Genomic DNA, 72,089 nt, shown 5'->3' with positions numbered 1-72,089 from the left:
GAATGAGAAAGAAAGGAAACAATGGTGGACAAAAGAAAAGTTGCCTCTTCCTATGCTTCTTCTATTTGAAGCTCAATCATGTGTACTTTCTTGGCTGGTGTGTGTCCCTTTAGGGTCACAGCACGTATCTGTTCACACCCAGTTGCATATGGCAGCTGCTGGCTAGTTAACAAGAAGCTCTGGATTCTGCTGTGACACTGCTTCCAGGGGATACAAGAGCAAGGAGATATTTGTGGTAGGGAAATCTATCATTCCTAGATGGCTTCAAGGCAATTTGGCAGGAAACCAGAAAACCCTAAGATCTTTCCATATCCCTCTGAATCCTATGATTCCACAAGCAAACTCAATAACTAAAGTGTTAGCAAGTAGATTATAATCTATGTATCTGTTCTGACTCTGAGTCATTGCTTCCAGTCCCTGCCACAGAGCAACTGCCCCCAATTTGTAACACATCCATTTTTAGAGCAAACTTTTTAAGCTTTAGCCAAGTCCAAAAAGGAGAATCTTTATTTTGCTTGTCCTATGATACTCCTGGGTGATGCCATAACTGCTATTCCAGAAATACGCCAGAGTCTAAAGATTCCTCAGGCTTGAGCTGGACAGAAGCTGGAGATTCATTGCTAATGTGCCTTGACTTTTGGGGAAGCCCCTGGAGCATGCACAGCCTAGCTCCTGACTACCCATCATGCTCCTAGAAGGAAAGCCATCAATTTCTCATTTCCCTCAGGATTCAAGAGTGCCTGCTTTGCATCAAATTAATAGAGGCTTTCCACATAGAAATAAAATGTAATCTCTGATCATTTAACCATGTGAACATGAGGAAAAGAAGAATTCTCAAAATGCATTTCAAAATCCTCTCATCACATCAAAGTCTGAAGTACAATATAAAAAGAAGCCTAAATTACCCCTTGAGAGCAGCTGTTGTGTTAATTCAGTAACAAATTGCTCTATTCATATCTATTTTACTTAATGTTTTAAACATAGAAGTAACATATTTCACATTTTGCACTTCACATAAATACAAGGCACTTCATTCTGATTTTCATTTTGCTATGTTCTTCGCCAAACCTATCAAAACAAAAACAAAAACAACATTCTAAGAGATTGTAAAATTTCGTAATTTTTATTATATATGCCCTGAATATTATGAACATCATTGGTCCCTGTGCTTTAATGGCTTCCCTGTAAATGTGGAATAAGAAAGATATGCTTTGAATCCCTTATTTCATCACATTTTTTTTTAAGGGTATCAGTTTGCCTAGGTCATCTTTTATTCCTAGCTCCTAACCAAGTGCCTTGCACAGTGGATTCCTAATTTGGTTACACATTAGAATTACCTGGGAAGTTTTTAACAATCCTGATGCCCAGGTTACAGCCCATCAATTAAATCAGAATGTCTAGGTTGGCAGCCAGGTAGAAATCAGTATTTTTGAAAGATCCCAAGATGTTAAGTAGGCATCAGAATTTAGAACCACTAGCCTAGCACAAGCTTAGCACAAGCTTAGCACAAAGTTGATATTCAGTAAGTGTTTGATAATAACTGATGATATAAACAAATTGATGAGTGGGAAGGTGGATTGATGAGGGAAGAGAGAATGAATGGGAGAATGACTTAGAGTCCTGACTTCTAGATATAGCTTATTTATTTTTGTGTGACATTGGGCAAGTAAGTCATAAATTCACACAACTTATTTCCTTTCTCATAAAATCAAAATAATAACACATCCTAACAAGTAATATCATCATCATCATCTTAACCACCATTAACTAATTTACTTCTTAACTACCTTATGAAGGTCCTGCTTTGGTTCAAATCTGCATGACTTAAGGGCAATGACCATGCTTCTACAGGCCATGTGTCCAAGGTCTTCAGAATCCCTATTCTCTAGAAAAGATTATTCTTTTCTTCTCAGGACAATGACTGCTCAAGGAATGGTTTCCTCTATCATTTGCCTTCAGAATATCACCTTAGCCTAACACTACAAGCCTCAACATTGCCCAAGATCCCATATGGTCCTACAGTAGATATGAGACCCAAAGAGGCATATCATTCTGTGTGACCTCTATCCTTTATTCTTTGCAGCCAAAATTTTCCATTTATTGAGGCTTAAGGGATAAATACACCTTGAACAAAGACAAAATCCTCATGTCCAGCTGGTTTACAGCTCTCTGGGACAGAGCCGAAGGAATCACTTGAACTTGCAACAAGATGGATTTAACATAAGGACAAATGTCCCAGGAGTGAAGGTTATTTACACTTAAAGAAATAAAAATAAGGGATGTAATACCCCTTTCTGCATTATGCTTTAAGTAATTTGCCCTAGAATTTGGTAGGAAAAGTAATCCTTGAAGGACAGTGGTTAAGAACACTGGTTTTGGCATCAGAAAACTGAATTTTCATCCTGACTCTACTACTTGCTAGTTTAAGCAAATTGCTTAATCTCTCAAAGCCAGCTACAAATTCCTGATCTGTGGGATTAGGAGACCAATACAGACTTTAGAAAGACATTGTGAGGAAAAGGGTGACCACATAATTTATCACTCAAACCAGGATAATTTGGAAGTGGGAAGGGGTCACTACAATAATTAATGGGTTTTAATGAATCTGTAATAGAGTTAATAAGGTCTGTCCCTGTCAAACCTGGATATATGGTCAACCCAATTAGTGGGCATCACAAAAATGGCTTGATTATTCACATTACTGTGTTAAATACAATAGGAAGCTGCTATAGATAAGACAGATGTGAAATTAGGGTAAAACCTTGACTTGAGTCAAGTTGGAATACAGTCCTCCCAATTCAGCTTGTATGTTGACTCCTTGACAGGACATTTCTTATGCCAAGTCATCCATTAATGTCAGTTTACTGAGTTACATTGAGTTGAACTGGCATTAAGAGAAAAGTAATAAATTTTCACATTGTTACAGACATATACAAACCATCATTATATAGAGCTTCACGAAAGAGACTTTAGAAATTATCCAATCCACTGCCCATATTTTACAGTTTAGGAAAGAGATTCAGAGAAAACTCTTCCCATATTCCTCTCACAATGCGTATTAGAGAATGGAGTAAATCCCAGGGGTCTTTCCATCAGATTATTATACTTCTTTTTGCAATATATTAAAAATGTTGTTACATAAAGATCTAAAACTTTTGGGAATATGTTTATGAAGGGAATATTCTTGCCTTTGCTGTCTTCCTAAAAGCCCCTTTGAACACAAACATGCCTCACCAAGCATAACAAAGTGTTATAGTCTAATGCTAACTCTGACCTTGCTCTCTCAGCTAAGAGAAAAGTACATAATCACTGGCTGCTATTCAGTTGCTGTGCTAGATCCCAAGTATAGAATGATTGTGACCTTCTCCAATCAGTTTCCTATCTTACAGAACCATTAGGACCAATATGGACAGATGCTAGAAGTAAATCTACTGACTATAATCCAGATTTAAACATAAAAACTGAGAGTGTCAGCTGAAACCTTTTATTTCCCAACTATTGTCTTCTATTGTCAAAGATGAGAAAGTACTACAAAATTAGGATACTGAAGATTTATATCAGAAAAGGCTAGCATAAAATTAACTCTTTAATATCAAATCCTACAGAGGCAAAAATGTTTAGCTTCTATTTTTGTATTGGTGATACTTTTTAAACAGGCAAAGGAAAAAAAAGCAAAATGGAAAAATTACCGCTTATTTAATACAATGAAGTAAAAACAACAACAACAAAGATATTCTCTGGGAAATTACTTGACCTCTCAATGTGTCAATTTCTTGTCTATAAGACGGAAATAAAATTGTCTACTTTACATGGCTGATGTGAAAAATTCATAAATATAAGGTATGTGCCACATGGTGGTCTCTCAATACCTGATCATCAGCCCTTTCTTTATATTTTAAGTTTAGAAGCTGCCATAGAGATGATTTTCAATTACCTAACTGGGGTTAATGTGATTTTTCCCCCAATATGTACTGATAAGAGTGGTAAGAATGTCACAGATATTTTTTTTTAGAAAAATTTCTGTATATTAACATTTATCTTCTTCCTGCATGTGTTTATGACATTGAGGATACCAGTTCCAAAAATATGAAAAAGAACAAAAATAGATAGTGGAGATTTTTAAGGTGAAACATAATTTTAGTTAAACCCAAATTTATTATAAGATAACTTCTTCCCTCGAGAGTAAGTGTTTGAATATCAGCTCAACAATCAACATTTTATTATCTTTATTAAATGATTCTCAGACTTCAGTATGCCTAAGAATCTTCTGAGAATTATATTTAAAATGCAAATTCCCAAACCCTCCTAATAAAAATCTGATTAGGTAAGTCTGCAGCAGAGCTCCAAGAATCTGCATCTTTTCATGCCCCTCAAATGATCCTGGGATGATGCTTTGAGGAAAGTATCTCTTTGATATTCCAAGTGATCTGCTTAGGACTCAGTTTAGAGTCCTGGAGTGCTCACAAACTTCCAATCCTGGGATACGTAATCAGAAGATGTATTACAATACTGTACAGTACAGTAAATATAGTACTGTACATAGCAAATACTAATGAAGGGCTATACAGAGTGCTATGGGGAAAGAGAAATAAAAATGACTATGTACTCCAGATCATAATTAGACACATCTTTGAGAAACTATTCTCCATAAATTACTTTAAATGACCTGCAGCTTTCTTTCTTATTTCTCTCTTAAAACAACAGACAAACAAACACAACATAAAACGAAAAAAGGTTGCATGGATTTTCTGGTACCTCAATGAATAATTCCTATCAAGTGCATTTTTTTAAAAAACATAAGCCAATCTCCCTTCCAGTAAGTAAGAAGAGGCCTAGGATTTAGGGCATTAACTAAGTATTTGCTAATAGCAGTGGGTACTTTACCTAAATAAGGTAAGAATCTCACATTTTGTCAGCCTAAAGCCATCTCCAAACAGCACCAAGAGTAAGCAATCTAAAATATTATTAACTCCTTAAAAGGTGCCAAGCCTCCCTACTGCAGACAAAGATAAAGCATTTATTATATTTCAATTGCCTATCCATTTCTCTGTACCCCTCAACTATAAATCCCTTGAGGAAAGGCACTGTGTCTTGCCCAATGCCATCACCCCAATGCTTAAAATAGTGCCTAGTATGACAAACAGCTGTGAATGGATTAATGGGAAATAACTTTAGCAGTTTATCCCATATAAAAAATAAATTCCAGGCTCTTTAAGCATAATATCTAAGGCTCTGATTATGTCTAGTCTTCTTACTATTTCCTTGCCTTTTACTTCATCCTAAGCTCCCTCTATACATCATACTCTGAATCCACTATGTGGCTTCACTCCCCCAATTTCTTCTACTTGAAAGTCTATTTTTTCACCTGGCTAATTTCTACACATTCTTCTAGAGTCATTTCCAGTTTCCCTCCTTTATTTCTAATTTAAGAGCTCAAAAAATATAAGGACCCTGGTCCTAGGCTGCTAGAATGTAATAAGTAAATTTCTGTTGGTCTTTGGCCCTTATAAAAGCTCTTTCCTATGGTAAAGCTTTCTCAATAGAGTATTTTCTTCTGAAAGCAGTATCTTTTTTTTCTTCTGTCTTTAAAGTCTCCATGAGAACCACCTTCAAAAAATAATATTCAGGGCACCTGGGTGGCTCAGTTGGTTAAGCGACTGCCTTCGGCTCAGGTCATGATCCTGGAGTCCCTGGATCGAGTCCCGCATCGGGCTCCCTGCTCGGCAGGGAGCCTGCTTCTCCCTCTGACCCTCCTCCCTCTCATGTGCTCTCTGTCTCTCTCATTCTCTCTGTCTCAGATAAATAAATAAAATCTTTAAAAATAATAATAATAATATTCAGTAAACTGGTACTTCAAAAAATTAAAAATAAAAAGATTAAACAAACAAAAATTACTGTTAGAAAGTCTAAGTAGTTCTTTTATCTGGATAGTTTTTGAGATGGGGAATGTTTTAAATCAGCATCTTGGTTTTGAGCTATATCCTTATCCTACTCTTTTTATTAATTTCAATTCTTACTCATTTACCTTTAGAATATATTTACCTAGGTTCACTACTGAATTACATAGCAAATCAATACTGCTGACAAAGTTACACTTTTTATTCAGAAAATACGGTCACTTTCCAAAATTTATGTCATAATATAGTTCTAAAAACAAAGTCATTTTGACACCACGCATGAGTTTTGGTTCTAGATATTTTTTCTGCCCATCTGTTTCTCTGCAGTGAAACCTGAAGGGTCATCTTCCAACCTTGCCAATCCTTCACCATCATCATGGAAGGACTCCCAGACAATAGCAACAACTACCTCATGTACTCAGTCTTCTGCAGTAGACATTCAACAAGGGCCTCTGGTGAGTACAAAACACTGTATTAAGGGCTGTGGTGACAAGATTGAGAAGATATAGAGGCCCCTTTCAGGAAACAAAGAGAACTGTAGAGATATTAAGACATGTAAGTGAATATCTCTAAAAAGAGGCAGAACATGATCAGTGTCATTATAAAGGACTACAGAATTTAAAGAAAGGGACAGACTGCTTCTGTTGGAAAGAGGATTCAGGAAATGTGAAGGACTTAGACTTTATGTCTTGGAGGACAGGGATTTGGTGTGGACAGGAGAAGATGAAAGAAGGGGTATTCTAGACTTCCTGGGAAGATGGCAGAATTGGAGGATCCTAAACTCACTTTGTCCTTTGGATACAACTAGATAACACCCCATATCAGTGTAAATAACCCAGAAAATGACCTGAACACTGGGAGAGGAGACTCTCCACAGCTAAATGTAGAGAAGAGGCCACATCAAAGAGGGTAGAAAGGACAAAGATGCAGTCTAGAGCCAAAGAGACCCAAGAGACTGTCCATGAGAGGAAAGGACCCAGGAGTGAAGAGAGAGGAGAGCAGCAAATCCCACCAGCCACCTCAGGCACAGGGAACCCACATGGGGAAGACAAATACACATATCATTTGGCTTTGAAAACCAAAGAGGCCTAAAAGTCAGTGAGGCTTAACACATGGAACTTTAAAAATCAGTGGGCTCAGCTCTGGGAGAACTGGGAGAGTGGAGTCCCATCCCTTAAAGAGGACAGCACAATAAATAGCCCTACTGAGATACAACATAGAAGCATCAGTTTGAAAAATGCCTGGGGTATATGGGAAGGAGATTTATTTACTAATCTCGGAGTACATGCTGGAGGGGCAAGATTCTTCAGGAGACTCCTCCAAGAACAAAAGAGCTGGCTGGCACCATTTCCCTCCCACACTCCCCAGCATAGAAACACAGAGAGTGGGAACCAGCTCAACATCAACACTCTCCACCAGCTTGTTAACAGTGCACCCCACCCCCATATAGTACTACAGATGTAACCCCTCTAACCCTGCCAGTACTCTACAGGAGTTTTCTCAGATGGCTACAGGTCCCCCTCTCAAAGCAGACCAGCAGGGACTCTGTTGGCACTGTGCATCCATTCCTGGGATCTCCTACAGACAAACTCTCTAATATGCCTTTGGCCAGAGCCCATCCAAAGCAGTGCTACAAGCCAGTCAGAGTCCAAGCAGCCCCTACAGGAGCTAGCACCACTCCAAAGTGACTCCTGCCCTGGGGAGAGGGGAAGATAACCATACATACCAACACAACTGCAGCTCTATCAGTGAGCTAGGGGCCTGACATCTGATCTGACTGCAGGCCCCATCCCACCAATGAAAGCTTCTCAGGGGACAACTCAGGGAAAGCACCCTGTAATTCAGAACTACTGCATCTCTGGCAAATGCCTGGTATGACTTAATTCAAGCCCAAGGAGGCCCCATACTGGCCCACTGGCAACACAAGGACCAAATCCTGCCCACAACTGGCAAAGAGAGCCACTGCATATGACTGAAGGCAAAAATGGCTCAGCCACAACAGCAGGGTACACACAAAACACAGAGAAGACACCTCTGAAGCACCAGGGTCTGGTAAAATGGGACATTACACTGCAAAGCCCTACAGAACCTTTTCTTCATAAGGCCACTACTTTCAACAACAGGGGACATAGCTGAGTTTCCTAACACATAGAAACATAGAATTAGATAAAACGAGGAGACAGAAGAATATGTCCCAAATGAAAGAACAGGAAAATCAGAGGAGAGCTAAACAAAATGTAGATAAATAATATGTCTGATAGAGATCTTAAAGTAATGGTCATAAAGATACTCACTGGATATGAGAAGAGAGTGGAAGAACTCAGTGAGATTCTCAAAAAGAAAAGAAAAGAAAAGAAAAAGAACCAGAGATTAAAAACAACAACAACAATAACTCAGTAACTGAAATTAAAAATTTACTAAGTGAAATAAATAGTAAGCTAGAGGAAAAAAAAAGAACAGATCACTGACCTGGAAGACAGAGTAGTGGAAAGCAAACAACCTGAAAAGGAGAGAGAAAAAAATAGTAATAAAGATGAAAATAAAGGCACCTGGGTGGCTCAGTCTGTTAAGCGTCTGCCTTCGGCTCAGGTCATGATCCCAGGGTCCTGGGATCGACCCCTACATTGGGCTCCTTGCTCAGCAAGGGAGCCTGCTTCTCCCTCTGCCCCTGCTTGTGTGCTCTTTTTCTCACTCACTCTATCTCTCAAATAAATAAATAAAATCTTAAAAAAAAAAAAGGAAATAATAGCTGAAAAATATTCAAATCTGGAGAAGGAAACAGAAATCCAGATCCAGGAGGCACAGACAGCCCCAACAGAATCAACACAAGGAACTCCACACAAAGACATATAGTAATTAAAATGGCAAAAAGTAGTGATAAAGACAGTTTAAAAGCAGTAAAAGAAAAGAAAACTGTTACATATGAGGGAAACCTCATAAGGCTATAAGCTGACTTTTTAGAAGAAATTTTACATGCCAGAAGAGAGTGGCATGACATATTTAAAGTGCTAAAATTAAACAAACAAACAATTACCCTGCAACCAGTAATACTCTATCCAGGAGGGATATTATTTAGAATAAAAGGATACATAGAGTTTCCCAGACAAACATAAGTTAAATGAATTCATGACTGCTAAACCAGCCCTATAAGAAATGTTAAAGGGGATTCTTTGAGTGGAAAGGAAGGACCATAAACAGGAGTAAGGCAAGTAGGAAGCACAAAAGCAATAAAATTAAGTAGTATCTATAAAAATCGGTCAAGGGATTCACAAAATAAAGGAATGTAAAGTATGACTCCATACACCTAAAATGTAGATATTTACTCACATGTCTTAATATCTCTACAGGGAGAGGAGTAAGCATGTGTTCAAACTTAAGTGACCATCAAATTAATATAGACTGCTATATGCATAAGATGTTATATATAAAGTGAATGGTAACAACAAATCAAAAACCAGTAATAGATATGCAAAAAAATAAAGAAAAAAGGAATCCAAGTATATCACCAAAGAAAGCCACCAAACGTTGAGAGAAGGAGGGAACTACAAAAACAATCATAAACAAGTAACAAAATGGCAATAAGCACATACCTATCAATAATTACTTTGAATATAAATGAACTAAATCCTCTACTCAAAAGACAGAGGGTGACAGAATGGCTAAAAGGCAAGACCCACCTATATGCTGGCTCCAAGAGACGCATTTCAGACCTAAACACACAACCAGATTGAAAGTGAAGAGATGAAAAAACATCTATCATGCAAATGGAAGTGAAAAGAAAGCTGGGGTAGCAATACTTATAGTGGACAAAATAGACTTTAAAACAAAGATTGTAGGGGTGCCTGGGTAGTTTGGTTAGTTAAGCATCTGACACATGATTTTAGCCCAGGTCATGATCTCATGTGGGATTAAGCCCCGCGTCAGGCCCCAAACTCAGTGGGGAGTCTGCTTGAGATTCTCTCCCTCTGCCCCTCTCCCCACTCGCACACACTGTCTCTTGTGCTCTCTCTCTCTCCAAAATAAATAATTAAATCTTTAAAAAAATAAAACAAAGACTGTAACAAGAGACAAAGAAGGACACTCTAAAATCATAAGGGATAATCCAAAAAGAAGATATAACAATTGTAAATATGTATGCACCCAATAAGTGAGCATCCAAATACATAAAGCAGTTATTAGCAAACATAAAGGAAGTAATTGATAGTAATACAGTAATAGTAGGGGACTTTAATACTCCAATTATATCAATGGATAGATCACTCAGATAGGAAATCAACAAGGAAACAATGGCTTTGAATGACATACTGGACCAGATGGATATAACAGATATATTCAGAACATTCCATCATAAAACAGCAGAATACACATTCTTTTCAAGTGCACATGGAACATTCTCCAGAATAGATCATATGTTAAGCTGCAAAATAAATCTCAACAAATTAAAAAAAATCAAAGTCATAGCATGCATCTTTTCTGACCACAACACTATGAAACTAGAAATCAACCACAAGAAAAAATCTGGAAAAAACACAAATACATGGAAGTTAATAACATGCTACTAAAGAATGAATGGGTCAACCAAGAAATGAAAGAGGAAATCAAAAAATACATGGAGACAAATGAAAATGAAAACACAACAGTCCAAAATCTTTGGGATGCAACAAAAACTGTCTTAAGAGGAAAATTTATAGCAATAAAGGCCTACCTGAAGAAGCAAGAAAAATCTCAAATAAACAACCTACCCTATATCTAAAGGAGCTAGAAAAAGAACAAACAAAACTCAAAACCATTAGAAGGAAAGAAATAATAAAGATTAGAGCAGAAATAAATGAAATGGAAACTAAATAATATTAATAAAATAAAATAGAACAGATCAATGAAACTGGGAACTAGGTCTTTGACAATTTCAACAAAATTGATAAACCTTTAGCCAGACTCATCATAAAAAGAGAGAGAGAGAACTCAAACACAATCAGAAATGAAAGAAGAGAAATTAACAACCAACATCACAAAAATACAAAGAATTATATGAGAATATTATGAAAAGATACATGCCAACAAACTAGACAACCTAGAAGAAATGGCTAAATTTCTAGAAACATACAACCTTCCAAAACTGAATCAGGAAGAAATAGAAAATTTGAACACACTGATTACCAGCAACAAAATTGAATCAGTCATCAAAAACTCCCAACAAATAAAAGTCCAGGACCAGACAGCTTTGCAGGGGAATTCTACCCAACAGTTAGAAAAGAGTATATACCTAATGTTCCCAAAGTATACCAAAAATAGAAGAGGAAGAAAAGCTCCCAAATTAATTGTATGAGGCCAGCATTATCTTAATACAAATACCAGATAAAGGACTCTACAAACAAGAGAACTATAGGCCAATAACTCTGATGAACATAGATGCAAAAATCCTCAACAAAATATTAGCAAACTGAATCCAACAATACATTAAAAAAAAAAATCACCACAATCAAGTGGGATTTATTTCTGGGATGCAATGTGGTTCAAAATTTGCAATTCAATCAGTGTGATACATCACATCAATAAGGATAAAAACCATACAATCATTTCAACAGACACAGAAAAAGCAGTTGATAAAGTAAAACATCTTTCACAATAAAAACCATTAACAAAGTAGGTTTAAAGGGAACATAACTCAACATAATAAAGCCCATATATCATACTCAATGGTGAAAAATTGAGAGCTTTTCTCCTAAGATTAGGGAGAAGACAAGGATGTCCACCCTCACCACTTTTATTCAACACAGTTTTGAAAGTCGTAGCCATTACAATACAGATAAGAAAAAGAAATAAAAGGCATCCAAATTGGTAAGGAATAAATAAAACTTTCACTATTTGTAGATGACAGTATACTAAGACTCCACCAAAAAACTACTAGAACAGGGCACCTGGGTGGCTCAATCAGTTAAGCATCTGCCTTTAGCTCAGGTCATGATCCCAGGGTCCTAGGATCAAGTCCCATGTAGGGCTCCCTGCTCAGTGGGGAGCTGCTTCTCCCTCTCCCTCTGTCCCTCCCCCCTGCTTATGCTCTCTCTCGCATGCATGCTCTCTCTCTCTCTCTCAAATAAATAAATAAAATCTTTTTAAAAATAAAATAAAATAAAATTTTAAAATAATTAAAAAAATCTAGAACAGATCAATGAATTCAGTAAGGTTGGAGGATACAAAATCAATATACAGAAATCTGTTCTATTTCTATATACTAATAATGAAGTAGCAGAAATAAAAATAAGAAAACAGTCCCATTTACAATTGCACCAAAAATAATACAATACCTAGGAATAAACTTAACCAAGGAGGTGAAAGACCTATGCTCTGAAAACAATAAAACACTGACGAAAGAAATTGAAGACAACACAAACAAATGGAAAGATAGTCCATGCTCAAGGAATGAAAGAACAAATACTTTTACAATGCCCATACTGGGGAGCCTGGGTGGCTCAGTTGTTGGGCGTCTGCCTTAGCTCAGGTCGTGATCCCAGGGTTCTGGGATCAAGCTCTGCATCGGGCTCCCTGCTTAGTGGGAAGCCTGCTGCTCCCTCTTCTGCTCCCCCTACTTGTGTTCCCTCTCTTGCTGTGTCTCTCTCTGTCAAATAAATAAATAAAATCTTTAAAAAATAAAAAATGAAAAATAAAATGCCCATACTACCCAAAGCAATATACAGATTTTAATGCAATCCCTATCAAAAACAGTGCTTTTCACAGAACTAGAACAAATAATCCTAAAATTTGTATGGAACCACTAGACTCCAAATAGCCAAAGCAATCTTGAAAAAGAAGAACAAAACTGGAGGCATCCCACTCACTCATATGTAGAATTTAAGAAACAAAACAAAGGAACATTGGGGAAGAGAGGAAAAAAATAAAACAAGATGAAATCAGAGAGGGAGAAAAACCATAAGAGACTCTTAATCATAGGAAACAAACTGAGGGTTGCTGGAGGGGAGGTGGGGTGGGGAATGGGGTAACTGGGTGATGGACATTAAGGAAGGCACATGATGAAATGAGCACTGGGTATTATATAAGACTAATGAATCACTGACCTCTACCTCTGAAACCAATAATACATTATATGTTAATTAATTGAATTTAAATAAAAATAAATTAAAAAAAAACTGGAGGTATCACAATCCCTGATATCAAGATATCCTATAGAAGCACACTAATCAAAACAGTATGGTCTGACATAAAAATAGACACACAGATCAATAGAACAGAATAGAAAGCCTAGAAATAAACCCATAATTATATGCTCAATGAATCTTCAATAAAGGAGGCAAGAATATGCAATGGGAAAAAAAACATCTCTTTAACAAATGGTGTTAGGAAAGCTGGACAGCTACATGCAAAAGAATGAAATTATACCACTTTCTTATATCATTCACAAAAATAAACTCAAAATGGGTTAAAGACCTAAATGTGAGACCTGAAACCATAAACATCCCATAAGAAAGCATAGGCAGTAATTTCTCTGATATCGGCTATAGCAACATTTTTCTAGATATGTCTCCTGAGGCAATGGAAATAAAGGCAAATAATTTATTGGGACAAATAATTTATTGGAACTACATCAGAATAAAAAGCATCTGCACAGTTAGGGAAACAATCAACAAAACTAAAAGACAATCTACTGAACGGAAAAAGATATTTGCAAATGATATACCCAATAAAAGGTATATCACACCTGTCAGAATGGCTAAAATAAAAAAATACAAGAACAAGTGTTGGTGAGGATATGGAGAAAAAGGAATCCCCATGCACTGTTGGTAGGAATGCAAGCTGGTGCAGCCATTGTAGAAAACAGTATGGAGGTTCCTCAAAATATCAAAAATAGTATTACCATATGATCCAGTAATTCCACTACTGGATATTTACCTAAAGAATAGGAAAACACTAGTTTGAAAAGATAGATGCACCCTTATGTTCACTGCAGCATTGTATACAACAGTCAGATTATGGGAGCAACCCAAATGTCATCAACAGATGAATGGATAAAGAAGGCATAGTGTGTATATATATAATGGAATATTACTCAGTCATAAAAAAGAATGAAATCTTATTATTTGCAACAACATGGATGGATCTAGAGGGTATAATGCGAACTGAAATAAGCCAGTCAGAGAAAGACTATACCTTATGATTTCATTTAAATGTGAAATTAAGAAACAAAACAAATGAACAAAGAAAATATGAGACAAACCAAAAAACACTCAACTATAGAGAACAAACTGATGGTTACCAGAGGGGAGATGGGTGAAGACATGGTGAAGTAGGTGAAGGGTACTAAAAGTACACTTATTGGGGTGCCTGGGTGGCTCAGTTGTTAAGTGTCTGCCTTTGGCTCAGGTCATGATCCCAGGGTCCTGGGATCAAGCCCCACATCAGGCTCCCTATTCCATGGGAAGCCTGCTTCTCCCTCTTCCAGTCCCCCTGCTTGTGTCCCTGCGCTCGCTATCCCTCTCTCTCTCTGTCAAATAAATTTTAAAAATCTTTAAAATAAAAATAAAAAATAAAATAAAAATTCACTTATCATGATAATCACTGAATAATGTATAAAATTGTTGATCACTAGATTGTATACCTAAAACTAATATAACATGTATGTTAATTATACTGGAATTAAAATAAAATTTAAAAAATAAAATAAAACTCAAGAAAGGATATTCTAACAACTGAGGACTGTTCTTGAGCTGAGGATTAATAAATCAGTTCTCTATTTCATTTGTCAATTCATTCATTTGACAAATATTAACCAAATGTTTTCTATGGCACATACTATACTCTGCTTTAAGTATAAAGTGGTGAACAAAAAAGATACAACTCTACCTTAATGGAGCTTAGAGTTTAAAATCCTCTATCTACCTCATTACTGCATTTTGGGTTTTTTTTGCAAGTCTAAGGCAATGTACAATCCCGGAACTCATCAGAGAATAAATTAAAGTTTCCACAGCAGGGCATATAGATTGTTGTTGACTGACTGCACATAAATCATCACTGGAGGGTTGGGGCCAACTTTTCTATTTACATTTGCAAATATAGGGAACAAGAGAAAAGATTGCTATTCCATTTACTTGCCCACAATCCAAATACACTAAGTTAGAACTTTTATTACAACCTGCTAAGCTCTGTGCTAAAGACTTTTTAAAAACTGAGCCAAATAAATTAAATTATTAAAATAATAAAATAATTCTTTTTCTTTTTTGAACTATAAGAAACAACAACAACAACAATTAGGAAGCCTGGAGCCATCTTAGGATAAGCCATTTCATATTTATTATATTTAAATACAAATAATTATATTAAATGTGAATCATCTAAATATGTCAACTAGAAGACAGATATTGACAGACTATGTAAAACATGATCCTATTATATGGTGTCTATAAGAAATGCACTTCAAATATAACAATATAGGCACGTTGAAAGTAAAAGGATAAACAAAGATAATGCATAGACATTAATTAAAAGAAAGCAGGTGTGACTATATTAATATCAGATAAGACTATGGACTTTAGAGCAATGAAAATTATCAGACACTAAAAGGGACATTACAGGTCACCTGGGTGGCTCAGATGGTTAAGCATCTGCCTTCGGCTCAGGTCATGATCCCAGGGTCCTGGGATTGAGCCCCACATCGGGCTCCTGGCTCAGTGGGGAGCCTGCTTCTCCCTCTCCCCCTGCCTCTCCCCCTGCTCATGCTCTCTCTCTCTCTCTGTATCTCTGTGTCTCAAATGAATAAATAAAATCTTTAAAAAATAATAAAAATAAAAAATAAAAAAAATAAAAGGGACATTACATAAACGTAAAAAGGGTCAATCCACCAGGAAGATATACCAATACTAAATGTACTTACACCAAATACAGATCTGTATAATATGTCACACAACTGATAAAATTGAAAGCAGAAGTAGACAAATTTGCATTTATAGTTGAAAACTTTCATCAACCCTCTATCAAAAATGGATAGAGCAACTAGGTAAAATATTAGCAAAGATACAGAAGAATTCAATAGTAGTACCAACCAACAGAACTTAGTTGACATTTGTAGAACAACCTCCAATAACAGTAGAAAACACATTTTCTTTCAAGCATCCACAAAACATATACCCAAACTGGCCATATTATGGGCAGTAGAGTAAGCCTCAACAAATTTAAAAGAATTGAAATCATTTCTGTGTATTTTCTATCCACAATGAATCAAAGCTAGAAATCAATAACAGAAAGATAACAGGAAAATTTCCAAACACTTGGATACTAAACCACATGCTTCTAAATAGTTAGTGGGTCAAAGAAGAAATCTCAAAGGAAATTTAAAAAGTACATTGAGCTGAGTAAAAACACTATAGTAGTGTTGAGAAAGGAATTTAAAGCACTAAACACATATAATCAAAAAGAAGGCTCAAATCAATAATTTAAGCTCTCACTTCATGAACCTAGAATATGAAGAGCAAAATAAACCCAAAGCCAGCAAAAAGATGGAAATAGAAGAGTAGAATAAAAAAAAAATTGAAAACAGGAAAACAACAGAGAGAAAAATCAATGAAATGAAGTGTCTGTTCTTTAAAAATATCAGTAAAATTGACAAACTTCAAGCAAGACTGACAAACTAAGAGAGAAGACACAAATTACCAACATTAGGAACAAAACGGGATATCATCATAGACTCTACAGACAAAAAAGTAATTAGAGTATACTATGAACAACTTTTCATCATAAATTTGACAACTCTTTTAAAGATTTTCTTTTAATTTTATTTTGATTTATTTGAGAGAGAGACAGAGATAGTGAGAGAGAGCACAAGTAGGGAGGAGAGGGAGGAGCAGGCTCCCGCACTGAGCAGGGAGCCCAAAGTGAGGCTCCATGCAGGGCTCTATCCCAGGACCCAGATATCATGACCCGAGCCGAAGGCATGGTTAGAGGCTTAACCCTAAATTTGACGACTTTAATGAAATATACCAATTCCTGGAAAAATACTCCAGGCCCACCCAAATGGTTTCCCTGGAGAATTTTACCAAACCTTGGGACACCTGGGTGGCTCAGTGGGTTAAGTGTCTGCCTTCAGTTCAGGTCATGATTCCAGGCTCCTGGGATCAAGTCCTGCATCAGGCAGACTTGCTCAGAAGCAGTCCTGCTTCTCCCTCTGCCGCTCCCCCTGCTTGTGCGTGCTCTTGCTCTCTCTCTCCAACAAATAAAAAAATAAAATCTTAAAAAAAAAAAAAAGAATTTTACCATATCTTAAAGAAACCATTGTTTTAATTTCCTGTTTTGGGTGGCTTGTTCCATAGTATTCGATAACTAAAACCAATGACATCACAGTCCTCCTCTTTTGTCACTATTAGCATCTCTCTTTTTTTTTTCTTTTTGATACTGTTCTCATAGAAATTCTACTCTGCTTCCTTTAACTGTACCTTTGAAGCCATTTTTAAGAATAAAGAGCTATACTTGGAAAATGCTGGTTTCTATAACTTTCCAGTGGGTACAGTGCCAGCTAACATGACTTTTATTATAATGGAGACAGTCTGTCCCTAAAGTGTTTATAATCAAATTCACCAAACTTGAAATATTCAAATGCTCAGAAGTTTTACTCTTAAGTAGTCACCACAGGAGCAAAGTCCAAATTTAATGTAACCGGTCCCCAATACATGCACCTAAAAAAATCCTTTAGGTCTAAGCTGATCCTTTATACAGTTAACTACATATCTAAATATCACATTTTTTCTAATCACTCTTAATTTCAGTATTAAGTGCTTTAAAACTATTTAGGGTAGATACATTCATTAAGTCTCTGGCAGCATCATTTTTACTAAATGGCATTTCAAAATAATGTGGCACAAGGAGGTAAATTCTCTATAAGACATCTTAGTGAACACTAAGTATGATCCTTTTCTTCAATGACTCCTGCCATGTTGTAATCTTCATCCCTTTCTTTTGGCTGAAAGTCAATATAAAATCTTCCCAAAGAGAAAATAAAAGGCATGGCCCTTTCCTGAAATTGGTTCTTCCACTGCCATAAATTATCTCTTGTACATCTAGATTACTTATACAATGAGTAAAATAGTAAATGAAACCTCCCAGTACTCTGTGGAAGCAGCAGTGCCTCTGAGAATGTTTCCTAGCCAGCCTCTGGAAAACTCTTTACCATAAATCCCAACTGCAAGAGCCTACAGTGACACTTTCTCCCAACAAAGTAAAAGCACTTATAATCAAGTGTCTTCCCAAGGGAATCTAAACAGATTTTGAATAGTTTTTGAATATTTTGAATATCTCTGTGCTGAAATGCTCAACATGTAGACATGTTTTATCCCTTCTCTCTCTTTTTTTTTTTTTATAAATTATTATTTCTGTAGTTGTCAAACTCTACTTGAGCGGTTACAAATGTCTATGTCAACTAATAGCTGGCAGAATACACTAATATGATTTGGCTTATTCAATCATTCTTGAAGAGATCATGATGGCTGGCTCTCCCTAGAGTTCTATTCCAACCCTTTTTGCTCTTCTCACTTCATGCCAAAAGGGCAAACTTAAATATCTGCATCTCCAAACCAGATCAAATCAGGAAGGATCTGTTTATAATTTCCCTGGGCAATCATGTATATACCTACAGTTTCCAATGATGACTTCTAAATCGCAATTTCAGACCTAGAACTTTCGTTTGAATTCTAGCTCTATATAACCATCTGCCTTCTGTACATGATCACCTGCATATTCCAGCTGTTTCAAAATGCATATGAACAATTACCCTTTTTCTCCCATTCTTAATCCAGTACTTCCTGTCTTGTTAACTTAATTACCACCTACCCCAAAAGTGGAGATCCTTAACTTGTTTATACTCCACAGTCAGCACAGATTAATTACTATCAAGTCTACTTTCAAACACACCCTTTGAACCCATCTATTTCCTCCCTCTTACCTCACTAATACACCATTTCTTGCCTGGACTTTGCACCTATACCCAACTGGTCTCCCTACTTATAGCCCCGCCTCCTCCCCAATCCATTCCCTACCCAGTAGCCAGGGTGATCTTTCTAAAACATGTAACTAATCCTGAGTAGTAGCACAGTGGAGTGGTCAGGAATATGGACTCCAGAGGCTGGGTGGGATCTTTGTTCCATCACGTACTAGCTGTCTCATCTTGGGAATGTTACTTAACCTGTTCATGCCTCACATTCCCCAGAAGTTAAATGGAAGTAAAAACATCTATTTCACCTGACTGTTATGAAGATGAAATGAATGAACATTTATAAAGCTTTTAGAACAGTGCAATATAAGTATTTGTTATATAAATGGATGCCACTTACCTGCTTAAAACCTTTTCCCAAAGGAAAGTCTTATTCTGGGAAAGTGACCTTTTCCATATGTGCCACCTGCTTACCTGTCTAGACTCAGCTCACTCAATTTATCCCACATTAAGAGCAGAATGCCAGGCATAGCAAGTTACTGGCAGGTCCCTGAACTTGCCCTCCTCTGTCATTCCTCCATGCCCTTCTTTCTCGAGTGTCATCTTTTCCACGGCAGAAGAGTAAACTCCTACCAATCCTTGAAGCATCAAAGGATTGAAGGTCTTTTTCCTTTGGAAGATCTTCCAAACTCAGTCAAGCCAAACTACTCACTTCCTTTCATTCTATCCTGGGATCTATTCTATTCTGTCTCTACTATTTCTCCACTATTTCCCTATCTGTAATGAATAACACAATATCTATTATAGAACATAGGATAAAACAAATGTTTATATTTTTTTTCTTAGGCTGTCCCCCTCCTCTTCCAATAGTATTGTTAAAAAGAAAACCATAGGAGTGCCTGGGTGGCTCAGTTGGTTAAGTGACTGCCTTCAGCTCAGGTCATGATCCTGGAGTCCCAGGATCGAGTCCCGCATTGGGGTCCCTGCTCAGCAGGGAGTCTGCTTCTCCCTCTGACCCTCCCCCCTCTCATGCTCTCTCTCTTCCATTCTCTCTCTCTCAAATAAATAAACAAAATCTTAAAAAAAAAAAGAAAACCATAGTACTGGGAAAACTGGAGGCAAAAAAATGAAACTGGACCACTTTCCTACACCACACACAAAAATAAACTCAAAATGGATTAAAGACCTAAATATGAGACCTGAAACCATAAAATTCCTCAAAGAAAACAAACGCAGTAATATCTTAGACATTGCCCTTAGCAATGTTTTAGGTATGTCTCTTCAAGTAAGGGAAACAAAGGCAAAAATAAACTATTGGGACTACATCAAAAAGAAAATCTTTTGCACAGTAAAGGAAACCATCATCAAAACAAAAAGACAACCTACTAAACAGTAGAAGATATTTGCAAATGATTTATCTGGTAGGGGATCCTATCTAAAATATATAGAGAACCTACACAACTCAACACCAAACAAAACAAAACAAAATAAAATAAAAACAATCTGATTAAAAATAGGGAAGGACTGGAATAGACATTTTTCCAAAGACGACACACAGATGGTCAACAGATGCATGAAAAGAAGCTCAACATTACTAATCATCAGGAAAACGCAAATCAAAACCACAATGAGATATTACCTTACACCTGTCACAATGACTAAAATCAAACATAACATAATAAAGTAAAATTTAAAGAAAAAAGACAAGAAATAGCAAGTGTGGGAGAGGATGTGGAGAAAAGGGAACTCTGGTGCATTGTTGGTGGGAATGGAAATTGGTGCAACCACTATGGAAAACCTGTATGGAAGTTACTAAAAAAGTTAAAAATAGAAACACCATGCAATCCGGGGTTAGAGCAAGATGGCGGAGGAGTAGGAGACCTGGATTTTGTCTGGTCCCAGGAATTCAGCTGGATAGGGATCAAACCATTCTGAACACCTATGAACTCAACAGGAGATCGAAGAAAAGAATAGCAGCAACTCTCTGAACAGAAAAGCGACCACTTTCTGGAAGGTAGGACATGCAGAGAAGTGAATCCAAGGTGATATTCGGGAAGATAGACGGCGGGGGAGGGGGTCTCCGTCAGCCGCTACTGGCAAGTGATAGAGCCCTGGAGCACAAAATCGGAACTTTTAGAAGTCAGCTCCGCTGAGGGACGTCACTCCAGTGGCTAAGTGGGGGGTGGAACCCTCGTGGGGCAGTGTGGTCTCAGGACCTTCGGGGTCACAGAAAGACCTGGGGTGCCTGAGTGCGGCAGAGCTCCCAGGTATCAGAGCGGGGAAGCTGGTTGCAGAGACGGAGCCAAGGTGCAGGCTCTCAGCTTGGGGTTGTCATAAACCATGATCCGCAGCCCAGTCAGGCCACTGCTCTTCCAGCAGGGACCCAATAAGCAGCAGATCTGGGGAGACTCCCCTTCCTCCCCTGGGAGGAGTGGCACAGTAGCTCACCACAGGGATCTGCTGGGTTTGGAGACTACACACCCAGTCAGGTGCCAGAGATAGAAACGCTTGGTCACAGGCTGGGTGAGCACGGAGTGCGGCCGGAGACTGGGGAGACAGGAGTGATTGACTGCTTTTCTCTAGGGCTCACTGAGGAACAGAGCCCTGAGTTCTCGGCTCCTCCGGTGCAGAGATTGGGAGGCCACCATTTTCACTCTCGTCCTCCAAAGCTGTACAGAAAGCTTGCAGGGAACAAAAGCTCCTGAGAGCAAACCCGAGCAGATTACTTAACCCAGACCTGGCAAAGGTGGGGCAATTCCGCCTCTGGCAAAGACATTTGGGAACAACAGCAACAGGCCCCTCCCCCAGAAGTTCAGCAAGAACAGCCAGCCAAGGGTGCCTGGGTGGCTCAGTTGGTTAAGCGACTGCCTTCGGCTCAGGTCATGATCCTGGAGTCCCGGGATCGAGTCCCGCATCGGGCTCCCTGCTCAGCAGGGAGTCTGCTTCTCCCTCTGATCCTCCCCCTCTCATGCTCTCTCTCTCATTCTCTCTCTCAAATAAATAAATAAAATCTTTAAAAAAAAAAAAAGAACAGCCAGCCAAGACCAAGTTTACCAATCAATAAGAATGGCAGAACTCCAGTTCTAGGGGACTACTGCACATAGAATTCATGGCTTTTTTACCATGATTCTTTAGTCTTTCAAAGTTAATTTTTTTTAACTGTCTTTTTTTTTTTGAATTTTTCTTTTTCCCTTTTTCAACCAACATCTTATCAATCCCTTTTTTAAAAAACATTTTTATTTTTCATTTTTAGAGTCATATTCTATCCCTTCATAGTAGTTACCCTTATTTTTGACATATATATATAAGTTGTTCTCTCTTTAAAATTTTGAGATAGTTTCTTCTAACAGATCAAAATATACCCTAAATCTCTAGTGTATGGCTTTGTTCTAGTCTCCTGCCTGCTCACATTCTCTCCCTTTTTTTCTCTTTCTTTTTAAAATCCTCTTCTTTCTTTTGTCAAACAACTTCTTATCTTATCAATTCCTTTTATAAAATTTTTTATAATTTTCATCTTTACAGTCACATTCCATTCCTTCTTCATATTAACCCTTATTTTTGTACATATTGAAGTTTTTCTTTCTTTAACATTTTGGGAGGCACTTTCTTCTAACAAACCAAAAGACACCCAAAATCTAGTGTGTGGCACTGATCTATGCATCAGCCTGATCATATTTGATCATATTCTGGGTTTTTTTGTTTTGTTTTGTTCTGTTTTTGTTTGTTTTTATCTTTTTCTTTTTTCTTTCTTTCCCTTTCTTTTCCCCTGGTTTCAGGTCTTTTCTGATTTGTTTAGAGTGTATTTTCTGGGGAGGTTGTTACCCTGTTGGCATTTTGTTCTCTCATTCATCTATTCTCCTCTGGACAAAATGACAAGACGGAAAAAAAATCACCTCAACAAAAAGAACAAGAGGCAGTACCCACTGCCAGGGACTTACTCAATACAGACATTAGTACGATGTCGGAACTAGAGTTCAGAATGATGATTTTAAAAATACTAGCTGGGCTTGAAAAAAGCATGGAAGTTATTAGAGACACCCTTTCTGGAGAAATAAAAAAACTAAAATCTAACCAAGTCGAAATCAAAAAGGCTATTAATAAGGTGCAATCAAAAATGGGGGCTCTAAATGTTGGGTAAATGAGGCAGAAGAGAGAATTAGTGATATAGAAGACCAAATGATGGAAAATAAAGAAGCTGAGAAAAAGAGAGATAAACAACTACTGGATCACGAGGGCAGAAATCGAGAGATAAGCGATACCATAAGACGAAACAACATTAGAATAATTGGGATCCCAGAAGAAGAAGAAAGAGAGAGAGGGGCAGAAGGTATAATGGAGCAAATTATAGCAGAGAACTTCCCTAATTTGGGGAAGGAAACAGGCATCAAAATCCAGGAGGCACAGAGAAACCCTCTCAAAATCAATAAAAATAGGTCAAACCCCAAAAACTAATAGTAAAACTTATGAGTCTCAGAGACAAAGAGAAAATCCTGAAAGCAGCTCAGGAGAAGAGATATGTAACCTACAATGGTAGAAACATTAGATTGGCAACAGACCTATCCACAGAGACCTGGCAGGCCAGAAAGGACTGGCATGATATCTTCAGAGCACTAAATGAGAACAATATGCAGCCAAGAATACTATATCCAGCTAGGCTGTCATTGAAAATAGAAGGAGAGATAAAAAGCTTCCAGGACAAACAAAAACTAAAGGAATTTGCAAACACGAAACCAGCCCTACAAGAAATATTGAAAGGGGTCCTCTGAGCAAAGAGAGAGCGTAAAAGCAACATAGACCAGAAAGGAACACAGACAATATACAGTAACAGTCACCTTACAGGCAATACAATGGCACTAAATTCATATCTTTCAATAGTTACCCTGAATGTAAATGGGCTAAATGCCCCAATCAAAAGACACAGGCTATCAGATTGCATAAAAAAAAACAAGACCCATCAATACGCTGCCTGCAAGAGACTCATTTTAGACCCAAAGACACCCCCCAGATTGAAAGTAAGGGGGTGGAAAATCATTTACCATGCTAATGGACACCAAAAGAAAGCTGGGCTGGCAATCCTTATATCAGACAAATTAGATTTTAAACCAAAGACTGTAATAAGAGATGAGGAAGGACACTATATCCTACTTAAAGGGTCTATCCAACAAGAAGATCTAACAATTGTAAATATCTATGCCCCTAACATGGGAGCAGCCAATTATATAAACCAATTAATATCAAATGCAAAGAAACACATCGACAACAATACAATAATAGTGGGGGACGTTAACACCCCCCTCACTGAAATGGACAGATCATCAGACCAAAAGATCAACAAGGAAATAAAGACTTTAAATGACACACTGGACCAAATGAACTTCACAGATATAGTCAAAACATTCCATCCCAAAGCAACAGAATACACATTCTTCTCTAGTGCCCATGGAACATTCTCCAGAATAGATCACATCCTAGGTCATAAATCAGGTCTCAACCAGTACCAAATGACTGGGATCATTCTCTGCATATTTTCAGACCACAATGCTTTGAAACTGGAACTCAATCACAAGAAGAAAGTTGGAAAGAACTCAAATACATGGAGGCTAAAGAGCATCCTACTAAAGAATGAATGCGTCAACCAGGAAATTAAAGAAGAATTTTTAAAAATCATGGAAACAAATAAAAATGAAAACACAACTGTCCAAAATCTTTGGGATACAGCAAAGGCAGTCCTAAGAGGAAAGTATAGAGCAATACAAGCCTTTCTCAAGAAACAAGAAAGGTCTCAAATACACAACCTAACCCTACACCTAAAGGAGCTGGAGAAAGAACAGTAAATAAAGCCTAAACCCTGCAGGATAAGAGAAATAATAAAGAGCAGAGCAGAAATCAATGAAATAGAAACCAAAAGAACAGTAGAGCAGATCAATGAAACTAGGAGCTGGTTCTTTGAGAGAATTAACAACACTGATAAACCCCTGGCCAGACTTATCAAAAAGAAAAATGACCCAAATCAACAAAATCATGAATGAAAGAGGAGAGATCACAACCAATACTAAAGAAATACAAACAATTATAAGAACATATTATGAGCAACTCTATGCCAGCAAATTAGATAACCTGGAAGAAATGGATGCATTCCTAGAGATGTATCAACTACCAAAACTGAACCAGGAAGAAATAGAAAACCTGAACAGACCTATAACCACTAAGGAAATTGAAGCAGTCATCAAAAATCTCCCAACAAACAAAACCCCAGGGCCAGATGGCTTCCCAGAGGAATTCTACCAAACATTTAAAGAAGAATTAATACCTATTCTTCTGAAACTGTTCCAAAAAATAGAAATGGAAGGAAAATCTCCAAACTCATTCTATGAGGCCACCATTACCTTGGTCCCCAAACCAGACAAAGACCCTATCAAAAAGGAGAATTACACACCAATATCCTTGATGAACATGGATGCAAAAATTCTCACCAAAATACTAGCCAATAGGATCCAACAGTACATTAAAAGGATTATTCACCACGACCAAGTGGGATTTATCCCTGGGCTGCAAGGTTGGTTCAGCATCCTCAAATCAATCAATGTGATACAATACATTAACAAAAGGAAGAACAAGAATCATATGATCCTCTCAATAGATGCAGAAAAAGCATTTGACAAAGTACAGCATCCTTTCTTGATCAAAACTCTTCAGAGTATAGGGATAGAGGGCACATACCTCAATATCATAAAAGCCATCTATGAAAAAGCCACAGCAAATACCATTCTCAATGGGGAATAACTGAGAGCTTTCTCCCTAAGGTCAGGAACACGGCAGGGGTGTCCACTATCACCACTGCTATTCAACATAGTATTGGAAGTCCTAGCCACAGCAATCAGGCAACAAAAAGAAATCAAAGGCATCCAAATTGGCAAGGAAGAAGTCAAACTCTCACTCTTTGCAGATGATATGATACTTTATGTGGAAAACCCCAAAGACTCCACCCCAAAACTGCTAGAACTCATACAGGAATTCGGTAAAGTGGCAGGATATAAAATCAATGCACAGAAGTCAGTGGCATTCCTATACACCAACAACAAGACAGAAGAAAGAGAAATTAAGGAGTCGATCCCATTTATAATTGCACCCAAAACCATAAGATACCTAGGAATAAATCTAACCAAAGAGGCAAAGGATCTGTACTCAGAAAACTATAAACTACTCATGAAAGTAACTGAGGAAGACATGAAGAAATGGAAAAACGTTCCATGCTCATGGATTGGAAGAACAAATATTGTGAAGATGTCAATGCTACCTAGAGCAATCTACACATTCAATGCAATCCCCATCAAAATACCATCCACTTTTTTCAAAGAAATGGAACAAATAATCCTAAAATTTGTATGGAACCAGAAAAGACCCCGCATAGCCAGAGGAAGGTTTAAAAAGAAAAGCAAAGCAGGCGGCATCACAATTCTGGACTTCAAGCTCTATTAAAAGCTGTCATCATCAAGACAGTATGGTACTGGCACAAAAACAGGCACACAGATCAATGGAACAGAATAGAGAGCCCAGAAATGGACCCTCAACTCTATGGTCAACTCATCTTTGACAAAGCAGGAAAGAATGTCCAATGGAAAAAAGACCATCTCTTCAACAAATGGTGCTGGGAAAATTGGACAGCGACATGCAGAAGAATGAAACTGGACCATTTCCTTACACCACACACAAAAATAGACTCCAAATGGTTGAAAGACCTCAATGTGAGACAGGAGTCCATCAAAATCCTAAAGGAGAACACAGGCAGCAACCTCTTCGACCTCAGCTGCAGCAACTTCTTCCTAGAAACATCGCCAAAGGCAAGGGAAGCAAGGGCAAAAATGAACTATTGGGACCTCATTAAGATAAAAAGCTTTTGCACAGCAAAAGAAACAGTCAACAAAACCAAAAGACAACCGACAGAATGGGAGAAGATATTGGCAAATGACATATCAGATAAAGGGCTAGTATCCAAAATCTATAAAGAATTTATCAAACTCAACACCCAAAGAACACATGATCCAATCAAGAAATGGGCAGAAGACATGAACAGACATTTTTCCAAAGAAGACATCCAAATGGCCAACAGACACATGGAAAAGTGCTCAACATCGCTCAGCATCAGGGAAATCCAAATCAAAACCTCAATGAGATACCACCTCACACCAGTCAGAATGGCTAAAATTAACAAGTCAGGAAACGACAGATGTTGGCATGGATGCAGAGAAAGGGGAACCCTCCTACACTGTTGGTGGGAATGCAAGCTGGTGCAGCTGCTCTGGAAAACAGTATGGAGGTTCCTCAAAAAGTTGAAAATAGAGTTACCATATGATCCAGCAATTGCACTACTGCGTATTTACCCCAAGGATACAAATGTAGGGATCCGAAGGGGTATGTGCACCCCGATGTTTATAGCAGATATGTCCACAATAGCCAAACTGTGGAAAGAGCCAAGATGTACATCGACAGATGAATGGATAAAGAAGATGTGTTATATATATACAATGGAATATTATGCAGCCATCAAAAGGAATGAGATCTTGCCATTTACAACACATGGATGGAACTGGAGGGTGTTATGCTGAGTGAAATAAGTCACTCAGAGAAAGACATGTATCATATGACCTCACTGATATGAGGAATTCTTAATCTCAGGAATCAAACTGAGGGTTGCTATAGTGGTGGGGGGTGGGAGGTTTGGGGTGGCTGGGTGATAGACATTTGGGAGGGTATGTGCTATGGTGAGCGCTGTGAATTGTGCAAAACTGTTGAATCACAGATTTGTACCTCTGAAACAAATAATACAATATATGTTAAAAAAAAAAAGAAGAAGATAGCAGGAGGGGAAGAATGAAGGGGGGAAATCGGAGGGGGAGACAAACCATGAGAGACGATGGACTCTGAAAAACAAACTGAGGGTTCTAGAGCAGAGGGGGGTGGGAGGATGGGTTAGCCTGGTGATGGGTATTAAAGAGGGCACGTTCTGCATGGAGCACTGGGTGCTATACACAAACAGTGAATCATGGAACACTACATCAAAAACTAATGATGTAATGTATGGTGATTAACAAAACAATAAACAATTAAAAAAAAAAGAAATACCATGCAATCCATTAATTCCACTACTAGATATTTACCCAAATAAAATCAAAACCCTAATTTGAAAAGTTACATTCATCCCTGTTTACTGCAGTATTATTTTCAATAGTCAAGATATGGAAACAACCTATGTGTCCACTGATAGATGAATGAAATAAAGAAGATATGGCATGCATATGTAATGGAATATTACTCAGCCATAAAAAAGAATGAGATCTTGCCATTTGCAACATAGATCAATTTGGAGGATATTATATGAAGTAAAATAAGTCAGATAGAGAAAGACAAATACCAGGTGACTTCACTTATATGTGGAATCTAGAAAAAACAAAACAAAGAAACAAACTCTTGAATACAAAGAACAAATTGATGGTTGCCAAAGGGGAGGTGGATGGAGGATGGGTGAAATAAATAAAGGGTATTAAGAGATACAAAGTTCCAGTCATGAAATAAATAAGTCAGAGATGAAAAGTGCACCATAGAGAATATAATCAATAATATTCTAATAACAAATGGTGACAGATGACTATACTCATCGTGGTGAGCACCGAGTAATGTATAGAATTGCTGAATCAATATGTTGTATACCTGAAATTAATATAACATTGTATGTTAATTACAACTTAACAAAAAATAAAAATGAAATATAAAAAAATACGTAAAAAAACAAAAGAATGTAGCATCCCTGCTTTGTGCAAGGCTCAGAAAAATATATAAGGTCTAAGATAGAGGAAGAATAGATGGCTTCTGCCCACAGTGTGTTGATAATCTAGACAGATTCATTGCTTCTGAGAATACTTTCCCAATAGAGTATCATCCACATGTATTGAGTTTAGTGAGCATCTGCTATATTTAAGGGTGACTCTGTGGAGTCAGTTTGGTTGATCTAGACAAGAGAAAAAAAAAGGGGAGGAGGAGGAGGAGGAAGAAGAAACCTCAGGCCCAAAATGGAGCCACTTAGGCAGAGTTCCCAAACAGGGGCTTAATATGTAATCTAACTGGGGTTTCAACCTCTCCCAGAAATGTAGTTTTAATAGCGCCAGTGAAGTAATCTGCCATACAGGCCCTCTCCATCCCCCCAAAGAAAAATGAGGTAATCAGCATGATAAGACCCTTTCCCTTCCCCCCTAAGGGAAAGCAGCCTTTTCTTTTCTTAATAAAGTTCTTTCCCCACCCTCCTTCCTATAAAAACCTCCCATTTTGTACAATTCCTGGGCGTTCCCCTCTACTTGCTAGATGGGATGCTGCTCAATCATTTAATAAAGCCAATTAGATCTTTAACTTTACTCAACTGAATTTTGGGTTTAAACAGTATTAATAGCAGTAGTAGCAGTATTAATAATAATAATATCTTACCACTCTAATATTCATGGAACACTTTGAAACACATTATATCATTTTATTTTGATCCAGAGAATAAAACACAAAATATATGCAAATATATATATTTTTATATCCCTACTTTACTACTGATATGCTGATAAAACTGACATCTCAGGAGTTATGTGGATTCCCTGGGATCATGCAGCCATTATTCACCCAGGGTTGCAATTCCAAATCTTATGTTCCCCCCACCCCCCACTACCCCTTACAATCAGTCTCTACCTTCCAGATGATCATTTTGTCCTAGTTACACTGGGAAATTAATGATACCGTCCCCTCTACCTCCTTCACAAAATACCTCTGCTTTAATGTGAGATTCACACACTCCTATCAAAAAGAGACAACTAAACTATCTTATTTTAATCAACAAGAATAGTATTGTTCCTGGTCAAATGCATTCATTTCTCACAAATATGTCTTATAAATTCCCAGATGGGTTTCATTTAAAATACTTTGTGTTCACATGAGGATGATACCAAAATCCATGGTTCTTATCCAAGGGCACCATGTCCTTGAAGCCAGATAAGGAGGCCTGGTCTGCAGTGTCATTTCATATATTACAGACCCAGGCAAGAATGGTCACAAAAACAAAGCATCTGGTCAGGCCTTGGAAATTTTTCATCAGATCTAAACAAGGAAGATCTTCCTTTAAAAAATAGCTTTGGAGACACCTGAAGATTAGGCTCAGAGCCAGTGTCACTGGTAAATAATAGTCTGGTGTTTACATTTTCACTGGGGATTGTTTCTCCTGACACTAAAAATTAAATGAGGCAGCCAGACTCCCAGAGCCTGCAATTTTACCAGGAGAGCTGTATGTTTAAAATCTAAACAAAAGCACTAGCCTATCTTTCCAAGGAGTTTAGGAAACACCAGAATTTAAATTGCAAAAACCCTTCTGTCCTGCTTGCCTAAGGAGCTTTATACTAAAGCTCTAACATGACTTTTTTCCTCACCTCAGAAGTTCTTCCAATTTAGCCACAGAGAAAGCAAGCCTCTCCCCTGGGGAGGAGAGAGCCTGTATTGCCATACACAGACCCTTTGGGGTTTGAAATCTTGACAGGCCCCAAACAAAAGTATCTTGTTTTTGTCTCCTCTTCATAAATTTACAGTGTTTTTATGTTACAAAAAAATTAAAGATATAATATGATGTAGTTTATGTTATTTTTTTAGAAAAAATTCTACCCTTTGAGACTATCTGAAATAAGAATCTAATGTAATTGCTATAAAAGTCCATGAATACCCAGTCGAATCACTGAGTGACATTTATACCCTCCATTGAAAAAAGCAGAATAATGCAAACAAATTCTCTTTGTTCTGGGACATTCTCCATGAAACGAAGTGCTACTTTCTCTTTATAAAAACCATTGACTGAAACAGTACTCTGATTCAATATTTGGCCTAGAACAGCTGTGAAAGCACAATTTTCTCCTGATAGCTAATTCCCATCTCACCTTGGGATTCTTGGTGATAAGCAGGCTTGCAAACACAGATAGCCATAGACCAACAACACAGTTTATAAACATTCCATCTTCAAGGGGAAACGTTAATTTTTGAAATCAACAGAGTTTATTTGTGCTTAAGGACACCATATGTAGATTGTGGTATACTCAGATGATTCAGTGTTCAAAAGCCTATGATTTAGTCAAAAGAAACAAAGATTTTCTTTGGGATTAGGAAAGGAGATCTTTTGCTTTTTAATTTTCCGACTAAAAACCTGTATGCATGGCACACCAAGTCTTCTAAATTTGCACAAGATCATAAACCAGTGTGATTGCCCAAATTATTCCAAGCTAAAATTTCCCCCTAACCACAAGCTAATAATATAGTGCAGTCTGTCATTATTTTCTTAATTGATGAAAGTAAAATATAAACCAAAGAGGTAAATAATAACATCTTACATTTCCCAAACATTTATTTTCTAAATTGAGACTCACAACACTTCTATGAAAGAGCAGGAAAAGGATCATTAATTCCTTTGACAAATGAGAAGCTGAGTCTCAGATGACATGGCTTCTGCAAGGTCATCCAGCTGGTAAATGGCAGACTTGGAAACAAATCCAGTCTATTGGCACTGAATTACACATTGCTACCTCTCCCGAATAAACTTTACTGTTACCTGGAATAATCCATTCAGCAGCCAAACTACAATTGGTTGCCAGTTTGCTGTAAATTAACTCTAGCGCTAGTTCTACAAATCTGGCAGCCTTGGCTGGAGTGTTCCTGACAAGTAGCTGGTGGAGCACTTACAAACTAAGAGAAGAATTTCAGAGTGATATTTCCACTCCAAGGAAGAACCACACTCTCCTTCAGTATGCCTCAGGCTTTTTGTGTGCTCATCTCTTTCCAACCACATCCTATTCTCTGCAGCTCCACCTTTTAATAGTTTGTACCAGAAAACAAATAAACAATGTGAGCTCTGTAAGGACAGCTGATACTGAAGGAAGATGTGACACATAGGGTTGCACAGTCACTTCTGAGTATCAATCAAGGGTCACAGGGGAAGTTGCTGCAAGTCCTCAGGGCTGTTGGATACTTGATTTGTCACAACCCTCTTCATTGTTGTTTTTACCATAAACACCACATAGTATCAAATATGCAATGAAAAGAATCCTAGAATAATCTAAAACTTGTTCTGTTTAGTACACTCAATGACGGACACATGGAGACTTATTAAATTTTTTCAGAATCTTCTATCATCTGGTAAATAATTATTGAGCATCTATCATGTGCCAGCTCTACTATAGATTCTGAAAATACATGAGTCTTACATAGGAGACAGACATACAAACAAATGATCACACTGCTTCCTGATGGATGTTATAACTATGTGCTTTGAGTGTGATTGTTTCCACTTGGGTGAATGGGAAGGCATCACAAAAATTTTGTCATTTGATCTGGTTCTTGGTTAAGTAGTAGTTCAGTAAACAAGGAATAGAAAAGGTACTGTTTTATTCCTGCTGTGGTTCACAAACATATATAAATACAAAATGAATACATCAAGTCCCAGGGGAAGTCCTTACCAACTTAGTGTTGAAATATTTTAATAGAAGAAACCTCTAGTACAATGTATATAATGGCTTAGGAAATACTACAGAAATGCACCTCAAGCATTTCACTGCTGATAACTGCTCTGATAAGTAATGGGCACTTTAATTATTACTTCTGTGCATGGACTCTCAAAATATTTGAAAAAGGCAGAAAAGTTCATAGCTATATCCCAGTCCAATATCATTTTTTTTTGATAAGGCATAGAAAGGTTGTCTTATTTAAAAATCATACAGCTAGTCACTACAATCTCCAGCTTAATTTCTTTCTGCAATATTGCATTATCTACCATTGTAAGTCATTAGTTTATGGTCTGAGATGTCTTTTCTAAGATGTAACGGTGCTAGTTTGAGGTCAGAGGGTCATGTTAATAAAACCCATCCATGTTGCTATTTATCTTCTGCCTAATATGAAAAGGAATAAATCCCCAAAGAGGACAACATAAGGCAGGGAAAGAAATTCCAAAGGTGAAGGAGAATGGAGGTAAATATGATAGACCAAGAGTCAGGAGACGTGCATTTCATTGTGATTCATTCTTTTTTTTTTTTTTTAAAGATTTTATTTATTTATTCATGAGAGACAGAGAGAGAGAGAGAGAGAAGCAGAGGGAGGAACAGGCTCCCAAGGAGCAGGGAGCCCGATGTGGGACTCGATCCCAGGACCCTGGGATCATGACCTGAGCCGAAGGCAGACGCTTAACCATCTGAGCCACCCAGGCGCCATCATTGTGATTCATTCTTGATAAGTCATCTTGAATAAGCAGCTTGTCCCCATCTGATTCCATTTCATCACCTGTAAAACTGAGCCAGTAGTACTTGGCTGGGAACTGTATCCTAATATGTTTGCCTATATTAGTTTGTGTGTGACCATGTGCTGTATTGCTAAAAGTATTCATATAGGTTAAACATCTCCTGGGAACCTTTCTCATTTATGACCTCAATTATCGCCCAAGCCAGTCTTGCACATTTGGTACTAGTTAACCCCAGTGTAGAAATGAGGTGCCTGTGTGACAGAGTTTACGTGACTTGCCCAAAGCCACTTAGCTGGTAGATCACAGAGCTCCAATTTGAACACAGTTCTCTAAGCCCATTGCTTTTTGTTAAAAACACCTTTAAACTAAAGCTTAAAGTCCATTCCAGTTCTAAAACTGGATTTTTAATACAGTAAGAGATATTAAAATGCTTTAGAAAATGTAAAGTGCCATGAAGATGGAAGGTGGCCATAGCGCACCATTATGCATATCTATCTATCTGTATGGACCCAAAGCACAACAAATTCCACCCATTGCTGCCTACATGCCAGAGTGAAAGTGCAGGCATTTTGAGTCTGTTATAGCCCAGAGAAAGATTAAGTCATAAATAGCCATAATTTGTCCTGACATTTAGAAAGTTGATTCACCACTGAAGAAGTTATTAGATTGGAGAGCTATGAGAATAATAAATAGATATTTAAGCCATTTGACTTCCTTTCATATGCAATATATAATCTCTACAGAGATTCGTCTAACTTTGATGTCAACCAGAATATTTATATTTGCTTTGCTTGGCTCAGAAGTCAACTTGAAATGAAATTCTTTTTATTAACATAAAGTCACAGATGTAAATTTCCTTTCTTAAAAGGAGCTATATAAATGATATGACAACTTTTTTCTTATAGATTATAAGTGGGATATTATTTTTAATAAGCATATAGAGACCACCAAGCAATTTTGAAGGCTTTTACCAATATTAGAATCAGTTTTTACAGCAGCAATGAAAGGTTTGCAGAATAAAAAAGTAATAAAAGCAATCAATCCATTCCCCCATTCTCACTCAGAGTAAATATTCTAGAGCAATGCAGCTTCTTGTTCCAGAAAACAGAGGACACTTTAGTATCTGTGCTCCAGCTACCCTGGTATAGCATTTCCTATCTCCAATGATCCTTTTCCCTCCTGCCACAGCATTCTGTGGTCAAATGCTCTACCCACTACCCAGAAAACACCCTGGCCCCCTAATTTAATTTCTATTCATCTTTCACAACAAAGCTCAAATATTACTTCTTCAGAAAATTACCCTTAGTCCTTGCCATAATAAAACCCTCAAAACATACACTCATTTTATTGTTGCAGCTATTGTTAGCAGTGTGATTTGTTATCTATTTATGCAATTATTTAATTAAAGATGACTCCCTCACTAGATTCAGTCTCTAAGAGGACAAAGACCATGTCTTTTTGCTCATAATATCCTCAGGGCCTAAGAGTGCCTGGAATATGTAAAATACTTTTTTTTTTTTTTTGAGAGACAACAAATGGCTCTCCTGGAGAAGACTTCATCCACACTCAGTCTCCATGCTTAATATCCTCCTTCAACTCAATGTCTGGAGTCTATTCTGAAAGGGCCTTATACATGAAGAAGCTAAAAGCTTATAAGAATAAGACAATCTAGATAATAACCATGCATATGTTATTATTTTATAAATTGATGGCTAGAGAAAAAAAATCCCAGAGAAAAGGAAGGAGGTTATGCACAAATATGCTAGAGGGTTATGTTAACAATAATACAAAAATAACCTTAGTACTCCAAAAGAAGATAATGGTAAAACACAATACACTTATCCAGCAGAATGCTATCTATCTATACATTAAAATGAATAATTATAAGGATTTTGTTATAAAAGGAAAAAATGCTCAACAGGGCTAAATGGGTAAGAATGAAATACAAAATTATACATTATAGTCTAATATACAAAGCATATGTATATGTATAAAGATTAAAAAAGAACATGGAAAAGAAAAGCAATGTGATATGGGAGTGTCATATAATCCTATAACCATATAATAAGATAAAGGTGGTAAGAATATAATGAATAATTTTTTTTTTGCAATATTATTTGTATGAAGATAATCATTTTAAAGTATACATATAGTAATATTCAGAGGCTGGCTGTAGACTATTTTTCACCAAAACTTTAGATACTTGAGAACACTGTATCATGTTATATGTGGCATCTTTTCCAGTATAAAGGACAACTGGGTTATGCCTTTGAATAAAGATTGAGTACCCACAGACATCTAGTCTTACTCTTGGAAACTCTGGGATTTACAGTTATTGAGTATACTCAGCTAGAATCTGAAATTAACACTGTTTCTACAGAAGATCGTGTCAGCTTCTTGGAATATTACAGTGTGCCTCAATCACATGGTGGTATTGGAGATGGACACGGGCTGGCCTGGAATGTAAATGAGCACATTTACATTTTGTTTAGAAATCAGCACCTAAGCAGCTACAAGGATCCATCCTTTGAGAATCCTTCTCTGATTCCAATCAGGGAGTTAAGTCATTATCCAACCTGGGAAGCTGTACCCTAAAGAGCACTGATTCACTGAGGCATGCACCCGTCTCCTAGGAAAACAGGCTCTTCTGATAGGCATGCCAGTATGTTTGTTTGTGATGCACCAGACCGGTCTCTGAGGATGCCAAACATTCTACTCCATTTTATCCTCACAACTCCGCGGATCAGGCATAATTATTAACCCCCCCACTTTTTAACAAAAGGAACTGAGACACCATAAAGCTTACATAAACTATGCAAGTTCACAGAGCCAGTAAGTGTCTAAGCCAGGAACTGAACCCAGAGCCCACGCGTTTAACCATTACACTATGCTACCATGAAAATGAGAGAATTGCAAAACTTTAGGGGAAAACGTATCAAGTTAGAAAATGCCTGCTTCAATTCTATATTATTAAATTCACATGAATCATAGAGCTGCTTATACCTCCACATATGATAGGAAACAAACCAAGGTTGGAGAAGAAAAGACATCCCATTGTTCACCTCTCTCTCCTGCAAAGTCAGGGAAGCACATATATTGTGACTGTAGAAAAGTCCCTAGTGTCCCCATCTTTCTAAAAAGTTCTCTAAAGCATTACATAATGCCCCGAATTCACAAGAGCATACCAGATAAATTCCATGGTATGTGGGCTAGAGGCTCTCCGATGACAGGCACTTGCAGGAAGAAGCATCTGGCTGACGATCCTTACTTTACTACTAGTCTTTGGTTTGGAAAACAGGCAGTTTTCGAGTCCCTGTGGGTCCAGCCGTCACCAGGCAATGGGAGTGTGCCATCTCCAGAAGCCCCAGACAGCCTGTAATATCAGCTGTGAGGACTGGGACAGTCCCTATGCTCAGCATTGACGTGGCTGTCACAGCAGGGAACCGACACTGAAAAGGCTCACTAGACGGGGACAAAAATATCAATGTCACAGACTGATGCTCCTCTGAGGGAGAGGGAAGATCATTTACAAGCTATGAAAAGTTGAAGGTTGAGAGGATATTTTCACCTTGGCCTTCACCAAAAAGACTGTTAATTAGTGCGACTTAAGACAACAGGGCAAGAAAATAAAATCAGCTTAGGAGAGAAGAAAACAGTTGCTGACAACAGAAGGAAAGCAACTGGGCCTGAGGCCAAATACCTGCTCCTTCCTTGCAGTTGCAGCCTGAGGGCCAAGGAGGGAGGGGAGAACAAACAGGGCCTCAATACACCACGGATTTGAGTCCCTATTGCTTCTGCAATTGAGTGGCTTTGTTAAGCAAAAACAAACAAAAAACAAGCATAAAAACAATGAATTAGGATTGAAAGTAGATAATCAATCAACCTTATTAAAACAGAATTTAAAAACCACCCAAGTTTTCAGCAAATAAAATTCTGGTAGGAGCCTCTTGCTGGAGGCAGAGGGAGCATTTCTTATAAAAAGCATCTGCAACTTTTTCTCCTCATCTCACTTCCCTTTCTGGGTTCTCTTCTTTTGATCCTGCTGCAACCAGCACGCCCAAGCCCCTCAAAGGTCTTACTTCCCTGGAACATGTGAAACTAAACGATATTTTAGGAAAACACCGCCATTCCTTCTATTCCCTCTAAGACAGATGACTGTATTTTAAGTTACTAAAAATTTAGGAAGGACCAAATAGGAAATAGTAATCAAAGACTAAAACAGAACAAAACTACTTCTCAAGCAAAATCAATGAAAGTAGCTAACAAATAATTTAAAAATAAAATTTCTCAAACAAAATCAGTGAAAGTAGTATCGCTTCTCGGCCTTTTGGCTAAGATCAAGTGTAGTATCTGTTCTTACCAGTTTAACAAAATCAGTGAAAGTAGCCAAAAAGTTTACATAGTCCCACATCCTATTGTCTTAAGCCAAAAAGGCTGGTTCCACTTTGTATCTACTTTGTATCTGCTTTCCTGTCTTCTAGAGAAAGAATAACAGAACTAAAATGTGAATGAACTTGCATGTGTGTTGAGGAGTGCAGGAAAGAGGCCTACCCACCGCCTCCCCTCCCCATGTCACATTTCCGTCCACAGTCTGAATTACCACTTTGTTACATTTCTTTAAATCCAAAGTTTTCCCTGTGAGAGTCTTGGGATGCGGGTTGCCCTGAATCTCCATCACCAGCAAGCCTGCCTTCAAACAAATGACAATCAAGGTCCACTTATAGCTAAGAACTGATATACTCACTTGTACAAGTTCCCTCCGGAGATGTGAGAGAACTCAACTTTCTTTTTTCTTTCTTCTTTTCCTTCCTCTGTGTATTTATTGAACTCTGGGAGCCTAGTATCTTCCCACTTTACTCTAATTTCCAGTCTTACAGGCATAGCCAGATGGAAGGGGGGTGTTTGACACCTCGTCTTACTCAGGCATTAGCTGCAGCCACCAGTGAAAGAGTTCTGGGAGGCTCAATTGGGTGAAATTACTTCTCACATTCAAGAAGTGAGCTCACAAAAGTCACTCCTTTGCATGTTCACAACCTACATGATAACCAGTAAGGATGGTGCGGGAATAGGAAAGGACAAGATTCTCTCACAAAGTTTTCATATTGTGTTTATTTAAATATTGAATTCACCAGGACTAGAATATCAAACGAGCAAACAAAGAAGGAATTGGATGCCATTCTGATGCTGTGCTTAGGATCTATCTAATCAGAGTCAGGTCATGTGCTTCTTTTTTTTCTGCCAATTTTTAACTTTATTCAAACAACCTATAACATCGTTTCCCTAAATCCAATATGTGAACCACCTGCCTCAAAGCCCCAAGATGCTTGCTAAAAATGCAGATACCTTGACAGTCCCCCAGGCACAGTGCCTCAGTTTCCTGATGATTCTTAAATATGCTGATATTTGAAGGGTTCTCAGACTTTAAAGTACATGAGAATCATGTTGAGAATATGCATAAAATGCATATCTTTGGACTGGGATTCAGTGGTTCTGGATGAGGCTCCCAATCTGCTTTTTTTTTTTTTTAACTTATTTAGATTCTTTTTTCCTTTTTTTTTTCTGTTTCTTGAGTATAGTTGACACACAAATGTTACATTAGTTTCAGGTGTATAATATAGTGATTCAACAACTCTATACCTTATGCTGTGCTCACCACAATGGAGCTACCATCTGTCACCATACAATGCCATTACAATACCATTGACTATATTCCCTGTGCTGTACCTTTTATTCCTGTGACTTATTCATTCCATAACTGCAAGCTTGTATCTCCCACTCCTCTTCACCTATACCCAACCACCCATCCCCCTCCCCTCTGGCAATCATCAGTTTGCTCTGTGTATTTATAGGTCTGATTCTGCTTTTCTGTTTGTTCATTCATTTGTTTTGTTTTTTAGAATCCACATATAAGCAAAATCATATAGCATGGTTTTTGTCTAACTTATTTCACTTAGCGTAACCCTCTCCAGGTCTACCCATGTTGACGCAAATGGCAAGATCTCATTATATATATATACACACATATATATGTATATGGCTTCAAAGTAAAAAAATATATATATTAGACACAGATTACCAGCTCTTCTTTATCATATATACCACCTCTTCTTTATCCATTCATCTATAGATGGACATTTGGTTTCCTTCCCTGTCTTGGTTATTGTAAATAATGCTACAATAAACAGAGGGGTGCATATATATTTTCTAAATAGCATTTTTGTTTTCTTTGGGTAAATACCCAGTAGTGGAATGACTGGATCATATGGCATTTCAATTTTAATTTTTTGAGGAACCTCCATACTGTTTTCCACAGTGGCTATACCAACAGAGCATGAGGGTTCCTTTTTCTCCACACTTATATGGTCAATCAATCTGTGACAAAGGAGACAAGAATATACAATGGGGAAAAGACAGTCTCTTCAATAAATGGTGCTGGGAAAACTGGACAGCAACATGCAAAAGAATGAAACTAGACCACTTTCTTACACCATACACAGAAATAAACCCAAAATGGATTAAGACCTACATGTGAGACCTAAAACCATAAAACTCCGTTTAAAGAAATGTTAACACAGGCAGTAATTTCTTTGACATCAGCCATAGCAACATTTTTCTAGATATGTTTCCTGAGGCAAGGGAAACACAAGCAAAAATAAACTATTGGGACCACAACAATCTGCATTTTTAGAAAGCCACTCCAGTAATTCTGAAATAGGAGCACACTGTTCACAACACTGCATAGTTTCTGAGTATTGTGCAATGCAGGCAGCTCTACTCCCCAGCTCTTTGACTACTGATAGGCCTCAGTTTTATCTTACAAGTCTTGGTCTTTTCTGTTCTCTCTGTGGTGCCTTCCCCAGTGCTAATTTACCCCCATGCTTCCATTACTGTACAGCCTACTCTTTAGATTCAAGTGCAGAAAGAAACTTCACTGGGGATGCAGAATATTTCATGGAAAATGCAGCTATGGAGGAGATAAATCACAACTAGGAATCTCATTGCTCAGGATGTCCTTCTCAGATAAATCACGTTGTACCACCCTCAACTGACCTGAACACACCTTGCCACCAGCCCTGACTTGGGTCACATTCTTACAGCTAGGTCCCCCTAGCCTGCGCTCCAAACCCAGGCATGGCTAATGCCTTAAGTTGTATTGGTGGTCCCTGCCCTGGACTGCCAGCTCTTCTATTACCATCCCCTGAACTGTGACTCGCCCTGATCTCAGACTTCCCTGCTACACTGCCCCCTCTTTTATAATAATCTATGTTTAATATAAGTGGCTTTTGTTTTATTTACTTTGAAGACTTATTTTACAGATTTGCATTTCAAAAGTGTAAGCAATACCGTAACAGAAATTTGGGGAAAAGAGAAAACTTGGAAAAATAAATTAAATAATGAAAGAATATTGAAAGTAATACAGTTCTTTTTCTCCATTTTACAAATTAGAAAACTGGGATAAAGAACAATGAGCAGCATTCCAACTGTATTTTTCCATATATGTACCTTTAGTCACATGAATAGATGGGTTAGCCTGGTGATGGGTATTAAAGAGGGCACGTATTGAATGGAGCACTGGGTGTTATACGCAAACAATGAGTCATGGAACACCACATCAAAAACTAATGATGTAATGTATGGTGATTAACATAACATAACAAAAAAAAAATAAAAAAATAAAACAACTTGTATCTTGGGGCACCTGGGTGGCTCAGTCGTTAAGTGTCTGCCTTCGGCTCAGGTCATGATCCCAGGGTCCTGGGATCGAGCCCCACACCCAGCTTCCTACTCAGTGGGAAGCCTGCTTCTCCCTCTCCCACTCCCCCTGCTTGTGTTCCCTCTCTCACCGTGTCTCTCTCTGTCAAAAAAAATAAATAAATAAATCTTAAAAAAAACTAACTTGTATCTTATATTTCCCCCAATATTCACCAATTTATCTCTTTATATATTCATTAACAAATATTTAATATACTAGTGTCACACTGCTGGTTTATATTCTTTTAAAACTTTTGCTGATACAATAAGCAAAATGTGATACAACTTTTTGATTTAATTTTTATTATTTTGATTGCTAGTGAAGTTGAACATAATTTTCAAATAGTTGTCTATTAATTGTACTCCATTATTTATTAAATATCCACTTAAATCCTTTCCCCATTTGTCTTTTGAGGACTTTGTGACTTTTTGTTTAAAAACACTTTATATATAAAAATTGTCAGGGCACTTGGGTGGTTCAGTCGGTTAAGCGTCTGCCTTCAGCTCAGGTCAGGATCCTGGAGTCCCGGGATTGAGCCCTGTATCAGGCTTCCTGCTCGGCGGGGAGTCTACTTCTCCCTCTCCCTCTGCCCCTACCCCTGCTCCTTCTCTTTCTCTCTCCCTCATTTTCCTCTCTCAAATAAATAAAATCTTAAAAAAAATAAAATAAAAATGGTTAATTCTTTGTTGATCATAATTGCTACATTATTTTCTCAGTCTGTAGTCTGTATTTTTATTTTGGTGGTTTAAAATTTTTCATGTTTGTTCTCTCTCCCTCTCTCTCAAATAAGTAAATAAAATCTTTAAAAAATAAAAAAAAAATTTTTTAAAAAGGGCGCCTGGGTGGCTTAGTAGGTTAAGTGTCTGCCTTCGGCTCAGGTCATAATCCCGGGGTACTGGGATTGAGTCCACATCAGGGGTCCCTGCTCAGGGGGAAGTCCTGCTTCTCCCTTTGCCTCTGCCCCTCCCCCCTGCTCATGCACTCTCTCTCTCTCAAATAAATAAATAAAATCTTTAAAAAATAAAATTTTTCATATATTGAAATATTTTAAAAATCATGTTAAGTAGTTCCATTTGTAAATGTCTTCATTTATGATCTGCTTTTTTCTTTTACTTGACATAAAAAATTATTTCCTCTCCAGATGTTTGATAAATATACAGTTGTTTTTCCCTAATTTTCATTTAATCTACTGGAATTTGGAATAGGATTTGCATTTGTCTCACAGTTTCTCCTTAGGCCTTTACAATATCCAAGACACTGTCTTCTCTACACATGGTTATTGTATTCCTTTTTTAAAACCTAGTAGGATTAAGCAAGCATTAAAGGGTGTCCTCTGTATTATAGCTAATCATTCATGGGTTGGACTCCCTGCTTGAGTATGAGCTCCTTGGGGTAGAAACTCTATTATATTAATCACTCACTCTGCCAGCCACCCTGTCTGCCCTAATTTCAGCACAGAGACTGATGCCAAGAATGTGTTCAAAATTATATTTACAGAATAAATTGAAAGTCAGGATCCTTTGGCTTTATTAAATATTTTCAATGTTTTAAATTCTAACTCTGATAAACTGTAGTACTAACGGTGTAGTTCTAACGGAAAGATGGTATAACTCTAAATTCACAGTTGTATGTAAATTTAAGTGGTGTTTTGCTAAAGATACTCAGAAAAGTCCCCATCGAGAAGGGTGCCTGTTTTGTGGGATGCAGATAGTTGGGGCTTTCAGACAGAACTTATGACATGGGTCATGGGTGAGTTGATTTGGCCTAGGAGGAAAGCAAGGTATTAAAACACACACACACACACACACTCCCCAGTATGTTTGAAAAAGCAATATCCCCACAGATTTTTCAGCTTGTAAAATATCTTATCTAATTAGGTAGTGTTTGTGTGAAAAGTGCCCTGGGAGCACTGATTGGTGAAGTGAGCTGACCCGGGCCCCAGGACTCAGGCCCAGACCTGAACAACCTTTAGAGGAGTTGGCCTGGACTCTCGGCAGTCTCTAATGCTGCTCCCTTGAACCCACCCTGGTCTGAGGCTGGCACACGGGGGAACAACCATGAAGTGGGGCTAGAGAAGAGGGAGAAGGAATCCCTCCCCTTTGTACTGGACAGCAGAATGATAGTAACTGCAGCAGCAACTCATTTTACTCAGGTCCGAGAACCATGGCAAAATTCCAGAGGGCTCTAAATTTATGCTCTAGGTTTTTATCCATAACTAAGTCAGAAATACATGCTGCTCCAGGAGGTCCTGGTTGATCTCTTGGCAAGAGAAGAATGGGACATCTTGACTGACTAGTTCATCTATATGCCAAGGAGAAGGGAGGAGGTCATTACTAGAAGAATAGAGAATACTTGCCAGAAGAATCATCAGATGCCACCTAGACAGATGTTGTTAAAGTGAATATTGAAATCAGAATTTTGTGGGAAATTCAGATGCAGCAAGGTAAATAGTCTGGGTCAGACTGACAGCCCTGGAACTGTAATAGGGCTATCTATATAAATCCATTACAGAGACTTTCAGTGGTCTCCCAGGACTCTCTCAGCCTCTAAACATTTAATTCTAGCAAGAGCTTAGGACAGTGGATACTTACATGTGTTAGAATATTTGCAGTTTCAATCTGCTTAATGTGTCAAGGGTAGCAGCATGCCCTCTATTTTTATTTTTAAAATCTCTACCCTGAAGCAGGGAGTTCCATGTGCCATACATTCATTGTCCAACAAATATGAATTATTTCTCTTATGATTTCCACTCGGCATACCTCAGTTCTTGGGATATCTATTTCCCTTACAGAGATTTTTTATAAGAATATTTAACTCTTACTATGTAAGTTACTGTTTTAATGTTTTCCTGATTTCATTAATCCTCACAGCAACACTTATAGGTTGGAAGCACTATTATAAAACTACCTGAACAAAATGAAACATCATAAAGGTTAAGTAATGTGCCCAAGGTATCATAACTAGTAAGTAGTAGAACTAGGGTATAAACCTGATTATAAACTGACTCCAAAGTTGCTGTTCATAACCATGAAAACATAGGGTCTTTTCTCAATGATCTGATCTAAAGTAGGTGAGAAGAACATTTGCTTTAAGAATAAGAACCTGAGAAAACACTTTGAGGAGGTTCCAAGCTGGCAGAGTAGTAGAGGGACCCTGGACTTGCCTTGTCCTTTGAGTACAACTAGATCAACCTTCAACTATTTTGAACAAGTAGGAAAAGGATCAGAGGAGTATAGAAACAATCCACACATTTGGAGTGAGTGAATTTGGCAGAAGCAAGGTTCAGAGCCCTGAACTGGGGGACTGGGTTGGGGGGGCACAGGGCTAGGAAGGGGGGGAAGCCCAGTTCAGGGAGCAAAGTCAGGAAGAGGGAGAAAGTCAGAAAGATTGCAGACCCCTCAATAAGCTGTGGTGAGTGGACATCAAAAGAAAGCAGAGGTAGCAATCCTTAAATCAGACAGATTAGATTTTAAAGCAAAGACTGTAATAAGAGATGAAGAGGGACACTATATCATACTTAAAGGGTCTATCCAACAAGAAGATCTAACAATCATAAATGTTTATGCCCCTACCTTGGGAGCAGCCAATTATATAAACCAATTAATAACAAAATTAAAGAAATACATTGACAAGAATATAATAATAGTAGGGGACTTTAACACCCACTCACAACAATGGACAGATCACCTAAGCAGAAGACCAACAAGGAAACAAGAAGTTTGAATGACACACTGGGCTAGATGGACTTCACAGATATACTAGAGCATTCCATCCTAAAGCAACAGAATGCACATGGAATATTCTCCAGAATAGATCACATACTGAGTCATAAATCAGGTCTCAACAGATTCCAAAAGATTGGGATCATTCCCTACATATTTTCAGATCACAATGCTTTGAAATTTGAATTCAATCATGAGAGGAAATTTGGAAAGAACTCAAACAATTGGAAGTTAAAGAGCATCCTAATAAAGAATGAAAGGGCCAACCAGAAAATTAAAGATTTTAAAAAATACATGGAAACTAATGAAAATGAAAACACATCTGTTCAAAACCTTTGGGATACAACAAAGGCAGTCCTAAGAGGGAAGTACAGTACAATATAAGCCTCTCTCAAAAAATTAGAAAAATCTCAAATACACAAGCTAACCTTACACCTAAAAGAGCTGGAGAAAGAACAACAAATAAAGCCTAAACCAAGCAGTAGAAGAGAAATAATAAAGATTAGGGCAGAATTCAGTGAAATTGAAACCAGAAAAACAGTAGGACAGTTCAATGAAACTAGAAGCTGGTTCTTTGAAAGAATTAGTAAGATAGATAAAACTCTAGCCAGACTTATCCAAAAGAAAAGAGAAAGGGCCCAAATTAATAAAATCATGAATGAAAGGGGAGAGATCACGACCAACACCCAAGAAATAGAGACAATTTTAAGAACTTATTATGAGCAACTATATGCCAACAAATTAGGCAATCTGGAAGAAATGGATGCATTCCTGGAAACTTAGAAACTACCAAAACTGAACAGGAAGAAACAGAAAACCTGAACAGACCAATAGACAGCAAGGAAATTAAAGCAGTAATCAAAAAAAAAAAACCTTCCATAAAACAAGAGTCCTGGGCCAGATGGCTTCGCAGGGGAATTCTACCGAACATTTAAACAAGAAATAATACCTATTCTACTAAAGCTATTTCAAAAAATAGAAATGGGAGGAAAACTTCCAAACTCATTCTGTGAGTTACCTTGATCCCAAAACCAGAAAAAGACCCCATCAAAAAGGAGAATTACAGACCAGTATCCCTGATGAACATGGATGTCAAAATACCCAGATAGTAGCCAATAGAATCCAACAGTACATTAAAAGGATTATTCACCATGACCAAGTGGGATTTATTCCTGGGATGCAATGGTGGTTCAACATTCGCAAATCAATCAACGTGATAGATCACATTAATAAAAGAAAGGACAAGAACCATATGATCCTCTCAATTGATGCAGAAAAAGCATTTGACAAAATATAGCATCCTTTCTTGATTAAAACTCTCCACAGTATGGGGATAGAGGGAACATACCTCAATACCATAAAAGCCATCTACAAAAAGCCCACAGTGAATATCATTCTCAATGGCGAAAAACTGAGAGCTTTACCCTTAAAGTCAGGAACACAACAGGGATGCCCAATCTCAACCGCTGTTGTTCAACATAGTACTAGAAGTCCTAGCCTCAGCAATCAGACAGCAAAAATAGCCTCAGCAATCAGACAGCAAAAAGAAATAAAAGGCATTCAAATTGGCAACAAAGAAGTCAAACTCTCACTCCTGGCAGATGACATGATACTCTGTATGGAAAACCCAAAAGACTTCACTTCAAACTTGCTAGAACTCATACAGCAATTCAGCAATATGGCTGGTTACAAAATCAATGCACAGAAATCAGTTGCATTTCTATACACTAACAATCAGACAGAAGAAAGAGAAATTAAAGAATTGATCCCATTTACAATTGCACCCAAAACCATAGGATACCTAGGAATAAACCTAACCAAAGAGGTAAAGGATCTGTACTCTAAAAGCTACAGAACACTTATGAAAGAAATTGAGGAAGACACAAAGAGATGGAAAAACATTCCATGCTCATGGATTGGAAGAATAAAATTGTTAAAATGTCTATGCTACCCACAGCAACCTACACATTTAATGCAATCCTTATCAAAATATGATCAACATTTTTCACAGAGCTGGAACAAACAATCCTAAAATATGTATGGAACCAGAAAAGACCCCGAATAGCCAGGGGAATGCTGAGAAAGAAAACCAAAGCTGGGAGAATCACAATGCCTGACTTCAAGTTATATTACAAAGCTGTGATCATCAAGACAGCATGGTACTGGTATAAAACCAGACACATAAATCAATGAACAGAATAGAGAGCCCAGAAAGGGACCCTCAACTCTATGGTCAACTAGTCTTTGACAAAGCAGGAAAGAATAACCAATGGAAAAAAGACAGTCTCTTCAATGAATGGTGCTAGGAAAATTGGACAGCTACATGCACAAGAATGGGACTGGACCACTCTCTTACACCATACACAATGATAAACTCAAAATGGATGAAAGGCCTAAATATGAGATAGGAATCCATCAAAACCTTAGAGGAGAATGCAGACAACAACCACTTTCACCTCGGACACAGAAACTTCTTGCTAGACATGTCTCCAAAGGCAAGAAAAACAAAAGCAAAAATGAACTTTTGGGACTTCATCAAGATAAAAAGCATCTTCACAGCAAAGGAAACAGTCAACAAAAATAAAAGGCAACCTATGGAATGGGAAAAGATATTTGCAAATGACATATCAGGTATGTCAGATACTTGGCTGGTATCCAAGATCTATAAAGAAGTTATCAAACTCAACACCCAAAAAAACCAAAAAATCTAGTCAAGAAATGAGCAGAAGACATGAACAGACATTTCTCCAAAGAAGACATACAGTTGGCCACAGACACATGAAAAAAGGCTCCACATCACTTGGCATCAGGGAAATACAAATCAAAACTACAATGAGACACCACCTCACACAAGTCAGAATGGCTAAAATGAACAAGTCAGGAAGCAACAAATGTTGGTAAGGATGTGGAGTAAGGGGAACCCTTTTACACTGTTGGTGGGAATGCAAGCTGGTACAGCCACTCTGGAAAACAGTATGGAGAATCCTCAAAAAGTTGAAAATAGAACTACCCTATGACCCAGCAATTGCACTACTGGATATTTACCCCAAAGATACAAATGTAGTGACCCAAAGGGTCACCTGTAACCCAATGTTTATAGCAGCAATGTCCACAATAGCCAAACTATGGAAAGAGCCCAGATGTCCATCAACAGATGAATGGATAAAGAAGATGTGGTTCATATATACAATGGAATATTACTCAGCCATCAAAAAAGGATGAAATCTTATAATCTACATCAACATGGATGGAACTGGAGGGAATTATGCTGAGCGAAATAAATCAATCATAGAAGGGCAATTATCATTGATCACTCATATGTAGAATTTAAGAAACAAAACAGAGGATCACAGGGGAAGGGTGGGAAAAATTAAGTCAAAATCAGGGAGGGAGACAAACCATAAAAGACTCTTAACTATAGAAAACAAACAGGATTGTTGGAGAGGTGGTGGAGGGGGATGTGGTAACTTAGTGATGGGCATTAAAGAGGGCACATGATGTAATGAGCACTGGGTATTATATGCAACTGATGAATTACTAAACTCTACATCTGAAACTAATGATGTACTATGTGTTAACTAATTGCATTTAAATAAAATAAGTAAAAAAAGTAAAAAATAAAAAAATAATAAGAAATAAGAACCTGTGATTTCAAAAATTTTAAGATTCTCCTATAAAGTTCAGAGTAACCTATTGTCTGAATACATTTTCAATTCTGCAAAATAGAATGTTATTTTGTGAAAGTAATGAGGCAATGTCCCTAATGACCTGAAGGCAAATAAAATAATTTAGAGTTATTAGAGTTAATCCAGCAAACACTGAAAGGATGGTTTTATTCATTTTTATTGAAAATATTTACATGAAGATATATTCTTGCGTTTATATTTTATAAGATGACAATTCATATGGATAAAAATTAAAATGAGATTTTTCATTATATTTGTATTCCAAATTATTATGCTTTACAATGTGCATTTATTTGTATAAGTTCTTTTGGATATATTAAATGTTTCTTCATTTATAAAGAAGAAAAGTGAAGATCCCAAAATTCCTCAAATGATGCCTAAAAGTGTTATTTGATAAATATGGCACTATTTCAAACTGGAAACAGAACCAAGCATGGTCTACCATTTCAGCAGGAAAAGTTCAGTTTGCCCCAGACAAAGGTCTTCCTATTGAACCTTCAAGATTTAAAATAATTCTAAGGCTTGAATTTGGCCAAGCAAACCAATCAATCAGTTAGCCAATCAATTAAAAGTTATTAGGTATGTGGATATTCATGTTAAAGACCCACTGAGTTTCAAGGGTTTTTCTGACCTTTTTTATCACTGTACAAGGTCATCTCTACTTCATATTATCCTTCCTTATGTGCTTCCAAGGTCTAAATACTAACCATTCCCTATCTCAGATTGAAACTTCATTATCTAACTTTTTTCACTACCCCACAACCACCAAAGCAGCTCTCAGAGAGGTCTTCAGTCACTAAATCCCTTCTCATTCACAGATAATTAGGCTGCTCATATGACTTCCTGCCTGCCCTAGACTTCAACATAGCCCCTCAACTTCCAGTTTCCCAATACCAGATCATGCCTACTGCCTGCTTCCCTAAGCCTGCTCTCAGGCTACAGAACAAAGTCACCAGACAGCAGTGTACCTGGTCTGATCATTGTGGATAGCCTGGAGATTGGTGGGAACTGCCACTCTATTGATATAGCTGGGGGCGATGGGATTGAAGAAGGCAAAATTATCTGGTCAGCCTTGCAGCCATTCAGTTCCATATGGAGATATCATTACAATCTCATATTAATGAAGAAGACTCTGATCGGATTTGACTTGCTCTGGCTGAATTTCAAATTCAGGAAACTTAATTAGAATGGAAATTATTTTCTCTTGAGAGATTATACTCTGAAATATTTCAAGTGACATTTGATGGATATGCTTTTGATTTATTTCGATAGGCTCTATCAAGAAACCTTGTGCTATAGAACAATATGTTGGACTCTTATTTACACTATAATATTCTAATGTGTTACATCTGTTGGGGTCAAAGAAATCTTGAAATCTGAGATAATGTCATGTCATGCAATCTGCATTAGCTTTACAGCTCCAAAATGGAAAATAATATCTATCAACATAACTTATTTGATTATTTTATGAAGACTTTATCCCCTGTATTAAGAGAATACTTTTAAAGCAAACAAATGATTGTATCTGCATTATCTTATCTTTATTTCTAACAGAATAAAACTTCAGATTGACTATTGATTTCCACTGGCATTTTCCAAAGGAACTTTTATTGGAATAAATGTCTCAGCATTCCAGCCTATCACTACCACCTTTGAAATGTCCACTGCTTCTGTTTTTCCCTCTATCTTTCCTATAATCCCTTATTTCCTTTAACATCATTCTTTCCTTCCTCCATACCTTATATTATTCCATAATGAGTTTCAGTTCCCTTCTCTGTTGCTGATGATACTGGGATTCATTTATGCCCCAGTCACTATGCAGTGACTAAGTCCCCTGAAGACCCTTGACCAAACTGTTTCTGCAGTTCAAACAGCTTCTATAACTACAAATTTCTTGCTTCTGCTGATATTGACAATGAATTATCTACCCCTTGAAGCACTATATTCCCTGTGCTTAGCATGTATTAAGTGTTTAATATGAGTTAATTAAATAAATGAGTAGATAAATCAGACTTTTTAATCTCAGCTATCTCCTTGTCCCCTATCTGTCACTGCAGTGGTCTCTTCTCTCCCTAATTAGTCTTTCTGCTACTATGTTAGGTTTCTGCTGCCCCAAACTACTCATGTTAGGTCCTTGTGTTTTACAGTCACTACCTGATAACATTATTACTTTCTTCAGTGCACTTTCTAACCATATCAGTCTTCTTTCTCCCCCATTTCTTCTAATCCTTGGACACAACTGGCCATCCTGTTGAGGTCAAAATTCAGCTCCAACTTCCTTCAATCTGTCTCTTAGCTCTAGAAAAGTACACCTAGATGGGATTTACATATAGTAGATCACTGGTGATCTGAACAAGACTTGTTCCAGAAAAGTAAGGACGTTGTGCTCAGGAAAATCTTAGAAGTGGAGAAATTAAAGGTAGGGAGTTAAGACCATGCAAAGAAAGTTGGCTGTAAAGGAAAGAAGAGAAATAAGAGTGCAACTGGAAGTAGAAACAAGGATGAAGAAAGACTTTTTAAATAAAACAAATTCAAGTATTGTTATAAGTTATGAGGAAAGAACCCAAGAGAGGAAGATATTGAAAACACTGAAGGTAGAGGTATGGCTGTGAAAGTCTGGTCTTGGAGGACATAGGAAGAAATGAGTGATAAGGCACAAGTGGAAGTATTAGCCAAAACAAAAAGAATTTCTTTTATTGAGGCAAGTGGAAAGGAATAAGAATGAGTATGGGTAACTGTAGGTAGAGGGATAAGAACAGTCAATTTTCTTTTTCAATAGGAATAAAGGTTATCTCCTGAAATAAGTCAGTAGCAAAAGAGAAGACCTGAGGAGAGGGTAGAGACATAGAATCATCAATTACCTTAAGATTTTTTTTAATGAGATTATCCAAATGTTCTGGATGCAGTAAAATATACACTCTCAAACTGCTGGCAGCATTGGCAAAATGTTTTTGGAAATCTATCTGACCTAAAAATATTCATATATTTGAATCTATTAACTTTGTTTCCAATAAAATAATTCAAAATATAGTTTATGTACCAAAGTGTTCACTGCAAAACTAGAAACAACCTAATTGTCCAATGATAGAGATGTGGCTCTATAAGTAAACCAATTAGTTATAATTAACTAATTATAAATATATCAAATTAATTATTAATTAAATTAATTAATCATGGTATGTCCAAGCAATATGAATCTATGTAGACATTTAAATAATGTCTACCAAGAATTTTTAATTTCATGGAGAATTTCTTTTATGAAAAATAAATCCAATGACTTTATTATGTTAATTAAATATGTCATAGACTATAAAAAGAAAATGAATAAAATGATAGCAATATACAGAATTATTCTTACATTTTTGTAAATATTTTTCAGTATTTTCCAAGTTTTCTACAGAGATGTATATATTATTTTCATCATCAGAAAGTACATATCAAGTATTTTTTAAAAATCCCTGGTAAATGTTAAGACTAGTATTGGAGAGGAGGAAAAAAAGAATGGTTTCTAAGTGAAAATAAAAATGAAGACAAAGTGGGTAAAATAAAGTACAGACTCCTGGAGCTCAGTTAATTAACAATATTGGACATTTTCTGAGTCGGCATTGCAAAAGTACAGAATAAAGATTGCAGATTTGGGCCTCAGATATGTTGAACATTTAAAAATTGCATGATTTAACATAAAAGATATGCATTTCTGGTTCTTCTTGAAAAAAAGTAAAACAGAAGTTCAATGAACACTGGGACTCCATTTTAATACAGTAATAGGCCCCTGGACATGCGGTATGGCTGCCCTCCTCAGGTGAATTATGTGACTGCAGTTATCCATAATCCTCACCACCATATTCCCTTGTTTTACTGACAATGAGATTAAATGTCAGTTGCCTTTTGTTCATCCCCCTTTCTTTCATATGCATATATGAAAGAAAGGGGGTTATCTTGGGGCAACTGGGTGGCTCAGTCAGTTGAGCATCCTACTCTTGGTTTTGGCTTGGGTCATGATCTCATGAGAGGATTGCTTTGAGGACAAACGTATGTCTACTTCAGCATCCAAAGTACTATTGTAATAATAATAATATTGAATATTGCAAAACAATATTCATACTGGTATCCAGCATTAAGAGTAAAATACTGATTCATATAAATGTGTATCAATAAGTGATACCTTTGAGGGCGCCTCGGTGGCTCAGTTGGTTAAGCGACTGCCTTCAGCTCAGGTCATGATCTCAGGGTCCTGGGATCGAGCCCTACATCGGGCTCCCTGCTCGGCAGGAAGCCTGCTTCTCCCTCTCCCACTCCCCCTGCTTGTGTTCCCTCTCTCGCTGTCTCTCTGTCAAGTAAATAAATAAAATCTTAAAAAAAAAATAAGTGATACCTTTGAAAAACAAACAATCCGTGAAAGATCAGAGAAATCTACTAAACTGATCCAGAAGAGCAAAGTAGCAACCAACTGAAGAGTGTTAAAACTACAATGAAAGATTAAAACACAATTCACTAGTAGATCTAGACTGTCACTTAATTAGGTTTGGCACATACGGGTTCTAGTGGTATATTTCTCACTTTTATCACAAGTAAGTTAAAAATCAAACACAAAATGAAACAATGATAACGTGTTCTTCAATCTACAACTTTATAAGATATTCCAATATATTCCTGTAGATGAATGGGGTGTTGTTCATGGAACTCCACAAAAGTATATTACATTGGCAGCTCACATTAACTTGATGGTCACTAATGTGTCACATGTGACATTAACATATTTAGATTCATGTGGTGCTTTTATTTACTTATTATCATTTTAATTTGTTTCAGTTTTTTTTTTAAGATTTTATTTATTTTTTGACAGAGAGAGACACAGTGAGAGAAGGAACACAAACAGGGGGAGTGGGAGAGGGAGAAAGCAGGCTTCCCACAGACCAGGGAGCCTAATGCATGGCTTGATCCCAGGACCCTGGGATCATGACCTAAGCCGAAGGCAGTGCCTAATAACTGAGCCACCCAGGCACCCCTTCAGATGTATTTTTAAGTAAAAATCAAATATTTGCAGAAGATATCTGCAAGAACCTCTGAGAAATGCTAAGAGTTGAAAAACACTGAACTAAATGGCCTCAACCTCACCTTCAGACTCAGATATTCTTAATGTCTTTGCATCTTACAAGAATCCTATCTTTGTTAAAGACATTAAGATTAAACAGTAGAATAACATAAGTTTTAGTTTATGCTTTCAATTCTCATCAAAGAACATTGATTTCTCAAACCTTTTAGGATTTTGGAGTAGACATAATAAAACTAGTGGAAATATTAATAATAAAATGAATCCAGAGATGAGTAAATCCTTCTCATCTGTAACTCCTAAGAAACTCCTAAAAAAACACAAAGAGCAGTATTCATTCTTCATTTGTACACATTCTAATCTCATAGACAGCTGGAGAATTCAAACTCATCTACTAAGGATTATATGTATTACTAGTTAGATATTCAGTTTACTTAGGCTGGGATTATTTTGACTATGTTTACAGAAGCATTCTAAAATATATTTTACAGAAAATGTTTTTATTTTGTCCATTTATGAATATTCAATTACTTCATCCAAGACTTAAATGGTATCATATCAAGCCTAAACCTTCTACAACCTATCTTTCAAAAGACAAAGACTATTACCTATTGACTTGATCATTTCATTTCTAAGAAAATACCTTAAAGAAATAATCCTAATAACAGAATAAAGCTTTGGGGTGCCTGGGTGGCTCAGTCAGTTAAGCATCCAACTCTTGGTTTCAGCTCAGGTCACGATCTCAGGGTCCTGAGATTGAGCCCTGTGACAGCCCATGTTGGGTGTGGAGCCTGCGTAAGATTCTCTCTCTCCCACCCCCCTTCTCTTTCTTTCTCTAAAAAAAACCAAAACAAAACAAAAAACAAAAAGAGAGAGAGAAAAAAAAGCTTTATTCATGAAAAGGTTCACTGGATAATTATATATATTTAATTTGGAAGCATTATTATTAATATAATGCTGTGCAGAAGAGAGTGAAAAATAAACATTAAATAATAAAGAATTATAAGGATGTAGATAATATTGGACATTTTTAATGTAGTCAAGTTTTAAATAAACTTTTTTAGAACAGTTTTAGAATTTAGAAAATTGAGAAGATAGTACAGAGTTCCCATACTGTAATTTGTCTCATGTTTTTCTCATGATTAGACTAGAGTTATGGGTTTAAGGAGGAAAATCTGAGGTACAGTGTCAATTTCATCACATCATAGCAAGGGTACATACTATCAACCTGATATATGACTGGTGATGTTGACCTTGATCATCTGGCTCAAACAGTGTTTATTAGTTTTCTCCACTGTAAGGTCACTCCCCTTCACTTTTTGTTTTGTTTTGTTTTTTTGTTTGTTTATTTTATTATGTTATGTTAATCACCATACATTACATCATTAGTTTTTGATGTAGTGTTCCATGATGCATTGTTTGCGTATAACATCCAGTGCTCCATTCAGTACGTGCCCTCTTTAATACCCATCACCAGGCTAACCCATCCCCCCAACCCCCTCCCTTCTAGAACCCTCAGTTTGTTTCTCAGAGTCCATAGTCTCTCATGGTTCATCTCCCCCTCTGATTTCCCCCCCTTCATTTTTCCCTTCCTATGATCTTCTTTTTTTTTTTTAACATATAATGTATTATTTGTTTCAGAGGTTCAGGTCTGTGATTAAACAGTCTTACACAATTCATAGTGCTCACCATAGCACATACCCTCCCCAATGTCTTTAAGATACTGTATTTTTTGAGAGAATGTGACTACTATGCACAGCCATACTTAAGGAATAGAGAATTACACTGCCTCTCCTTTAGAATGGAGTATCTTCATAAATTATTTATAAAATTTCTGCATGAGAGATTTGTCTCCCCCCCTCCCATTTATTAACTTATTTATTTACTTATAGCAGTATGAACTCATAGATACTTGCTTTATACTTCAGGTTATAATCAAATATTACTTTATTTTGTTGTCAGTTTTTTCTAGCTTTGGCAATTAGGAGCTCTTTCAGTTGGCTCCTCTGCCCCTTTGCCATACCCTTATCAGTGTGGGTTTGGGTTTGTTATTTTCTGTTTGTGTGTGTGTTTGAGCACTCCCTAACTTTCTAAAACTACAAAGATGAGCTCCAAGTTCATCTTGAATATGTGTTTCCCTTAGAAATAGCTATTTCTCCAAGGAGTTTTGGTATTAGAAAATATCAAGTATTTCTATCTGAATGGTATTAGAAATGAAGATTGGGTGTTAGATGTACTAATTAGTACTAGGGTGTCATTTCTGTTTTTAGACCCTCTCTGCTGACAGCAAGGAGATAAATGTATATACACAGATGTAGAACTACTTCCACACATAACCATCTAAACATGAATTCTTACTAATGTCTCCAACTTTTATCCATTGCCATATGGATCATTCTAGCCTCCTCTCTTTAATTATCTATAAATTGCCAACCCAACAGTGAGAAATTTGCCTCCCCCCACCCATCATTCATTCACATAATCATTCAATTCCAATATACAGGTAGAACAGTATCATATTTGTTAACCTGCATTTGATGGGAAAAACCTTATTGATGAGACTACAGTTCTTATGTGTTTTTCCTTGTGTCTTTGGTGTTAGACTCCACTAATTTCCAAATTTACTTGTATCAGCACCTTTCCCCCGATCCCCATTAGAGATATGGTTTCATGTTTATGGCATATTTCTATTCTTTTGTCACTGTCTACATTGCTTCTTGAAATCCCATAACCTTCTAAATTAAAATTTTAATAAAAATAATTTGCCTAGGGCACCTGGGTGGCTCAGTTGGTTATGCGACTGCCTTCGGCTCAGGTCATGATCCTGGAGTCCCGGGATCGAGTCCCGCATCGGGATCCCTGCTCGTTGGGGAGTCTGCTTCTCCCTCTGACCTTACCCCCTCTCATGTACGCTCTCTCTCTCTCTCTCGAAGAAATAAATAAATAAAATCTTTAAAAAAAATAAAAGAATAATAATTTGCCTATATATTAAGGTGCACTCTTTGTGTTATAAAGGTCTATGGGTTTGACAGATGCATAATCTCATGACTCCACTATTACAGCATCACACATAAATAGTTTTATGGTTTAAAAAAAAAACCTAACTTCATCTATTCATCCCTCTCTCTCTCTTCCTGAACTCTTGGCGGCCACCCATCTTTTTCTCTATAGTTTTTTTCCCTTTCAGAATGTCATATAATTGGAATCTTATATAGCCTTTTAAAATTAGCTTATTTCACTTAGAATTGCATTAATTGTATAATTATTATTATACATATCTTTCCATGGCTTGACCATGGCTTCCATCAGTTTTTATTGCTAAATAATATTTTATTGTACAGATATAGCAGAATTTCTTTATCCATTCACTTAATTGAAGGATATCTTTATTATTTCCAATTTTTGGTGATTATTAATAAACATTTGCCTTTAGGTGTTTGTGTGTATATAACTTTTCAACTCAGTTGGATAAGTACTTAGGAGCACAATTACTGGGTCACATGGCATGATTATGTTTAGCTTTGTAAGAAACTGCTTGTCTTCTAAAGAAGCTGTAGCATTTTTGCATTCCTACTGGCAATGAATGAGAGTTCCTGTTTGTCTCCATCCTTGCTAGCATAAGTTTTGGGAATTTAGCCATTCTAATGGCGCTTAGTGATACCTCGTTGTTTTAATTTACATTCCTGAATGACAAATGATGTTGATAGTCTTTTTGTATGCTTATTTCTTACCTGTGTATCTTCCTTGGTGAGGTGTCTATTGAGATCTTTTTAGATCTTTCTTCAGGTGTGTGGGTTGTTTTTTTTTTTAATTATTATTTTGAGTTTTAGAAATTCTTTATATATTTTGGACACAACTTCTTCATAAGATATATGTATTACACATATTTTATCCTAGTCCGTCTGTAACATTATTTCAGTTTGTTAATAGTATCTTTAATTAAGTTTTTAATTTTAATAATGTTCAACTTATTAATATTTTTCTTTCATGGATTGTGCTTTTGGTGTTGTATCTAAAAACTCATCAGTTTGAGTGACCAAACTCAAGGTCACCTAAATTTTCTCATATATTGTCCCTTATTGATCTTTGTGTCTATTGTTTTCTCAATACTATACTGTCTTGATTACTGCACTTCTATAGTAAGTCTTGATCACTAAGGTAATTGATCAGTCTTCCCACATCATTCTTCCTCAGTCATTTGTTGGCTATTTTGGGCCTTTCATCTTTTCATAAAAATTTAATATCAGTTTGTCAATATCCACAAAACAGCTTGTTGGGGATTTTGATTGGGATCGTGCTGAATCTATAGATCAAGTTGGGAAGAAGTGACATCTGAACAACATTGAGTCTTCCAATATCTGAAAATGAAAAATCTATCCATTTACTTGGATCTTCTTTGATTTCTTTCATCAGAACTTTGAGTTTTTTCCACATATGGATCCTTTTACATATTTTATTAGATTTATAGCTAACTATGTCAATTTTTTTGGTGCTTAGATAAATGGTATATTTTTAACTTGCAATTATTCATTGCTGGCATATAGAAAAGCAATTGGCTTTTGTATATCAACCTTATATCCTGTGATATTGTGATACTTGCTATTTAGTTCAAGAAAGCTTTGTTTTTGTTAGTTGTGTGAGTTTCTTCATAGACAATCTTGTCATCTGCAAACAAAAACAGTTTTATTTCTTCCTCCTCAGTCTGTATATTTTTCATGATATTGTGATTTATATATTTTGGTCTTTGTCCATTTTTTATGGCTCACAGCTCCCAAAACCTTCAGAGTTTCCTAAGCCGTAAGAGCAATGGGAATATCATTTGTTATATTTGGTTTCTTGTCCTCAGTTCTTGGATGTTCTGTTCTGGGCTTTTCTTTTCTCTTTACATTTTGGTTCTGTAGGTTTCTATTCACATACCTTCAAGCTCACTGATTTTCTCCTTGACCTTGTCCAATCTACCGATGAGCTCATCAAAGACATTTGAATTTCCTTTACAGTTTTTAATTTCTAGCATTTCCTTTTGGTTCTTTCTTAGAGTTCCCATTTCTCTGCTTACATTACTTAATTGTTCTTGCATATTGTTTATTTTTTCCATTAGAAGCTTTGACATATTAATCATAATTATTTCAAATTCCCTATTTGATAATTCCAAAATCTGTGTCATATCTGAGTTTGGTTTTGATACTTGCTTTGTCTCTTCAGTCTGTGAGGTTTCTTGCCTTTTAGCATGCCTTGACGTTTTTTGTTGAATGTAATGCATTGGGTAACAGAATATAATATAAATGTGCTTTTATCATGACTGCTAGGTACTAAATTGTGACCCCCGAAATTTAGATGTTAAAACTCTAACCTCCAATCTGACTGTATTTGGGAATAGGGGTTTTAGGGAGGTAATTAATGTTAAATGAGGTCATAGGGTAAGGTCTTAATCTGATAGGAATGAGGATTGGTGTCCTTGCAAGATGAGATCTCTCTCTCTCTCTCTCTCCCCCTCTCCCTCTTGCCTTCCTTCTCTCTCTCTTCCCCTACCCCCACCTCTATGCACACACAGAGGAAAGGTCATATGAGAGTATAGCAATAAGGCAGCGCTCTACAGGCCAAGAAAAGAACTCTCACCAGAAACCAACCATGGACCATGCGGGCACTCTGATCTTAACTTCCCAGCCTCCAGAACTGTGAGGAAATCAATTTTTTGTTGTTTAAGTCACTCAGTTTAAGGTATTTTGTTATGGTAGCCCAAGAAGACTAAGACAGTGATGTTTCATGTTAATCTGGATAGGAGTTGGTCTGTGTTTAATGTTGCTATAGGTGCCAGAGGCTTCTGTTCCCTCTGGTGACTTTTTGTCTCTTCTGTTGATTTTGTTTCCCTAAGAACTCCTTTTTAAACAGCATCTGCACCTTGCAGCTCTCAGTTGTAATTCACCACTATTATATTGGAGCCCTACTGATGCAGTGGTAAGGTGCTGGGGAGGAAAGGTTTTCTATAATCTTATAATTCAATCTCAGACTTCTAATGGCCCTGTGTCCTTGGGCTGTGACCTTCACAAGTGTTCCTTACCTCTGGGAATATTTCAAAATGGTTACTTTTCCCCTCATTCTGCCAGAAACAAGAGAGCATTTTTCTGGGATGTTCACCAGGAGAAATTGGCAAGATACAAGTTTACGGTTCTAGCGTCTTCTGCTCCAGATAAGCTGGTTGCTTCTGTGATTTTCTGTTTTCAGCTGTACCTACATATTTGAGTGTGGTTTGCCTTGTAAACCAAATTATCTGATGGATCCAAAAATAGTCATTTATTTTCACTGTGTTCTACTTAGGAGTTCTACATAGGAGTGATGACTTCCAAGCTTTTTATATGTCAAAGTTACAACCAAAAGTTGATCATTCACTTACGATAGAGGGCATTGTTCCATCTGAGCATTACCAAATTTCATTATTTTTTTTTTCAACACAATTCCTAAAGGGGGTTCTTAAACCTCATTTGGGATACGTTTAAATCAACATGCCAACTTTTTTGTTGTTTGTTGTAATTTTAAAATATTGGCATGTATGGCATACACTTAAATAAGATTAGTGCTTATATTTTCACTTTTCTCAAAAATCATTAGATCCTCACAGTTTCTTAAAGCCTACAAAATACCAACTCTTCTAAAAATAAGAAAATGTAGAATTAGATGTGTTTACTGACAAATTTTTTTATAAGTTCAAAATTTGTTTACCAAGTATTTTAGTCACTGGTGATATTCTTAACTTAGGTATAGAAATCTTGCTCAAACCTAAGAGAAATTGTTTTATAACAAACAAACAAACAAAACCTTTTAGGCTGTAAATGAAAATTTTTAATAAAAAATGAATTTGTTTACCTTAATTGGAAGATATACTAATAATTAAAACATAGTTATTATGAACAAATTGTTGGTCAATACTATAAAAACTTTTTAAGCAATGCATTTCTGCATATTACTCACATTGTTCTTAAGGAATACTAACTTCATAAATTAAGAAACCCAATGTTCCAGGTGAAGTACTGCAAGCATAGGCAAAAATAAACATATAGTTTTACATTGGCCATCAGAGAAGCCAAGATGTTCTACAGTTCCTTTTAAAAAACAAAATTACTTATTGCTATGAAAAGTCATCTCAAAAAATTTAGAAAATCTTTCACAAATTTTTCTAAGTGGTGTTATAATTTGTGATCAAAATAAAGGTCTTACCATTCAGGCAATTTGCCAATACTATCATGTTTATGAATGAATTACAAAAATCAAAGCCTGTAGCTATGCACTTATCTAACAATATATCTTTTTCACTCACCACTAAATTTAAATTAGGCAGATGGCATCCTGGAGACAACTGTAAATAAATCCATCCTTATAAATCTCTGATTTGATCATGGGCAACTATGCCAAATCATTTCATAGAATTAGAAAAGCCCTCCTACATTGGTCAATTCTCCAACAATATGCTTGTCCATAATTCGAATAATTAAGATACTTATGCTGTTCCAAATCGTATTTATCTCCAAAATATACCATGGAAATTCTCCCAAGCTCACATTACCAAATAGAAAAAAAAGAGAAAAAAGATACTTGAAAGAGGAAACGAACTTGTGTATTGGTGGATGCTATGAGATATAACTTAAACAAAAGAATAATGGTAGGGGTGCCTGGGTGGCTCAGTCATTAAGCGTCTGCCTTCAGCTCAGGTCATGATCCCAGGGTCCTGGGATGGAGCCCCACATCGGGCTCCCTGCTCCGCAGGAAGCCTGCTTCTCCCTCTCTGACTCCCCCTGCTTGTGTTCCTGCTCTCGCTGTCTCTCTCTGTGTCAAATAAATAAATAAAATCTTAAAAAAAAAAAAAGAAGAATGGTAATCCCAAATTCTAAATCTTATCATAATAGCACCAAATGTGAGCTAACTTCAGTTCAATTTAATTCAATAAATATTTATTGAGCATTATGAGCATTGCACTTGTTTGGATTTTTGCTCTTAATGCAAGAGTGCCTGGCATGTTCAAGTGACAGCAAGAAGGTTAAGTGGCTGAGTCAGTGAGGTGATGGGGCAGGACTGGGGTGGTGTTAGGGGGAGGAGGCAGATCATGTAGAGCCTCGTAGATCATCACAAGGACTCTAGCTTTCTCTCTGAGTGAAATGGAGAACCACAGTAAGGTTTTGAGCAGACGAGTAAGATAATCTGACTTACGTTTTAGAAGTGTTACTTTGACTAATTTTTGAGAATAGAAAATGAAAGAAAAAGAATAGAAGCAAGGAGAGGTTTTTGGAGGTCATTGTAGTAGTGCAGATAAGAAGTAACAGTGTCTGAATCACGGTGGGAGAAGTGGAAGTGAAGGTAGACTCAAAAGGGAATTTCTGATTAATTGGATGTGGAGTATGAAAATGAGGGGACCTAGTGGTGATCCCATGCTTTTTGGCCTGTTCAGTTAGAATGATGAAGTTGCCATTAGTCGACATGAGGAAGGTTTTGGGGAGGAGCAGGTCACCAGTTCAGTTTTTGATATATGAATCTTAAGTTTGTTAACATGGATTGCATGTTGAACTGGATAGGCACAAAAACCCGATACTCATATAATTTTTCCCAAATAAGTCTCTATTGTAGGCAAAAAAAAGGGGGGGGGGAACCCATAACTGAATGATAACAAATCCATTCTTCTTAAATACATTTTCTAAACAATAAAAATAGGAGTTCACATAAAATTCCATTCTATTCACATAAAATTCCAAATGCTTCTGAAATTTTGAGAATTATCTTAATCACTATAAAGAGATAGAGCTTGTTTGAAAAAAAAAAAGCTAAAGGAAAAAAAGGGAGAGTATTCAGATAGAGTGGTTTGAATCCTTACAAATTAGATTCCACATGATAAAAACCTCCTTGGAATCTGAAAAATTAATGGTTGCTATCTGAGTGCCCGAAAGTTATACCAATGCCTGTGAAACATTTGAAAATATATTAGTAATATAAACTGAAGTATATGAAATTGTCAATATTTTCAACTTTTGTCAAGTTTGAACTACAAAATAGCAATTTAATATGGTTCAATCTAACACATTATGAAGTTGAAAAGAAACAATCACACATTAGACAAAGGGCATGCTTTGGTCATTCTTTTCTGAACAATAAATATTAACTCAATAATTCATTTCAGCTAATGTTTGTTAAGTAGCCACTCTCAGCAGGATCCCTGATAGATGCTGCTGGGTAAATAAAGATGAGGGAATATAGAGCTTGAAAAGCTTACAATATAATGAAGATGAATAAGGTAACTACCAAAGTAATTGTACCAGAAGTTAGAATGAGTGTAATTCCAAAAAGGAAATTTCCAAATTTCCAAGTTCAAGAATGTTTTTATGCAAGAAGTGACATCCAGCTGGAGGGGTGAAGGAGCTGTAATAATTCCAATGAGACATAAAGAAATCTGAGGGAAAATAACACTGAGCCTTAAAGCTGTATTTAAGGGTCTTTTAGTAGAAAAAGAAAGGTCTTATGGAAGAGGAGACTCTAGGATGTGCTTTGACCTAAAGTGGTCGTAAAAAGAACTAAGAGGAATAACCTATCAGGGATGAGAAATGTTTCCTTAGCTATGCTAAAGAATCCCTGATGCTTTATTTATTTGTTTCATCTCATTCATTAATTGTTCTGTGTTTTTGCAATCACTGTGGGGACCTAAAAGTCACGAGTCAACATTTCCACTCCAATTTCTTTTGGAACAAATACCAATTTGTGAGGATAAGCCCACATAATACACAAAAACACTAAATAATAAGTATCTCATTAAAACTTGGAGGAGTAAAATCCTAAAATGAGTTTCTTTGAGCAAAGAATGATATATTACCCATTACTACTAATTTAAGATATATAAACTATTATTGACTTTCTCTTTATTTAATAGGCTGCCTTTACTGTGTTATTTTAATGAGCATAAAATATATTAATAATATATTAATAAATACTTTCATAATTCATAAGTAACCTCAATTATCTAATCCCATTTTTTCCATAACTTATCGAATTCCTTAAACACAAAGTGGAGGTTTTAAAATTCTAATCCTCATGAGTAGGACATGGATACTCTTGAAAACAATGTATAAGATACAGAACCCAGTAGATAAGTATATTATTTCTCCCTTTTGGAAGCTTTTAAGTAACATGTCATATATATTTTTTCTTATCAAGATTCTTATAAATATAGAAAAAAAGCTTATTTTTTTAAATCTTTTTTTTATTTGAATATTGAGAAAAATACAGAAGTCTTTCAAAAAGGGACTCCAGGTTTTTCTTTCTATGCAACTTGTTCCCTGGTGAGGTTGTATCCTTAGAATGGAAACATAGCAACCATCATAGGCTTGCACATGATTGACACTAGAGAAACATTTGTTGAATTGAATATGGTCTGATGAAATCTGTAACAAGTATGGACAGGACCTGTCTTAGTTGGGGAGTCAGAGGAAATTCGAGGACAGAAACCCCTGCCTTTGGTAAGCCCCCCAGGTGGAGGCAGAGAGAACTAGTGGTGACTGAGAAACAAATAAGAAAACTGTAGAGAGAATGGGATGTCGTGGGGAGGAGGTGGAAAGAAGGAGGCTCTGTGCTAATAGAACCTGAGAGAAATGGCAACAAATCTCTGCCTCACAGTGATGGACAGAGGAAGTCACCTGTGGCTGGGGAGGCCCACTGCTAAAACCTTATTCAGGATAAATTAAAAAATGCTCATTAAGATTCATTCATTTTAACAGATTATCAAACATATTGAATCTTAATATATTTCCAGATTAATCTCCTTGTTTTTCAGAAAAAAAGAAATTCAAGTTTAGGAAGGTGACCTGAATTACAAAAATAAAATAAAAATAAATAATCTATCTTTAGCTTCACAGGAAGGAATGTCTTTTAAAAAGAAGAGTCAGTGCATACTGGCCATGTGTGGGGCTAAGGTGTTGTTGAGTTGGGTAGAGCTAGCCGGAGGAGATAAAGCAGGAGAGACAAGGAGGGAGTGAGAAAGAAAGAGCACGCAAATGAGTGTACTATGGTTAGGAATGGATTCACTTTCTTTTCAAGTTTAGGTTTGCAGTTATCAATCCAGAAAAAGCATTAGTCAGCTACTCGAGTCAGCTGGATTTTTCCCCATTAGGGAGTCAACACATAGATAAAACAAATATTACCTTGGTTTTTCGTCAAACCACCAGGTGGAAGGATGTGCTGGATCTTTGCCAAGGCCAAAATATGTCACCCTCCCATACCTACCAGGGGCACACTGCAACAAGGAGTATTATTCTTTACCAAAAACTGTCTAGTCACTGAGTGGGGTAGGGAAAATGAAAACTATAGATTTATAATTTAGTCTCTGTGTAAGCATGTAAATCACCATTCTTTGATAAATGGAGATAAAAATTTCAAAGATTAGTGAAGATTCTTGTTAGCATTTCTGAAGCCTGGGTCCCTGTCTAACCCACATAGGGTGAGAGTAATAGTAGATAGGATGATGGAGGCCTGGGCCCCCAGGCTTCTGGACTATTAGGGGTAGCCTGGTAATATACATAAAGTCAGTCTCACCTAGATTCAAATGCCAATAGTATCCATTTCTAATATTGTGATCTCAAGTAAGCCATTTAATGTCTCTTTAAAATGAGAAAAAAATTCCATACTTCAAACACTTATTGTGGGGATCAATTGAGGTAATACATATGAAAATTTCTAACATATTTTTATGCACATAATAAGCACTCAATGAATATTTTCCCCTCCTTTCCATTCCTGCAGTTATATATCCTGCCAGGAAATACTGAATGTAAGGCTGTCACATGAGGGATTTTCACTATCTTTAAATCCAAGTAGCTGCAACAAGGCAGGGCAAACTAGGTAAATTCAACTTGCTAAGGCAGCTGATGTCCTTTGGCAGCTGTTGGAATCAATCCTGCTACAGAGCCTTTCTGACCATGATGCCTTCATGATAGTGAATGTGAAATGGTTAAAAAAAGGAATTTGTCCCTTAAACGGCAGAAGTGGGAGGTAGGAAAGCAGGTGGAAATGTTCAATAGTGTTACATCGAACATATCAGGGCATTCTATGATCTTACCATGTGGAAGGTCTGTTTTCAGCTGGAGTTTCAATCAGGAAGTTACTGTTTCAGCCAAGAGTGACATTAAACCATTCCCACTCCCACATCCAGAACATAAAACAAGGCAGAATATGGAAAACAGCTCTAAGAGCAGAAAGCTGGGAAGTCCTACCATCATACAAGCCTGCATAGAGAAGGCTCCTGAGTTAGTACACAGTTAAAGATGTTTTACAGAGCAGATTAATGGGCGCCAGAGTCCCCCAAGCAGGGCAACTTTACAATTTGTTACTCAAAATCTGAGCTTTAAGCATTTCAGACTGGAACTGAGAGGTGTCATGGAAAGAGAATGGGATTTGGACACTCCTGGGTTTTAATCTCAGTCTGCACTTACCGCTCTAAGATGAAGGGGACGTGACTTGATTCCTGAGCTTTGATTCCTCAACTGCAAGGTGATCAAATACCCACCTTAAGGAGCCATTGTGTGGAGGACATGAACTTGTTTTGTGATGTGCCAAGCACAATGCCCGACAGAAAGCAGTACCTGAATAAGCTGTGTGGTATCGGGTAGCAGCAGCAGGGGCAGTAAAGGCCAGCAGGTGGAGAAGGAGTCCTTCCCAGGGTCTCCAGGAACTAAAGCCTCTGGACAAGTAAGTCCAAGTCCCAACCACTGAGAGAATGCCAAGATTCCTAGTGGGGAAATCTTAGTCAATCAGTACAGCCAGAGGGCAGGATTGAAGCTAAAATAGCAGTCAGGTCAAGATCAGGAGCCAGTTGGAACGAACTGGAGCAGAACAAATCAAGAGTGAAGTCAAAAAGGATCCTGGGAAATTACTGAGAAAAATCTCTAAATGGAGAGTCAGTCTGTCTGGATCACTAGCTGATCAGATGATGTTGACAGGTCCCTTCATCTCCCTGTGCCTCAGTTTCCCATTTGAAAAACGACAGGATTATATAGTTGATTTGGACAATCCTCTCCAGTCTGAAGCACTCTGCGCATCTCTTGTGTTAACCACTGTAACAACAATGAGGATCCCAGATGGTCTCGTGCACACCTAGATAGACTCGGCTGTGCACAGGACCTGAAGCATTTCCCCCAGACCTCGGCATCGAGGCAACTTGGAAAACTGAAAACAGCAGAGAGAAGATGAAAAAAGCCTATCCTCAGACTTTCCCTAGGAATTTTTGCCCAGAATTATGAAAAAAGATAAATACCAATACCCTGAAATATTTTATATGCTGATTTCAAACACTATAATGCTCTGTGAAGTCTGAGGTTTTCAAAGCCAAAACAAAACCTATTTTGAAAGAAAAAAACTTTACTCTTCAGGTTTATGTACTTCTTAAAAGTAAAATGGAGCTGGAAATTTTTCCTCTGAGAGTTCACCAACAGCCAAAAACAAATACAACTTCTTTGACAAATAACAGTTCTGTATTATGACTAAAAAAAAAAAAAAAAAAAGTCATAAAATCTAATCTTGGGGAAATATACTCTGTCTGCATGAAATAGCAATAACAGAACCAATATCTATCATTTCTGTCATTTATGCATTTAATTGCTCTACCAACAGCTCTATGAAAGGGCATATGATAGAGTCGAACTGGCATTTGCCTCTCTCTTTTTGGTTTAAGAAAATTAAACTCTTGAATCTCATGGAAAAAAAGACAGTTATCTTTTAAGAGTTTTGCTTGACTCCATCCCAAAAACTGAGAAATATGCTCTACTTGTCAGCCCTTGCAGACTATGACTGATACCAAGGGGAAATATTTCAAAGCAAACAGTGACGATATTTGATGTCAGAAGTGAAAAGAAACATATCTCTCATTTTTGAGTCTCCCAAAGCTACAGCCTGCAACCCAGATCCACCAGCATCTGCCTTGCCCTTTTCTAAGGCTGGCATTCACCTACGGTAAGATAATAAACTTGCATCACTTTAAGTTTAAAACAAGTCAATTGCTAGTTCTCCATTACATCTCTTCCTATAATACAGGTTTTCTAAGATACTATAGATACATAGCTCTTCACAGATTCTCTGGGTAATGAAAAAAGAGAACCAGAGCCCAGAACTGTATACTAAAAAAAAAAAAAAAAAAACCAAAAATTTATAATAAAAAAAAAAAAAAAAAAAGGTCAATATCATCATCAGTAGAGAATAGAGAATAGGTTGTCCAAACTATTTAATGCTTAATAGCCTTTGTAAAGATCATACCAATACACAAATCAGGACCTTAGGAATGTTACACTCACCTCTCCACCAAAACTGTTTCTTGGACATACTGATTAGACAAACTTTTAGGAAAAGAGTGGCCCACCATCACCAAATCCACTTTCAACAAATATAAATTATGCCCCAATTAACTCTGTTATATTAGCAAATGGTGGAAAAGTGTAGAAATGTGAAAAAAGTGTTGACGTGTCTTTTCTCAAAGGGCAATACAAATCATCAAGTCTTGTCAATATGAATAATTCTGATTCCCTGTCATGAGACATATAATAGATCTGACATATTATAAAATTAATTGTACATAAACACATGAACACAGGCAGAAGTAATGACTCTGGGTCACAGGAATAATGAATTACAATATGATAACCTTACGTATATACAAAACTACTATAAACAAAAGTACTATAGAAAAAAATAATTTCCAGACTTGCAAATCTGAAATATAATACCATATTTTTACATAGAACTGCATAATAAAGATAAAATAGCTATGTGACAATGAAAGATTTTGAAGTAGTTCATAAGTAAAAAACATATTCGATTACATTAAATATTTTAGTATTTTATTATAATAGTAATAGCTGACATTTGCTGACCATAAAATAAGAACTAGGCACCATATTCAGTACCTTAAAATGCATTATCCCAATTTATCTTCATATAACCCTTAGCGCTAAGTACTATTTATACCCTTTTTTAGAGGTTAACTTCCCACCATTATGCATATTCTGGGTATCTTTACACCGAAGCTGTCTCATCCCTACCTCCTATGATGTTTGTTTCTGGCCTTTCTTTCCCTTTGAAATTGACCTGTGCTAATTCTTCTATCAAGACTCGAAGAGGTTGCTGAGTAGATATCAGAAAGATCATACGTGTTAAAGAGATCACAGAGGTTAGAGGCTTGATGTACAGTCCTTCTCAATAATATTCATATCTTGGGCACCTGAGTGGCTCAGTTGGTTAAGCAACTGCCTTCAGCTCAGGTCATGATCCCAGGGTCCCGGGATCAAATCCCACATCTGACTCCCTGCTCAGCAGGGAGCCTGCTTCTCCCTCTCCCTCTGCCTGCCACTCCCCCTGCTTGTGTCCTCTCTCAATGTCAAATAAATAAATAAAATCTTTAAAAAAATAAAATAAAATAATATTCATATCTTAACAGGGTCTTTTATGATTTTATGTAATGAATATAGGAATAATAATCTACTTATTAGAAGCTACTGAAAGATTTTTGAGAACATACGCCTTCTGAATACTCTCTAAGCAAATGAATGTGCTGATCAGAACTCCGAATACAAGTGAAAAAATCAACTTTCAAACCTCACGATTTCCATGACCAGAAAAAACTGACTACAGAAGTTCTAGTCAGGTGGTTAAAAGCTCCATTTGGTGGCTTGAGTCAGATGCCCACTGCTGGATAATTAAACTGGGACCAGGGAAGAGGACAAAGAAGTTGGCAGCCCCTTGATACTCTACAAGGACATGCTACATTATTTCCCCTTCGTGCTAATCTGGCTTAAAGTGGCTGAAAGTGATGGATGACTGAGCAAAACTTCTTCATAATTTACAAAGATTTCATTTCAAATGTTTCAAATCAGAAATTATGATCCCAGTATAAGAGGAAACTTTTTAATTTTCAGATATGTAAAATGATCACTTTGACAATGGGGTAGGGATGGGACATATTGGCACAGACTTGGACACGATTTTTAATTCTAACATTCCCTAACCATACAAACTTGGGTAAGCAGCAATCTCTCCAACTGGCCTGACTACTTTGAGGCTCAAAAGAACAGAAGTACTTAATAAGTATCACTTCTTCCCCTTCACAGAGCAAAACAAACAAAACCAATTAGTTGTGAATTTGCCCGCACATACACACAAACACATACACACACAACGTCTCCAACTGGCTAAGAGAAGTTAATGCAGCCCTTAAAGGATGAGCTTATTCCTTGCTTTGCCTCAAATTCTGCTAAAGCGTGACTTAAGAGCTGTGATGTATCTGACAGGGCCAACATTACTCGGGGCTATACAGAAGAAAGATTGCTTCTTTCATATTCCGCTTCCAATTCAGCCCCAAGTTTCTTTTCTCTCTTGATATATTTCTTTATTACCTTCCAAATTCAGACTCTCACTCACAGGCTCCTTGTTTTATTCATGAACATTAAACCTAAGCCATTGTTATCCTAAAACACACTGGAGTAATCTCTAAGGGGAGTAAGAAGCATTGGTGTTGGGAGGGGACAGTGAGCAATTGCCTATATCTTATTTTGTCTATTGTCTGCTGCAATGTCATAAGCAGAAAATTCTCAACCCCCCCCCTTTTTTTTGTGATGATTTCAGTAAAGGAAGGATGACAAAGCAGCTTGCTTTTAAAGAGAGGAAGCAGCTGCTATGGTTAATTCCCGTTAGAAATCTCATTTCAGGAGCAGAGTGGGTTATCCTAATCATAGATCAGGATTTAGTCCCAGGAGAGCCCCCAGCTGACCTCATGGAAGCTCATGCTGTCACCAAAATGCTGACCTGCAGGTGTACTCTAAAGCACTGCCCACAATTCTCTCTGAAAACCAAACATGCAGTTTTAGCTTTATTAGGCTATTTCTTCAGTTCTTCAGAAAACAGTTCCAAAGGTGCTGCTGTAACACAAATTAACTTCTTTGAAATTTAAGTAATTGGTCAATAAAGTTCACTCTGAATGAATATTGATTTGCCATCATTCAGCCAGCTTTCTAATTCTCAAATCTGAGTAAAACTGCTGTTCATCCAGAGCTCTCATTATGACATTTACAAACTCTTTTTGTTCTTGGCTTTGCTCCTGGTTATTTTCTTGGGTGGCTGTACCAAAACTGAAAAAGACAAAAAAAAAAAAAAAAAAAAAGTGTAGCAGGGAAAACACTGGAAAATTTCTCAAAGGGGGGTGAATTTTCATTCCAGCCTCACCTCTTTCTAGCAATTCAATATTGAAAGGTTACCTTCCCATCTGTAAAATGGGCACAGTATTTGTCCTGTTTACCTCATAGAGTTTTGTAGAGTAACTACATGGTTTGAGCAAAAATGCCAGTCATCCTTGTTAAAATGTGTTGTCTAAAAGCAAATGTAGAATAAAAATTACACATGCACATGTAGCATAAGAAATTTAAAATTTTTGTCATACTTTATACATTAGGTTAGATGACCTGAATATATCTTTTTTATTTAAAAAAAAAAACACGGGCGCCTGGGTGGCTCAGTTGGTTAAGTGACTGCCTTCGGCTCAGGTCATGATCCCGGAGTCCTGGGATCGAGTCCCACATTGGGCTCCCGGCTCAGCGGGGAGCCTGCTTCTCCCTCAGACCCTCTCCCCTCTCATGCTGTTTCTCTCTCTCTCTCTCAAATAAATAAATAAATAAAATCTTTAAAAAAAAAAAAAAAAACAGGATTTACTTCAAAAAAGTCATAGGTATACTTAAAAGAGCTACAAGAACAAAGTTCCTGATTTACTCAGAGAGTCTGTAAATCACCATTAACATAAATGCTATTTCCACACATTCTTTTAATAAAAATTAATCCAATTAAAAATGGGCAGAGGAGATACTTAAAGAGGCGGGGAGCAAGATGGCAGAGGAGTAGGAGACCTGGATTTCATCTGGTCTCAGGAATTCAGCTGGATAGGGATCAAACCATTCTGAACACCTATGAACTCAACAGGAGATCGAAGAAAAGAATAGCAACAACTCTCTGAACAGAAAAGCGACCACTTTCTGGAAGGTAGGACATGCAGAGAAGTGAATCTGAGGTGATATTTGGGAGGATAGATGGCGGGGGAGGGGCCTCTGTCGGCCGCTTCTGGCAAGTGATAGAGCCCCGGAGCACAAAATTGGAACTTTTAGAAGTCAGCTCCACTGAGGGACGTCACTCCGGTGGCTAAGCAGGGAGTGGAAACCTCATGGGACAGTGTGGTCTCAGGACCCTCGGGGTCACAGAAAGACTGGGGGTGCCTGAGTGCGGCCGAGCTCCCAGGTATCGGAGTGGGGAAGCCAGCTGCAGAGACGGAGCCGAGGCACGGGCTCTCAGCTCGGGGTTGCCATAAACCGTGATCTGTGGCACAGTCGGGCCACTGCTCCTCCAACAGGGACCCAACAAGCAGCATATCCGGGGAGACTCACCTTCTTCCCCTGGGGGGAGAGGTGCCGGAGCGCACCGCAGGGATCTGCTGGGTTTGGAGACTCCACACGGGGTTGGGTGCCAGAGATAGAAATGCGTGGTCACAGGCTGCGTGAGCACGGAGTGAGGCCAGAGACCGGGGAGACGGGAGTGACTGACGGCTTTTCTCTGGGGGCGCACTGAGGAGCGGAGCCCCGAGTTCTCGGCTCCTCCAGGGCGGAAATCGGGAGGCTGCCATTTTCACTCTGGGCCTCCAAAGCTGTACAGAAAGCTTGCAAGGAACAAAAGCTCCCAAGAGCAAACCCGATTGGATTAC

The 72,089-nt window shown here is 37.3% G+C and overlaps 1 non-coding gene across 1 annotated transcript; it reads left to right on the top strand.

Annotated features, from left to right (window-relative positions):
* Positions 1–37,435: 37,435 nt before the first annotated feature.
* Positions 37,436–37,626, top strand: LOC123325965. Its single transcript, XR_006540796.1, has one exon. It is a non-coding gene; the product is annotated as a U2 spliceosomal RNA (small nuclear RNA).
* The last annotated feature ends 34,463 nt before the right edge of the window (positions 37,627–72,089 follow it).

Source organism: Neomonachus schauinslandi, chromosome 9 (genome assembly GCF_002201575.2).
Source record: "Neomonachus schauinslandi chromosome 9, ASM220157v2, whole genome shotgun sequence".
In the NCBI taxonomy this organism is placed as follows: Eukaryota; Metazoa; Chordata; class Mammalia; order Carnivora; family Phocidae; genus Neomonachus; species Neomonachus schauinslandi.
Note: the sequence above shows the minus strand (reverse complement) of the source record. Positions and strands in the feature narration are given on the sequence as shown.